A 72089-nucleotide genomic window follows, 5' to 3' on the forward strand; every position below is an offset into this window, starting at 1 on the left:
AGAATTCCCAGCTTCAAACAATCTTCCTGCCTCGGCCTCCCAAAGTACTGAGATTATAGGTATAAACCACTGTGCCCGGTGACAAGAACTCTTTTAAAAACATAATCCCAATGCTATCATCAACCAACCACCCCACACCATTGCTCTTTAATATTGTCAACTCTCTTGTTAGCTCCAAATTTCCAGTAATTTCATATATTTTTTGTTTGTTTGAATGAGGATCCAAATAAAGTCTCTCTTTTGGATTGTTTCATTCATATCTTAGCTTTTTTTTTTTGATCCTGAAAGCTTCCCCATTTGATCTCTTTTTTGTCCCTTGCAGTTTAGTTATTGAATAAATTAGGCTGTTTCCCCATAGTTTGGATTTTGCTAACTGTATTCTCATTATGCTGTTTCTCATAGTTTGAATTTTGCTAATTGTATCCTTGTGATGTTAACTTGTTCTTCACTTTGTTCTAGTTTTTATAAATTAGTAGTTTGATCTGAAAGCTTGATCAGATTCAGGTTGGATTTGGGGGATCAAGGCAAAAAGACTGTTCTAGGTTCTTCCAGCAGGAGGTGTGTACTGTCTGGCCATCTTTTTTTTTTTTTTTGGTGATGTTAACAGCCATTGGTCAATTATGGACTGAACAATGATGGTATTGTTATATCATTCCTTCTTCATTTAGGAGCTGCTATACTTCCAGAAAGAGATACTGCTACCCTGAGAAGGGCCTTGCATGAAGAAAAAAAAAGTAAACATAAAAAAGAGATGCTACTTCTTTTTTTTTTTTTTTTTTTTTTTACATTGCCAGTATATGTCATTTATTAAAAAATCTATTTTTTCTTTATAAGCAAATTGCCTATTTTTCATTTAACATCAAGTTTTTTCATTTTCTAATATTTTCAATTATGTCAAATAAAACAATATGTGAAAATACACACATTTTTACTTTTATCACTGAAGCTTACTTGCTAAGAACAATTCACCACAGCTTATATAGAGTTTACAATTCACATTGTATGCATACCTTCTCCACTTAGCTTTTCCTTTAAGAAGAATGTTAACCCAATCCTAATAAGGAAGCTGCTCTGTGCATTTACAGGGAAAAAAGGCATGAGTTTCCTTGGCAACTGGAGCCATGTGCAGTCTCTCAGAACAGCTCCTCCTACACTCAAGTTTCCTAGGTAGCAGGCTGCATATATTTTATAAAGACAATGGGATAATAGGACAGTTATTACCCTGTTCAATCTTGCATGTGAAAAGCTTCAATGGGAAAGATGCATTTGCTACAATAACTGGCAATTTGAGGGAAAATATTAATTGTATAATGAAGTTGCTTCCTCTTTCCAAATCAGGTTTAACAGTTTAATTCAAAGTCCACAGTATATTAGGTGTTTACCCTTTTTTTTTACAGGTGAAAATAATTACTTTCCCTTCTACTTCACCCTCATCACCCACTAACAAATTAGCAGCTAAAGTTAAAGGTGAGCTGCAGGTGAGCACTTCAAGGATAAATAGCAGTTAGTTCACAGTACTGCTCTGAAGCAGAAAAATTAATCCGTAATATTGCATGAATGGAAGAGACCTAACTTATCCGAAATTGACTGTAAAGTGTCACAAAATCTTAAAACATCTAAAGAAAACCTGTCTACAGATCTAGAAAATATTAGAAGATATTAGAAGCATGAATAGCCTAAAGGACATAGATAATTTTAGTAAATTAAAAAATTAAAAGACAAAATATTGATAAAATTGATTATATACAGTCAATACACAAAGCTATTTCTGGGCAGAGGGGTGGGAGAGAGAAGTTAAATGAATGAGATGCTACTTCTTATAAATTATTGTGTTACCCAGTTGTACAATTTATATAGAAAAGGCCCATTAGTGGCTTGCTTTGTTCTTTTTGTTTAACATTTTTCAAAATGATGGTCTGTTTAATTTATATCCTTCAATGGTGACCACATTTATTTATTTATTTATTTATTTAGACAAGGATGGTCTAGCTCTGTTGCCTGAGCTGGCATGCAGTGGGGCCATCATGCCACTACAGTCTCAAACTTCTGTGCTTAGGCAATCCTCCCATATCAGCCTCCTGAGTACCTGGGACCACAGACACGGGCCCTCATGCCTGAGTAATTTAAAAACTTTTTGTAGAGACAGGGTCATTGTCCAGGCTGGTCTTTAACTCCTGGGCTGAAGTGATTCTCCTGCCTCAGCCTCCTAAAGGCATGAGCCACTGTCCCCAGCCCACATTTATTTACTTATTTATTTTTTCTTTTTTTTGAGACAGAGTTGCACAGGCTGGAGTGCAATGGCGAGGTCTTGGTTTACTGCAACCTCCGCCTCCCAGGTTCAAGCGATTCTCCTGCCTCAGCTTCCTGAGTAGCAGGGATTTCAGGCATGCGCCCCTAAATCCTGCTAATTTTTTATTTTTAGTAGAGATGGGGTTTTACCAGGTTGGCCAGGCTGGTCGCAAACTCCTGACCTCAGGTGATCTACCTGCTTCGGGAGAGATGGGGTTTTACCAGGTTGGCCAGGCTGGTCGCAAACCCCTGACCTCAGGTGATCTACCTGCTTCGGCCTCCCAAAGTGCTGGGATTACAGGCATGAGACACTGTGGCTGGCCAACCCACTTTTATTTTTTATAAAGAAGCATTATGAATGCAGACATTCAAACATATTTGATGTATTTCAATCCCCTGCAATTATTATCCTTATTAATGTACAAAATGTCCTATGTTTGGTTAGAAGGAGTCCCTTCAGATTGGCTCTTCAGATGTGTTGAAATCATCCTAATAATCTTTGATAGATTCCTTGCTATCCAGAGTGACAATGTGTTCCAGGCTTATCTTATACATTTCTGGCCTAGACTTGGAATCAGCACTCTCTCCAGGAAGGCTTGTTTTCTTTTAGTGGACAATGGTATTTTGAGACAATCTTTGTGCTAGGGGTAAATATTATAATTTTAAAAGTTAAAAAAATTGCCGGGGGCGGTGGGTCATGTCTGTAATCCCAGCACTTTGGGAGGCTGAGGCGTGTGGATCATCTGAGGTCAGGAGTTCGAGACCAGCCCGGCCAACATGGTGAAACCCTGTCTGTACTAAAAATACAAAAAATTAGCTGGGCGTCATGGTGGGAGCCTGTAATCCCAGCTACTTGGGAGGCTGAGGCAGGAGAATCGCTTGAACCTGGGAGGCAGAGGTTGCAGTCAGCTGAGATCGTGCCATTGTACTCCAGCCTGGGCAACAAGAGCTAAACTTTGTCTCAAAAAGAAAAGGAAAAAAAAAAAACCTTAAGAAAATTAACAGCGGCCTGGCGCGGTGGCTCAAGCCTGTAATCCCAGCACTTTGGGAGGCCGAGACGGGCGGATCACGAGGTCAGAAGATCGAGACCATCCTGGCTAACCCGGTGAAACCCCGTCTCTACTAAAAAAATACAAAAAACTAGCCGGGCGATGTGGCGGACTCCTGTAGTCCCAGCTACTGGGGAGGCTGAGGCAGGAGAATGGCGGGAATCCGGGAGGCGGAGCTTGCAGTGAGCCGAGATCCGGCCACTGCACTCCAGCCTGGGCGACAGAGCAAGATTTCGTCTCAAAAAAAAACAAACAAAAAAAAAAAAAACAAAAAAAAAACTAGCTGGGCAAGGTGGCGGCCGCGCGCCCGTAGTCCCAGCCACTCGGGAGGCTGAGGCAGGAGAATGGCATGAACCCGGGAGGCGGGGCTTGCAATGAGCTGAGATCCGGCCACTGCACTCCAGCCTGGGCGACAGAGCGAGACTCCGTCTCAAAAAAAAAAAAAAAAAAAAAAAAAAGAAAATTAACAGCTTTATAGAGGTCTAATTTACATAGTAAAATTCACCCATTTTAAGTGTACCATTCAACAATTTGTGTGTGTGTGTGTGTGTGTGTGTGTGTGTGTGAGACAAGGTCTCACTCTGATACCAAGGCTGGAGTGTAACGATGCTATCATGGCTCACTGCAGCCTCAACCTTCTGGGATCAGGTGAGCCTCCTGCCTCAGCTTCTTGAGTAGCTGAGACTACAGGCTTGTGCCACCATACCTGTTTAATTTTTAAAAATTATTTGTAGAGATGGAGTCTCTCTGTGTTTCCCAGGCTTGTCTTGAACTCCTGGGCTTTCTTGCCTTGGCCTCCCAAAGTGCTGGGGTCACAGGTGTGAGCCACTGTGCCTGGTCCAATTCAATGATTTTTAGTATATTTAGTATATTTATGGAATTATGTAACCATCACCAAAATCTAGTTTTAGAACATTTCGTCATCCCAGAAAGAAACTTGTGCCCATCACAGGAAGGGGAACATCACACACCAGGGCCTGTTGTGGGGTGAGGGGAGGGGGGAGGGATAGCATTAGGAGATATACCTAATGTAAATGATGAGTTAATGGGTGCAGCACACCAACATGGCACATGTATACATACGTAACAAACCTGCACATTGTGCACATGCACCCTAGAACTTAAAGTAGAAAAAAAAAAAGAAACTTGTGCCCATCAGAGTCACTTTTCAGTCTTATTCCCAGCCTTCGACAACAAGTAATCTGCTCTCTGTCCCTATATCAGGCTGTTCTGGACATTTGATATAAACTGAATCATGCAATGTGTGTTCTTTTGCATCTGGCTTCTTTCATGAAGCATTGTGGTGTTGAGGTTGATCACTGTGGTAGCATGCCTCAGAACTTCCTTTTGATTGCTGAGGAGTATTCCTTTGTATTAAAATTCCCCACATTTTAATCCCTTTGTCAGTAGATGGACATTTGGGTTGTCTCCACCTTTTGGTTTCTGTGAATGGTGTTGTGAATATTCACATACAAGTCTTTGTATCAAGATACATTTTTATTTTCCCTGGGTAGATACCTATAAGTAAAGTTGCTGGGTTTAAGGCAATTTTATTTTTAACATTTTAAGAAACTCTCATACTATCTTCCAAAAAAGTGGCTGCACCATTTGACATTCCCACTGGCAGTGCATGAGGGCTCCGATTTCTCCACCTCCTCTCCAGCACTTGTGTTATCCGTCTGATTGGTTATATTCATTCTAGTCGGTGTAAAGTGACATCTCATTGTGGATTGATTTGCATTTTCCTAGTGACTAACGATGTTAAACACTTTTAAATGTGCTTATTGGACATTAATATATCATCTTTGGAGAAATGTCTATTCATGTTCTTTTCCCATTTTTAAGTTGGATTGTCTTTTAATACTGAGTTGTAAGAGTTCTTCTGGATATATCACTTATTAGACATATGATTTATAAATATTTTCTCCCATTCTGTGGGCTGTCTTTCCCTTTCTTGATTGTATCTTTTGATGTGCCAAAGTTTTAAATTCAGCTGACGTTCAATTTGCCATTTTTCATTTTCTCACTTTCTCACTTTCCTCCTTTTCCAGGTCTCATTATGTAGCCCTGGCTCATCTCAAACTGTGCTTTTAACATCGTATCTAAGACATCAGTGCCTTACACAAGATCACAAGGATTTACTCCTATGTTTTTTTCTAACAGTTTTATAGTTTTAGTTTTTACATTTAGGTCTGCTATCCATTTTCAGTTAATTTTTGTGTATAGTGTTAAGCAGGGACCCAAATTAATTTATTTGCACATGAATATCCAATTGCCCCACCACCATTTGTTGAAAAGACTATTCATGGTTGGACATAGAGGATCATACCTGTAATCCCAGCACTTTGGGAGACCAAGGCAGGAGTATTGCTTGAGTCCAGGAGTTTAAGACAAGCTTGGGCAACATGGTGAGACACGCGTCTCTACAAAATGAAAAACAACAAAAAAAGAAAAGACTATTCCTTTCCAAATGAAGTTGCTTGACCCCTTTGTCAAATCAATTGACTTGTAATGTAATGGTTTCTTTCTGGGATTTCAATTATTTTTCAGTTAATCAATTACTTTTTTTTTGAGACAGGGTCTTATTGTGTCACCCAGTCTGGAGTGCAGTGGTGCGATCAGAGCTCACTGCAGCCTCAAACGCCTGAGCTCAATTCATCCTCCTGCCTCAGTCTCCTAAGTAGCTGGGACAACAAGTGTGTGCCACCAGGCCTAGCTAATTTTTTTTTTTTTTTTGAGACAAAGTCTCCCTCCGTCACCCAGGCTGGAATGCAGTGCTGTGATCTCAGCTCACTGCAACCTCCACCTCCCAGGTTCTAAGTGATTCTCCTGCCTTAGCCTCTGGAGTAGCTGGGGTTACAGGTGCACATCACCATGCCTGGCTAATTTTGCATTTCTAGTAGAGACAGGGTTTTACTATGTTGGCCACGCTGGTCTCGAACTCCTGACCTCAGGTGATCCACTCACCTCAGCCTCCCAAAGTGCTGGGATTACAGGTGTGAGCCGCCACACCCAGCCATAGTTTTAAATTTAATTTAATTTAATTTTCCTAGATACAGAGCCTTGTTATGTTGCCCAGGTTGGTGTCAAACTCCTGATTTCAAGGGATCCTCTCTCCTTGGCCCTTTAAAGTTTTGGGATTACAGGCATGAGACACCTTTAGTTTCTTTTTACAGATATGTTTTCTCTCTCTTCCCCAGGTTGGAGTGTAGTAGTCAATCATAGCTCACTGCATTCTCAAATTCCTAGGCTCAAGACATCCTCCCACCTCAGCTTCCTGACTAGGTGGGACTGCAGGTCTGTACCACCATGCCTGGCTAATCAAAAAAAAAAAATTTTTTTTTTTTTAAACCGGTCTCACTCTCTATGTTGCCCAAGCTGGTCTTGAATTCCTGACCTCAAGGGATTCCCCCCAACCTCAGCCTCCTAAAGTGCTGTAATTACAGGCATGAGCGCCCAGGCTGAGCTTTGTACTATATTCCAGTGACCTATACATCTGTCCTTAAGCCAGTACCATACTCTCTTGATTACTTTGTAGCAAGTTTTGAAATTAGGAAGATAAGTCCTCCAACCTTGTTCTTTTTTTCAGGATGGTTTTGCTTATTCTGTGTCCTTTGCATTTCCATATGAATTTTAGGATCCCCTTCCAATTTCCGCAGAAGAGGTAGCTGGGATTTTGATAGGAATGAGGTTGAACCTGTAGACTAATTTGAGGAGTACTGACAATAATATTTAGTCTTCTGATCCATGAAAATAGAATATCTTTCATTTATTTTGTTCTAATTTAGTTTCTTCCCACAGTGAGTATTTTATTCTTTGGGATGCTATTGTAAATGGAGTAATTTTCTGAATTTCATTTTTGGATTTTTCATTGCTACAGAAATACAATTGATTTTTGTATGCTGATTTTGTGAACTTGCTGAACTAGTTCTAGTTTTTTTTTTTGTTTTTTTGTTTTTAAACTGGATGCCTTAGGATTTTCTGTATACAACATCACGCATGTGGGAGTAAGACAGTTTATGTCTTCTTTTCTAATCTGGATCTTTTTACATATCAATCACCTAATCATCCTGGCCAGAACCAAAGCTGAATAGACCTGCTGAACATGGCCATCCTTGTCTTGTTCCCAGTCTTAGGGGAAACATTCAGTCTTGCACCATTAAATCTGTTAACTGCTAGGTTTTCACAGATGCTTTTCATCATATTGATGAAGTTCCTTCCTGTTTCTAGTTTGTTGAGATTTTTTTCCATGCATGGGTACATAATTTTACTCTCATTTACAGAAAAGGAAACCATCATTCAGGAGTCTGCCTCCAAAGATCAAGCCCTGGATCACTGTGCTATCTCTGCAGCACACTCTTCCATTTAATTTTCCCTCTGCCACTCCTCTGAATTCCCTCTTTCAGTTCACTTGGGATGTTGGTGTTCTCCAGGACACCAACTCTTTGCTCATGTGCTTCTCTCCTGAAGTGGGAGAATGGCTTCAGCTGTCACCTGCAAGCTGATGACTCCACACTCCCTATTTTCTTGCCCTCACTGAGCTCTGGTGTGGCCTCATGCTTCCAAGACTTTTCCACTTGGATATGTCAAGAAATCTCAAACATCCTGTCCTACAATGCCCTGTTACCCACCTCCACTCAAGAAGGCTCTTCTGACTCTATTTTCAATATTGGATGCTTCTGTCCATTTGTCCTGAAACCTGGCCATGATCCCACAGGTTTCCCTCTCTTTGGCTCCTCCTCTCACCTTTTCTAAATGGTGGCCAAGTTCTACCTATGTTCTTTCTTCACCTGCACTGGTACTGCCTTGCTCCTGCCTCCAGTCTCATTCTCCTCAAATTCACCCTCCAGGTTACCAACAGAGTGATTTATCTGAATTACAGATCCTCTGATACTTAGCCCTTCACCAGTTCCCTATTCCCACAGCACAGGAACCAAGGCCTTTTCTCATCTGTTCCATTTCATGCACTAGGAACTTCCACCAAAGACTGAAGTCACTAAATGCAGTTTCTCATGTCAGTTTTAAGAGCTGTATGCTACTTTCATCATTTGGAGACATTAGAAATTATGTTACTAGTTATAATTTACTGTCTTTTGCATGTCATGTTGCCTCATGTCTCAGTGCTTCTTGTTTACTCTATTGTCCTTTTTTAATATATTAAACTTATTTAAATAGAAATAGGGTTCTCGCTGTGTTACTCAGGCTGGTCTTGAATTCCTGGGCTCAAGTGATCATGCTGCCTCAGCCTCTCAAAGTGCTGGGATTACAGGTGTGAGCCACCATGCCCAGCCCTGTCATCTTGTTTTGAGAGGTTCTTCCTCTTTTCACATCATCCCCTCTAGTCCTTTGCATCTTGAAAATCCCTACTCACTAGGCCCTCCTCTTTGAACCTCCTCCTAGCTCTTGCAGAGTTAATGATGCCCTCCTCTGTGTTATTTCAGAACACTGCATGTGCTTGTAATATCTCATGTGTTGTCCTATAAGTATCTGTCATTTTCTTACTCTCACTCTGAGTTCAGTAATTACACTAGATTTATCTTAAACACTCTTATAATTGCCAGCATATAGAAAGTGCTTAAGAAATATTTGTTGTAATCACCTGAATTAGGATTTATCTATAAGTCTCCTTGCTTTTAATAGATCATTTTCTAATTTGTCAGTTTAAACACATTTTAAGAGAACACCCCATCCCTAAGCCAAATTGCTTCTTATGCAGAAAAAATAGCCACTACTGTGAGTGTCCAAGCTTCCCCCTGCACAACCACCCTAGGAGACATGGGTAGAAGTACTGGGAACTGACCCCTTCCATCTGCCCTCACTTAGCTTCCTCGGGTACTTATATGGGGCTGTCACTGACTTTACATGCTGCTGCAGCTCCTTGGTCAGTTGGCCCTTGTCATGAGACAGAAAGTGTGGGGTCAGGACAATAAATGCCTTCACTACCTGCAGAGGCTCATGATGAGTGTCAACCTATTACATAGTGTAAAAAGTCAATATTTATTGAATGAGTGGAAAAACAAGGTGACGTTGGACCCTACGGTAGTTTTGGAAAAGAGGAGGACCAGGTGCAAATGCCTATACTTCAATGTCCACTCCATGCCTTGAAAAGTTACTTGACCTCTCCTTAACCTCAGTTTCTTTCTCTGTGAAATGGGAACAATAAAGATTCCATTCCTCATTTGGTTTCTTTAAAGCTTCCATGAGATAATACATATGAAACATCCAGGTAGTTTACCTTATTATCCCTGTCATCAGTACTTTCATCATTATTTTTACTATTATTATATATGCAATCCTGTGCCTGTAACCCAATGGGCATTTGATAATTCTTGACAATTTATTATTCATATATTAGTAGTGTTATCCCCATTTTATTGCACAAGGCCTTGCAAATAGAAGGTGCTCAATAAACACTTTTTAATAAACAAATGCATGTTTGTTCTTCAGCCACGTTGCTGAAATGCCATTCTGGCTCCACCCCTTGCTAGCTGTGTGATGTGGATGGGTTACTTAACTTCCTTCTCCTCCTCCTTCCTCATCTATAAAGAGTAGAAGAGCTCTTAGATTATTACATTTTGTGACAGTTAAATTATTTGGCATGTAGTAAGTGCTCACTAAATATAATCTGTCATCTTTATCTTCAGAGCCACAGAGAGGCTGCAGTACCCCCAGGTCACTATACTGTGTAAGTGCACATGCATACTATGCCCTCCTTCCCCTAAGGTGGCCCAGGTAAAGACTGGAAGTTTCCCTGGCATCTGCTTTCCTAGTGTCCATGTATGGACACGATGATCTCTGTGTTCTCCTCACTTCCCCTTGAATTGGCTCTGGGCTGCTCATCATGGCTGACTCTGCCACTGCTGGGTGGTCCACCAAAGCATGCTCCACCTCTGTAGGCCCAATGCCGTACCAGGAGGATGAAGGGTTCTGGGGCAGATACCAGGGCTGGGGTGAACCAAGTCCTCAAATCTCCTGCTTTGGAGAGTCACAGCTTCCTTTGGCACAAAGGGTAGAAGTCATAGGGAGCCAGAGACTCCTGATCTGTCTGTGCCACAGGCCCAAAATTTGAAGACTTGGACATTGTAGGCTGAGAAATAAATGACTCCAGTGATCCCAGGATTTCTTGCCTCACTGCCTTTATTGACAAAGAAGGGCGAATGCTTAGTTCCCTGGGCCCTTGGGCCATGCAGCTTCGCCAGACATGAAATCTCTTGGAAACCTCAAACTTGGTCTTAAACATTTGTGCAAATTCTGCACACTATTTCCCATTGTATCAGCATGATTTTTGGCTTTTATTATATATATTCAAGGCATAAAACATGCTGTTTTGATGTACATATATATAGTAACGCGATTACTACACTCAGGCACCAGTATATCCATTATCTCACATAATTACCTCTTTTTTTCTTTTGTGGTAAGAGCATTTAAAATCTACTTTCTGCAGATTTCCAGTACATCATGTTTTAGAAATTAAAAAAAAAATCACATCCATTTCTCTAAAATATCCAAGAGAAATTGTTACTGTAGTGTAATGTGTCTTTTAAAAAATCAGGTAGGGGTTAGGGACAGGGGCTCAGAGCCAGCCTGCCTCAGTTCAAATCTGGATTGCACCCTGTGCTATCTTTGAGACTTCAGGCAAATTTCTTCACTGGTCAGTCACCCAGTTTCCTCATCAGTAAAATAGGGGCAATAATCGCATCGCCCTTCCAGCATTGAGAGGTGAGTTATATAAAGCATTAAGAACAGTGTTTTCACATAGTAAGTACTCCAGGTTAGCTAAATAATTATAATAATGAATAGATTTATAATAATAGATTTATGACAATCTATCTTAATAGATTTATTGTATTCATAGATTTATAATAGATTCATAATAATAATAAAAATAAACAATAGCTAAAGGTTAGTTATTATTATTACTATGTTTGTTCTGTGACATCTTGTGCTGCATTAGAGGAGCACAAACATGAAATAAGCTCCCCGAACCTATGGGGACCAAGACAGAGTCTCCTTTCTCAATCTCATTCCCCCTTCTCTAAATTGCACAGTGTCTTATTATGTCTTCAAGACCCTCTTGAATTTCATTTTTATTGAGTTTTCTGTATGCAGGGGTTAGGGAGGTGCACCAAAACTTGGGATCAGGGCACTGTAGACATGGCTGTATTCAAATTGGGCTGAGGGTCCTGTCACCAATGCATGAAAGACTGTTTGGGCATGCAAGATCCCATAAGGCATGTGAGGACAACAACAGCCACCCTGGCGTCAGCCACACCTACCCAGAGGCATTGATAGTGTCGTGACTCCTCCCCAGGAACCAGATATAGCCCTCTTCATCCATAGTTGCTCTGTCTCTGGTGTTTTAGAATGTAGACCCCACATTCCACTTTGGCTGTCTTCTCTGGGTTACCCTGCAAAGAGAAGAGAGCTCCTTTGTTGAAGGCAGTGACTTTAGAGATGATGAGCCACAACCTCGGGTTCCAATCTGGGTTTGAATTCTGCCTCTGATTCTACCTGGTACCTGGGCAAATGTTGCCATCTCTCTGAGTCTATTTTCATTACATGTAGGCACACGATGCATGCTACTGTTCTATGAGTGGTTGTGATTAAACCAATTTCAACGACAAATTAAAAAAATCAGTTTGCTGGAAGAGGGGCACTCAAGATGGTCGAACAGGAACAGCTCCAACCCCCAGCTCCCAGCATGAGCAACACAGAAGACGGGTGATTTCTGCATTTTCAACTGAGGTACCGAGTTCATCTCACTGGGGTGTGTCGGACAGTCGGTGCTGGTCAGTGGGTACAGCCCAACCGGCGAGAGCTGAAGCAGGGCGAGGCATTGCCTCACCTGGGAAGCCCAAGGGGGAAGGGAATTCCTTTTCCTACCCAAGGGAAACTGAGACACACAGCACCCGGAAAATCAGGTAACTCCCACCCTAATATGGCGCTTTACCAAGGGTCTTAGCAAATAGCACACCAGGAGATTATATCCCACGCCTGGCCTGGAGGGTCCCATGCCCACGGAGCCTCCCTCACTGCTAGCACAAGAGTCTGAGATCTAACTGCAAGGTGGCAGCGAGGCTGTAGGAGGGGTGCCCGCCATTGCTGAGGCTTAGGTAGGTAAACAAAGCCACTGGGAAACTCAAACTGGGTGGAGCCCACCACAGCTCAAGGGGGCCTGCCTGTCTGTAGATTCCACCTCTGGGGACAGGGCATAGCTAAACAAAAAGCAGCAGAAACCTCTGCAGATGTAAATGTCCCTGTTTGACAGCTTTGAAGAGAGCAGTGGTTCTCCTAGCACGGAGGTTGAGATCTGAGAACAGACAGACTGCCTGCTCAAGTGGGTCCCGGACCCCTGAGTAGCCTAACTGGGAGACATCTCCCACTAGGTGCAGACCAACACCTCCCACCTCACATGGCAGTGTACACCCCTGAGACGAAGCTTCCAGAGCAAGATTCAGACAGCAACACTCCCTGTTCAGCAATATTCTATCTTCTGCAGTCTCTGCTGCTGATACCCAGGCAAATAGGGTCTGGAGTGGACTTCAAGCAAACTCCAACAGACCTGCAGATGAGGGTCCTGACTGTTAGAAGAAAAACTAACAAGCAGAAAGGACACCCACACCAAAACCCCATCAGTACGTCACCACCATCAAAGACCAAAGGCAGATAAAACCACAAAGATGGGGAAAAAGCAGTGCAGAAAAGCTGGAAATTAAAAAAATCAGAGTGCATCTCCCCCTCCAAAGGAACATAGCTCATTGCCAGCAATGGAACAAAGCTGGACAGAGAATGGCTTTGACGAGTTGAGAGAAGAAGGCTTCAGTCTATTAAACTTCTCAGAGCTAAAGGAGGAACTATATACCCAGCACAAAGAAACTAAAAACCTTGAAAAAAGAATGGAAGAATGGATAACTAGACAATGCAGAAGAGTCCATAAATGAACTGATAGAGATGAAAACCATGACACAAGAACTACGTGACAAATGCACAAGCTTCAGTAACTGACTCGATCAACTGTAAGAAAGGCCAAATGAATGAAATGAAGCAAAAAGAGAAGTGTAGAGAAAAAAGAGTAAAAAGAAATGAACAAAACTTCCAAGAAATATAGGATTATGTGAAAAGACCAAATCTACATCAGATTACTGTGCCTGAAAGTGACGGGGAGAATGGAACCAAGTTGGAAAACACTGCAGGATATTATCCAGGAGAACTTCCCCAACCTAGCGAGGCAGGCCAACATTCAAATTCATGAAATACAGAGAATGCCACAAAGATACTCCTCGAGGAGAGCAACTACAAGACACATCATTGTCAGATTCACCAAAGTTGAAATGAAGGAAAAAATGTTAAGGAGAAAGGTCGGGTTACCCACAAAGGGAAGCCCATCAGACTAACAGCAGATCTCTCAGCAGAAACTCTACAAGCCAAAATAGAGTGGGGGCCAATATTCAATATTCTTAAAGAAAAGAATTTTCAACCCAGAATTTCATATCCAGTCAAACTAAATTTCATAAGTGAAGGAGAAATAAAATCCTTTACAGACAAGCAAATGCTTAGAGATTTTGTCACCACCAGGCCTGCCTTACAAGAGATCCTGAAGGAAGTACTAAACATGGACAGGAACAACTGGTACCAGCCATTGCAAAACCATGCCAAAATGTAAACAACATCGATGCTAGGAAGAAACTGCATCAACTAACGAGCAAAATAACCAGCAATGTCATAATGACAGGATCAAGTTCACACGTAACAATATTAACCTTAAATGTAAATGGGCTAAATGCTCCAATTAAAAAACACAGACTGGCAAATTGGATAAAGAGTCAAGACCCATCACTGTGCTGTATTTAGGACCCATAGCACATGCAGAGACACACATAGGCTCAAAATAAAGGGATGGAGGAAGATTTACCAAGCAAATGGAAAACAAAAAAGGCAAAAAGGCAGGGGTTGCAATCCTAGTCTCTGATAAAACAGTCTTTAAACCAACAAAGATCAAAAGAGACAAAGAAAGCCATTACATAATGGTAAAGGGATCAATTCAACAAGAAGAGCTAACTATCCTAAATATATATGCACCCAATACAGGAGCACCCAGATTCATACAGCAAGTCCTTAGAGACCTACAAAGAGACTTAGACTCCCATACAATAATAATGGGAGACTTTAACACCCCACTGTCAACATTAGACAGATCAACGAGACAGAAAGTTAACAAGGATATCCAGGAATTGAACTCAGCTCTGCAGCAAGCAGACCTAACAGACAACTACAGAACTCTCCACCCCAAATCAACAGAATATACATTCTTCTCAGCACCACATCGCACTTATTCCAAAATTGACCACATAGTTGGAAATAAAGCACTCCTCAGCAAATGTAAAAGAACAGAAATTATAACAAATTGTCTCTCAGACCACAGTGTAATCAAACTAGAACTCAGGACTAAGAAACTGAATCAAAACCACTCAACTACATGGAAACTGAACAACCTGCTCCTGAATGACTACTGGGTACATAAAGAAATGAAGGCAGAAATAAAGATGTTCTTTGAAACCAATAAGAACAAAGGTACAACATACCAGAATACCTGGGACACATTTAAAGCAGTGTTTAGAGGGAAATTTACAGCACTAAATGCCCACAAGAGAAAGCAGGAAAGATCTAAAATTGACACCCTAACATCACAATTAAAAGAACTAGAGAAGCAAGAGCAAACACATTCAAAAGCCAGCAGAAGGCAAGAAATAACTAAGATCAGAGCAGAACTGAAGGAGATAGAGACACAAAAAACCCTTCAAAAAATCAATGAATCCAGGAGCTGGTTTTTTGAAAAGATCAACAAAATTGAGAGACCGCTAGCAAGACTAATAAAGAGAAAAAGAGAGAAGAATCAAATAGATGCAATAAAAAATGATAAAGGGGATATCACCACCCACCCCACAGAAATACAAACTACCATCAGCGAATACTATAAACACCTCTCCACAAATAAACTAGAAAACCTAGAAGAAATGGATAAATTCCTGGACACATACACTCTCCCAAGACTAAACCAGGAAGAAGTTGAATCGCTGAATAGACCAATAGCAGGCTCTGAAATTGAGGCAATAACTAATAGTCTACCAACCAAAAAAGGTCCAGGACCAGATGGATTCACAGACAAATTCCACCAGAGGTACAAGGAGGAGCTGGTACCATTCCTTCTGAAACTATTCCAGTCAATAAAAAAAGAGGGAGTCCTCCCTAACTCATTTTATGAGGCCAACATCATCCTGATACCAAAGCCTGGCAGAGACACAACAAAAAAGAGAATTTTAGACCAATATCCCTGATGACCATCGATGCAAAAATCCTCAAAAAATACTGGCAAACAAAATCCAGCAGTATATCAAAAAGCTTATCCACCATGATCAAGTGGGTTTCATCCCTGTGACACAAGGCTGGTTCAACATACACAAATCAATAAACGTAATCCAGCATATAAACAGAACCAAAGTCAAAACCCACATGATTATCTCAATAGATGCAGAAAAGGCCTTTGATAAAATTCAACAGCCTTCATGCTAAAAACTCTCAATAAATTCGGTATTGATGGAACGTATCTCAAAATAAGAGCTATTATGACAAACCCACAACCAATATACTGAATGGGCAAAAACTGGGAGCATTCCCTTTGAAGACTGGCACAAGACAGGGATGCCCTCTCTCACCACTCCTATTCAACATAGTGTTGGAAGTTCTGGCTAGGGCAATCAGGCAAGAGAAGGAAATAAAGGGTATTCAATTAGGAAAAGAAGAAGTCAAATTTTCCCTGTCTGCAGGTGACATGATTGTATATTTAGAAAACCCCATTGTCTCAGCCCAAAAGCTCCTTAAGCTGATAAGCAACTTCAGCAAATTCTCAGGATACAAAATCAATGTGCAAAAATCACAAGCATTCTTATACACCAATAACAGAGAAACAGCCAAATCATCAATGAACTCCCATTCACAATTGCTTCAAAGAGAATAAAATACCTAAGAATCCAACTTACAAGGGATGTGAAGGACCTCTTCAAGGAGAACTACAAACCACTGCTCAGTGAAATAAAAGAGGACACAAACAAATGGAAGAACATACCATGCTCATGGATAGGAAGGGTCAATATCGTGAAAACGGCCATACTGCCCAAGGTAATTTATAGATTCAATGCCATCCCCATTAAGCTACCAATGACTTTCTTCACAGAATTGGAAAAAACTGCTTTAAAGTTCATATGGAACCAAAGAAGAGCCTGCATTGCCAAGACAATCCTAAGCCAAAAGAACAAAGTTGAAGGCTTCATGCTACCTGACTTCAAACTATACTACAAGGCTACAGTAACCAAAACAGCATGGTACTGGTACCAAAACAGAGATATAGACCAAGGGAACAGAACAGAGCCCTCAGAAATAATACCACACATCTACAGCCATCTCATCTTTGGCAAACCTGACAAAAACAAGAAATGGGGAAAGGAAGTCCTATATAATAAATGGTGCTGGGAAAATTGGCTAGCCATAAGTAGAAAGCTGAAACTGGATCCTTTCCTTACTCCTTATATGAAAATTAATTCAAGATGGATTAGAGACTTAAATGTTAGACGTAAAACCATAAAAACCCTAGAAGAAAACCTAAGTAATACCATTCAGGACATAGGCATGGGCAAGGACTTCATGTCTAAAACACCAAAACAATGTCAACAAAAGCCAAAATTGACAAATGGGATCTAATTAAAGAGCTTCTGCAAAGCAAAAGAAACTACCATCAGAGTGAACAGGCAACCTACAGAATTTTTTTGCAGGAGAAAATTTTTGCAGTCTACTCATGTGACAAAGGGCTAATATCCAGAACCTATAAAGAACTCAAACAAATTTACAAGAGAAAAACAAACAACCCCATCAAAAAGTGGGCAATGGATATGAACAGACACTTCTCAAAAGAAGACACATATACAGCCAACAAACACATGAAAAAATGCTCATCATCACTGGCCATCAGAGAAATGCAAATCAAAACCACAATGAGATACCATCTCACACCAGTTAGAATGGCAACCATTAAAAAGTCAGGAAACAACAGGTGCTGGAGAGGATGTGGAGAAATAGGAACACTTTTACACTAATGGTGGGACTGTAAACTAGTTCAACCATTGTGGAAAACAGTGTGGCGATTCCTCAAGGATCTAGAACTAGAAATACCATTTGACCCAGCCATCCCGTTACTGGGTATATACCCAAAGGATTATAAATCATGCTGCTATAAAGACAAATGCACACGTCTGTTTATTGTGGCAGTATTCACAATAGCAAAGACTTGGAATCGACCCAAATGGATTAAGAAAATGTGGCACATATACACCATGGAATGCTATGCAGCTATAAAAAAGGATGAGTTCGTGTGCTTTGTAGGGACATGGATGCAGCTGGAAACCATCATTTTCAGCAAACTATTGCAAGAACAGAAAACCAAACACTGCATGTTCTCACTCACAGTTGGGAACTGAACGATGAGAACGTTTGGGCACAGGAAGGGGGACATCATACACCAAGGCCTATAGCAGGGAGGGATAGCATTAGGAGATATACCTAATATAAATGACGAATTAACGGGTACAGCACACCAACATGGCACCTGTGTACATATGTAACAAACTTACACATTGTGGACATGTACCCTAGAACATAAAGTATGATAAAAAAAATCAGTTTACTTTTATGTGACACTATACTAGAATAAAATTCTATTATAGTGTGAACTTTGTTCCCTGCTGTAAGCTCAGCATTCACACAGTGTCTGAACAGGTGAGAGGGGTCAATAAACATTTGCTGAGTGAATTTTCTTCCCTAAGTACTATCTCATTTGATCCTCACAGAAAGCCTATGAGGGCGGTTTTTTTTAAAGTTAACTTTTCATTTTAAGATAATTGTGGACTTGCATGCAGTTATAAAAAATAATACAGATTGATGCCCCTGTACTCTTTACTAGGTTTCCATAGTGGCAACATCTTGTAAACTATAGTTCAGTATCTCAGCCAGAATTATGATGTTGATACAATCCACCAATCTTCAGATCTCCCATTTCACTTGTACTTGTGTGTGTGTGTGTGTATTTATTTTTATGCAGTTTTATCACATATGTAGGTCTGCACATTCACCAGCACATCAGGAAGATCTTTGATGTTGCTCTTCTATAACCACATCCACCTTCTCCTTCTCTTTTCCTCTCCTCTCCCCATCCTTGCTGTTCCCTGTTTCTATAATTTTGTTGTTTCAAGCGTGTTATATAAATATAATTAAATACTGTACAACTGTTTGGGACTGTTGGGTTTTTTTTTTTCGGCATAATTCTCTAGAGACTCATCCAAGTTGTGTGTATCAATGGTTTGATCCTTTTTATTGCAGAACAGTATTCCATGTTGTGGGTGTAGCTCAGTTTTTGTTTAACCATTTGCCCATTGAAAGGCATCTCCAGGCCTTTCAAAACCTGGGTTGTCTCCAGGTTTTGGCTATTTTGAGTAAAGCTGCTACATACATTTGCATACATGTTTTTGTGTGAAGCTGGCACTTTTTCGTAGCGCATTTTAAATAAGAAAAACCTCATGCTCAGAGAGGCACATTCACTTCCTCAAAGTCACTCAGCTGCTCACTGAGAGGGTTGGTATTTAAATTTAATTCTTGCTTCACAACCTATTCACTTGACCCCTAAGCAATATCTCTTGTGGAACATGAAATTTTTTTTTTAATTTTTATTAAAGATGTGTTTATTACCTTCATAAAATATAGTTTCCTGGTTAATTCACTAATCCCGGAGTTTTTTTAAAAAATTTTTTATTATGCTTTAAGTTCTAGGGTACATGTGCACAAAGTGCAGGTTTGTTACGTATGTATATATGTGCCATGTTGCTGTGCTGCACCTGTTAACTCGTCATGTACATTAGGTATATCTCCTAATGCTATCCCTCCCCACTGCCCCCACCCCATGACAGGCCCCAGTGTGTGATGTTCCCCTTCCTGTGTCCAAGTGTTCTCATTGTTCAATTCCCACCTATGAGTGAGAATATGCAGTGTTTGGTTTTCTGTTCTTGCGATAGTTTGCTGAGAATGATAGTTTCCAGCTGCATCCATGTCCCTACAAAGGACATGAACTCATCCTTTTTAATGGCTGCATAGTATTCCATGGTGTATACACCATGAAATGGTTTTAAGAGCTATCTGAAAAATCATTTTAAAAATATTGAATGATCTCCCTTTTTGGATTCACTTCCAATTGTTCTGAGTATATCAGCTTGACTCTTAGTTTAGTGCTGACATGCTTTGAACTCTCTGGAAGTCCCAAGAAGAAGATACACTTCGGGATCAGAGCTTTCAATGGGAATAGGATTTAGGTAGAATATGAGAAAATTGTTTTTTTTTTTTTTAAACCTAGAGTTATGGTTATAATTGCCTTCTGTTTATGGCAAGTAATACTGTTTTCCACTTGTGATACTAGATTAACATGAGTGCCTTTGTGGACTGAGTTGGTAGGCAGAAGATTACATCAACAATATAAATGGAAGACTGTACATGAGTAGAGTTTTTGTTTGTTTGTTTGTTGTTTTTTGAGACAGAGTCTTGCTCTGTCACCCAGGCTGGAGTGCAGTGGTGAGATCTTGGTTCACTGCAACCTGGGTTCAATCCTGGGTTCAAGTGATTCTCCTGCCCCAGCCTCCTGAGTAGCAGGGATTACAGGTGCATGCCACCATGCCTGGCTAATTTTTGTATTTTTAGTAGCAATGGGGTTTCACCATGTTAGCCAGGCTGGTCTTGAGCCCTTGACCTCAGGTGATCCGCCCACCTTGGCCTCCCAAAGAGCTGGGATTACAGGTGTAAGCCACCATGCCTGGACACGAGTACAGTTTTTGTATGCAATTGAAGTTAAGTAGGTATTAATTCAAATTAGATTGTTACAACCTTAGGATGTTGTATGTAATATTCATAGTAACTATGAAGAAAACATTTATAGAATATAAACAAAAGGAAATGAGAGGGGAACAAAATATGTCACTACAAAAAACAAAGAAACAAAAAAACAAAATATTAAACATAGGCCGGGTGCAGTGGCTCACGCCTGTAATCCCAGCCCGAGGCAGGTAGATCATCAGAGGTCGAGTGGTAACACTTTTAATCTGCAGTTTTTCTCCCTGTAAAGTGGGATAATAGAGTTTCCTGGAGGCTCGGCGAGGATAAGTGATTTGTTCACAACTTCTTGTTGGTAAGTGGGATGGTATGATTTGAATCCAGTCAAACCCTACATTCTTAACTACAATAGATCATTGGAACCCAAGTCTGATGGTTCTGAAGCCAGTCTTCTTTCTACCCCATCAGTCAGCCCCAACGTTCCAGGTGGGTTAGGGCAGGAAAGGATGTGGGAATGCACTGTGAGTTTTGAGTTTAATTAAAACATGCTTCGTTGAGTTGAAGCAAATAAACAAAGATGTGAAGAAGCCTCAGGATGCAGAGTTCCCTGTCGGGATCCTCCGGGCCTGGAAGGGGGCAGATGGGGGGGGGGTCCTTACCTCATAGCATGTAAAGAGGCCTACAGGCCTGACAGGCTTGATTCTGATGCCAATGTTTTCTTCTGTGTTGCCAATGATCTGTAGCAAGAGGCCTGTGAATCACACCCTGCAAGAGGCCCTAGCCCTTCTGCCCCACCCAAGCATTGTCTGGCTCAGGGATGCCAGAGTGGATAAAGTGATGGAGGAACCTTATCAGAAAATGGAATAAAAATTCCAAAAGTCTTTAAAATCAGCAAATGTGAAACCCAAGCCAAGGGTCTATGTGTCATGGGTTAGTAGACATCACCAGTGTGTCTCAAAGCTGGAAAATGCTCATCAAGAAAAATGAAAAGCACCCGCTGCTAAAGAGAACTGTCAGCACTACCTCCAAGTGTTCTTTTCTATCCACTGCATGCACTGTGTGTGATGCTCTGGCTGCCAAGGTGAGCTGAATTCATGCCCACAATAATGCAGTTTTCAACTGAGGCCTACATAGGAAATAAGAGGAAAAAATGGGAAGAGAGGAGGAAGGATGACTAGGGCAGGGAAGCATGGCTGGTATTGTCACCTGGTGTCACACAATGGTCCAACCCCCGCTGAGCCCTAACTGCTCCCTGCCAATGCCCTTAGGACCAGACCTGGATATCAAAGGGTGGAATGGCCTTCCCTAAAGAATCTGTCTTGATCTTTGTTCCCCAGAAGGTGCCATAAGTTATTCCTTGTTTGCAAAATAAAGGATTGGGGTTGATCAGAGAGGTCAGGCTGATCACAAAGCAGCCAGAATCACACAGAGCATTCCCTGCTCAGAGATGTTATTTGACGCTGCACAAAGAGCCCTTGTGGGGAAGTTGGAAGGCCTGAGTCTAGGCTTAATGTGTTGACCCAACTCTATTCAGCAGTCATTTTCTGCAACCAGTGTAGTATGACTCTGTACTAAGTGCAGAGTCTACAGAATCCAACAGGGAGGCAAAGAAAGAAGAAACAGGGTACTCCTGGTGTTGTGGGCATGTAATGTGGGGTGTGGTGTGCCCACCATAGGCCAGGCATATGTCAGTTTGCCAGGAGAAGGTCATGAGTCCATCTAACATTTACTTGAGGTTGTTGAAGAGTGATAGGGTTGCTGCCACAACTCCTTGATTGATTGATGCCAATTTTTCCTTCCGTGTTGAGTGGCAGAATGCTGCCTTTGTCATCAGTGATCTGCACAAAGAGGCCTGTGAATCTCACCCGGCAGGATGCCCCAGTGTGTGTGGAGATTGTCTAGATTGCTGGTGCTGTTCTCTCTGTCAGCACTGCCCTCTCACCATCTGTCTTCCTGAAGAACTTGGTTCCCGCTTTACTGTTCCCGCAAATAACGTTCTCTCTATAGCTTTACAGTCAGAATGATGAGGGTTTGAATCTTGACTTCATCACATGCTAACTTCATGCCAATTAATTCCTCTTGATCTCCTTCATCAAAGGGTAATAACTATAACATTTACCTCCCAGAGTGCTTGCAAGCATTTGGAAAGCTCTTTGCCCAATGCAAGGCACACACCACGTGTTCAATGAATGATGACTACTCAGGCTCCAACAGGAGTCAAGGGAAATATTCTCTTTCTGCAGCATTTCCCCCATACTTCCGTTGCAGTCCACAGACCATTATAATTATTTTTGATTGTCTGTTTCCTTTAGTAGATAATGAGCATCCCAAGAACACAGATTGCCCTATTTACCCCTGAACTTCCAGCATCTGGCACAATACCCACCTAAAAATAGCAAGGACCACAGCAGCTGCAATGTGAGCATACACTATGGACTGGACACCAGCCAGAGCCTTATGTACTTCTTTTAATTTACCTTATCCCAATCTGATTGGTATTATAATTTTCATCCTAAAGGTGAGGAAGCTGAGGTGGGAAAGCATATATGATATCCCTATGGTCTTAAAGCTGTAATTGGCAGAGCTGAGACTTGGACTCAGGTCTGTGCTCCTGGGATAAGAGGATCTTTGCCCACTGACATATCACTGTTCATACTGTAGGCATGTGAAAAATGTTGCACAGATGAGTGAATAGATGTCAAAGTGTTTTGAGAAATAAAGCATCATGTAATGGAGTTGTGGCTGTAGTGTGTTACTCTGGCCCACCTCGTCCTTGTCCAAATATGACCTGTGAGCCTTTCAAGCACAGGCCCAAAGTCTCAGCATTTTTCAGGCCTGAAAGCAGATAAATTAACTGAATTGCTATTATACTATTTTGTAAAATAATGTCAGCCAAGTACGTAAATTGGCAGTGAAATAATAATTTTGTACAGGGCCTGGGATAGCAGTCATCCTCTATGTGCTAGAGGGATAATGGAGACATGAGGGAAAATGGCTCTATCCAGCACTGGAAATGGATTGCAAATGTGTTAGAAGAGATGTCCACCCACACTCTAACTGATGAGGTCATTGAGCTTCCAGACATGCATAATACTCTAAATGACCTGGCCACCTGGCAGCTCAGTGACACTCTGGGATGACACTGTATTTATGCGTATATATGTGTTTGGTGTATACATAAGGTCTCTGCTCCCTCATCCACCCTGCTAGTATTCCACAATCAAACCTGCATGTTGTCCTCCTAAACACCAAGCAATGAACTTTTAGAGCCAGCTTCCACCTGTTTCTGCAGCCCGAAGGAGGGATGGTGGGGTTGACAGGACTTGCCTATGGAGGTGGTCTCCATGTTACTAGAGACACTCTTATCCCACCCTCCTTCTGGGCTGCTCTGAGCTGATGATCACAGGGACAGTGGTAAAATGTCCTTAGACCCCTTTTTAAGGTTTTGTCCAACAGTTTTCAGCACACTGGTTCCTTGATAAGCTGATGAGTTGTAAATTTTCTTTCTGCAGATAGATTTGTGGCAGACTAGTCTAGAACTCTAGAGCCTCTAGTTGGCATCAAGCAATGCTGTGTATACAGTGGGGCCATGACCTACACACATGGCATAACCTAGCACATCTGCTGGGCTCAGTGGCCAAGCATATCATGACTGTCCAGAAGGGACCTGTCCATTTTCAAAGAAAAATAAGTCCCAGAACCCCCACATCACTTAGCCAAGGGGAAAAGTCAAGTTGGGAACTGTATCAGGCAAACCTGCCTCCCATTTTATTCCTAAACAAGATAGCTACAAAGATTCAAAACAAAACAAAAACAAAACAAAAACTACATGTCTCCTTCACAATTTGCACACTAAGAAATTCCTTGTAGGCCTCAAGATCTTCACTGTACAACAGTTCTGTAAAATTTCACCCTGACAATGTAAGTTGATAGCTCATCTTCACAGATACAGGACAAAGAACAGAACTCAGAATCATTCCTCTGCTCACCTGAGACAAACGCATACCTGATTGCTTTCCCTGGCCTATGTTTATTTTATCTTATGTAAAAATGCAAATTCACTGATCTAGATGAATGCACAAGTGATGATTCCTTTACCCTCCTCTCACAGGCTTTGAACGGGTGATCAAAGACTCAAAATAATGCAACAGTTTGTCTCGTATCTACCCAAATCTTTAAACAATTTCTTCCTCTTTTCCCAATATCTGCCCTTTCCCCTTTAAATACTGAAGCCCTCAAAATCATCCTTGGAGAAAGGCACAGACTTGTTTCCCAGGCACATGTCCTTAACCTTGCTAAAATAAACTCCTAAATTGATTGAGACCTGTCTCAGATACTCTCCAGTTTACACCACCTACTGTTTCTGACTGCCCATAGGCCTCATAGAGCAGAAAGCCTGTCTTTCTTTTCCACTGTTCATGTTCCTCGAGCAACTGAGCCTCCCCACCAGTACAGTAGTGCTCCACGGTGGGGAACCTGATACTTGAGAGAAGGCAGAGTGTGCGGCATTGGCAAGCCACCCCAGCTCTGTGTCTTAAGAGCTCCTAGGTCTGTTGCCCAGATCACTCATCCTTCTAGTTCCTCACTTTCTTATTTGTCTTCTGGTCATTTTATAGATGGTCATGGCCAAGTAGACATCATCCACTTCCTCCCAGTCCCTGTGAATTCTTCTGGCAGAGGGTGGGTGGGTGTGGTGAGGCTATTGGGTTAAATTGGGAAAGTTTGGATTAAGTTTGGATATTCATGTAACAAGAGGGAGAACTGTGTTTTATCAGAATACATCTTGGGGAAGCATTCTATATAGCTAAGGAGATTTTAATAATCATAAAGGGGTAAAAGATAAGATCTTACAGACATGCTAGGGTGATAATAGAACCATACATTGTTCTATGGAGCCTGGGCAATGCTAACTAAGGACTTTTGTATTTCTGAATGGGGAATGCATGTTAGGGTTTGGAAATGAATTGTTCAGGACATCAGAGCAGATTGTGCTGAGTGTAGGGAAAGAGAGAAGGAGAAAGGTCACAGGGAACAGCTCTGGCAGAATGAATTACAAAGAAAACAGAAGAGGCTGCTGTGAATGGAAAAAATTAAAATAATTTACCCCAAAATATATTTCTTTGACATATTTTTGAAATGACCATCATTAGATAGCAAACAGAGATGGCCTTGCCATCTTTTATGGGGAAAATTTGCATCTGTAGAGAATCTCTATTAATGCAGTCATGCCCTGCCCCCTTTTTATGTCTTTCCCAGATCCAGGAAAGATTGAGAGTCTGAGGTCTTTAAATGTCTAAAAAGAAACATTTACCATCTATTCTCTCTGAGGGAGTCTTCATGTACCTAACAAAGCCACCTTTGCTAGTTAATGTTTTTCCTTTCTCTCTCTCTTAATGTTTCTTGCCACTTATTCTGATTTACCAACATAACCTGTTTCTGGAAGCCTGAGAGCCATGTGGATCCAGCTAGCATGAGGCTGAGCCTAGCCAGCTCTTGGTGATGAGGAAAGTAGCACCATCGGGATCACTTTTCCACTTCACCACCCTCTCCTGGTACAGACAGGGTCCAGAGTGATAATAGGAGGGTTAGATTTACTGAGGATGTCTTCCTCATTCTTCTGAAGCTTAAACCAAAATACATAAAAACCACCTGGGCAGAGTCTCAGGTGGAGTCATTAGTTATGTCCTGATAAGATGTCTACCAAGTTTGGACCAAGGCCATCATCTGAGGAATGTTGCAAAACTTGGCTGTCATATGAGCTTTGAAACACAGATGGAAACAGAATACAACCAGACTGAAGCTTCATGAGTAAAATCAAATTATAATTCAGAGTTAGCTCTGTAAGGGCAATCATTAAACTCTGATAATTTAACTCTTATGTCTAAAACATGTTAGCTCTGATTTTTGAATAGCTATTTCAATTTCAGAGTCCTTAAAAGATACATAAATGCCCATAAAGGATATAGGAGGTTCCACGATGGCCGAATAGGAACAGCTCCAGTCTGCAGCTCCCAGCATGAGTGATGCAGGAGATGGGTGATTTCTGCATTTCCAACTGAGGTACCAGGTTCATCTCATTGGGGCTTGTCAGACAAGTGGGTTCAGCCCACGGAGCAGGGCGGGGCATTGCCTCACCTGGGAAGCACAAGGGGTCAGGGAATTTCCTTTCCTAGCAAAGGGAAACCATGACAGATGGTACCTGGAAAATTGGGACACTCCCACCCTAATACTGCACTTTTCTAACAACAGGTGCTGGAGAGGATGTGGAGAAATAGGAACACTTTTACACTGTTGGTGGGATTGTAAACTAGTTCAACCATTATGGAAAACAGTATGGCGATTCCTCAAGGATCTAGAACTAGATGTACCATATGACCCAGCCATCCCACTACTGGGTATATACCCAAAGGATTATAAATCATGCTGCTATAAAGACACATGCACACGTATGTTTATTGCGGCACTATTCACAATAGCAAAGACTTGGAATCAACCCAAATGTCCATCTGTGACAGACTGGATTAAGAAAATGTGGCACATATACACCATGGAATATTATGCAGCCATACAAAAGGATGAGTTTGCGTCCTTTGTAGGGACATGGATGCAGCTGGAAACCATCATTCTTAGCAAACTTTCACAAGAACAGAAAACCAAACATCACATGTTCTCACTCATAGGTGGGAACTGAACAATGAGATCACTTGGACTTGGGAAGGGGAACATCACACATTGGGGCCTATCATTGGGGAGGGGGAGGGATTGCATTGGGAGTTATACCTGATATAAATGACGAATTGATGGGTGCTGATGAGTTGATGGGTGCAGCACACCAACATGGCACAAGTATACATATGTAACAAACCTGCACGTTATGCACATGTACCCTAGAACTTAAAGTATAATTAAAAAAAAAATACTGCACTTTTCAAACGGCATTAGCAAATTGCACACCAGGAGATTATATCCCGCGCCTGGCTTGGAGGGTCCCATGCCCACGGAGCCTCGCTCACTGCTAGCACAGCAGTCTGAGATGGAACTGCAAGGTGGCAGCGAGGCTGGGGGAGGGGGGTCCACCATTGCTGAGGCTTGAGTAGGTAAACAAAGCGACCAGGAAGCTCGAACTGGGTGGAGCCCACCACAGCTCAAGGAGGCCGGCCTGCCTCTGTAGACTCCAACTCTGGGGGCATGACATAGCTGAACTAAAGGCAGCAGAAACTTCTGCAGAGTTAAATGTCCCTGTCTGACAGCTTTGAAGAGAGTAGTGGTTCTCTCAGCATGGAGTTTGAGGTCTGAGAACAGACAGACTGCCTCCTCAAGTGGGTCCCTGACCCCTGAGTAGTGTAACTGGGAGGCACCTCCCAGTAGGGGGTGACTGACACCTCACATGGCCAGGTGCCCCCGAGACAAAACTTCCAGAGGAAGGATCAGGCAGCAACATCTGTCATTCTGCAGCCTCCGCTGGTGATACCCAGGCAAACAGGGTCTGTAGTGGACCTCCAGCAAACTCCAACAGACCTGCAGCTGAGGGTCCTGACTGTTAGAAAGAAAACTAACAATGAGAAAGGACATTCACACTAAAACCCCATCTCTAGGTCATCATCATCAAAGACCAAAGGTAGATAAAACCACAAAGATGGGGAGAAACCAGAGTAGAAAAGCTGAAAATTCTAAAAATCAGAGTGCCTCTTCTCTGAAACACAGCTCCTCGCCAGCAATGGAACAAAGCTGGATGGAGAATAACTTTGACGAGTTGACAGAAGAAGGCTTCAGATGATCGGCAATAACAAATTTTACAAGCTAAAGGAGGATGTCCGAACCCATTGCAAAAAAAGCTACAAACCTTGAAAAAAGATTAGACGAATGGCTAACTAGAATAAACAGTGTAGAGAAGTCCTTAAATGAGCTGATGGAGCTGAAAACCATGGCACAAGAACTACGTGACGCATATACAAGCTTCAGTAGCTGATTTCACCAAGTGGAAGAAAGGATATCAGTGATTGAAGATCAAATGAATGAAATGAAGTGAGAAGAGAAGTTTAGAGAAAAAAGAGTAAAAAGAAATGAACAAAGCCTCCAAGAAATATGGGACTACGTGAAAAGATCAAATCTACGTCTGATTGGTGTACCTGAAAGTGATGGGGAAAATGGAACCGAGTTGGAAAACACCCTTTAGGATATTATCCAGGAGAACTTCCCCAACCTAGCGAGGCAGGCCAATGTTCAAATTCGGGAAATACAGAGAATGCCACAAAGATACTCCTCGAGAAGAGCAACTCCAAGACATATAATTGTCAGATTTACCAAAGTTGAAATGAAGGAAAAAATGTTAAAGGCAGCCAGAGAGAAAGGTTGGGTTACCCACAAAGGGAAGCCCATCAGACTAACAGCAGATCTCTCAGCAGAAACTCTCCAAGCCAGAAGAGAGTGGGGGCCAATATTCAACATTCTTAAAGAAAAGAATATTCAACCCAGAATTTCATATCCAGCCAAACTAAGCTTCATAAGTGAAGGAGAAATAAAATTCTTCACAGACAAGCAAATGCTAAGAGATTTTGTCACCACCAGGCCTGCCTTACAAGAGATCCTGAAGGAAGTACTAAACATGGAAAGGAACAACTGGTACCAGACATTGCGAAAACATGCCAAATTGTAAACACCATCAGTGCTAGGAAGAAACTGCATCAACTAATAAGCAAAACAACCAGCTAATATCATAATGACAGGATCAAGTTCACACATACCAATGTTAACCTTAAATGTAAATGGACTAAATGGTTCAATTAAAAGACAGACTGGCAAATTGGATAAAGGGTCAAGACCCATCAGTGTGCTGTATTCAGGAGACCCATCTCACATGCAGAGACACACATAGGCTCAAAATAAAGGGATGGAGGAAGATCTACCAAGCAAATGAAAAAAAAAAAAAAAAAAAAAAAGGCAGGGGTTGCAATCCTAGTATCTGATAAAACAGACTTTAAACCATCTAAGATCAAAAGAGACAAAGAAGACCATTACATAATGGTAAAGGGATCAATTCATCAGGAAGAACTAACTATCCTAAATATATATGCGCCTAATACAGGAGCACCCAGATTCATAAAGCAAGTCCTTAGAGACTTACAAAGAGACTTAGACTCCCATACAATAATAATGGGAGATTTTAACACCCCACTGTCAACATTAGACAGATCAACGAGACAGAAAGTTAACAAGGATATCCAGGAATTGAACTCAACTCTGCAGCAAGCGGACCTAACAGACAACCACAGAACTCTCCACCCCAAATCAACAGAATATACATTCTTCTCAGCACCACATCGCACTTATTCCAAAATTGACCACATAGTTGGAAATAAAGCACTCCTCAGCAAATGTAAAGGCACAGAAATTATAACAAACTGTCTCTCAGACACAGTGCAATCAAACTAGAACTCAGGACTAAGAAACTCAATCAAAACCGCTCAACTACATGGAAACTGAACAACCTGCCCCTGAATGACTACTGGCTACATAACGAAATGAAGGCAGAAATAAAGATGTTCTTTGAAACATGAGAACAAAAATACAACATACCAGAATCTCTGGGACACATTTAAAGCAGTGTGTAGAGGGAAATTTATAGCACTTAATGCCCACAAGAGAAAGCAGGAAGGATCTAAAATTGACACCCTAACATCACAATTAAAAGAACTAGAGAAGCAAGAGCAAACACATTCAAAAGCCAGCAGAAGGCAAGAAATAACTAAGATCAGAGCAGAACTGAAGGAGAGAGAGACACAAAAAACCCTCCAAAAAATCAATGAATCCAGGAGCTGGTTTTTTGAAAAGATCAACAAAATTGATAGGCCACTAGCAAGACTAACAAAGAAGAAAAGAGAGAAGAATCAAATAGACGCAATAAAAAATGATAAAGGGGATATCATCACCCACCCCACAGAAATACAAACTACTGTCAGAGAATACTATAAACACCTCTACGCAAATCAACTAGAAAATCTAGAAGAAATGAATAAATTCCTGGACACATACACCCTTCCAAGACTAACCCAGGAAGAAGTTGAATCCTTGAATAGACCAATAACAGGCCCTGAAATTGAGAGAATAATTAATAGTCTACCAACCAAAAAATGTCCAGGACAAGATGAATTCACAGGCAAATTCTACCAGAGGTACAAAGAAGAGCTGGTACCATTCCTTCTAAAACTATTCCAATCAGTAGAAAAAGACGGAATCCTCCCCAATTCATTTTATGAGGCCAATATCATCCTGATATCAAAGCCTGTCAGAGACTCAACAACAACAAAAAAAGAGAATTTTAGACCAATATCCCTGATGAACATGGATGCAAAAATCCTCAATAAAATATTGGTAAACTGAAACCAGCAGTACTTCAAAAAGCTTATCCACCATGATCAAGTGGGCTTCATCCCTAGGATGCAAGGCTGGTTCAACATATGTAAATCAATAAACTTAATCCAGCATATAAACAGAACCAAAGACAGAAACCACATGATTATCTCAATAGATGCAGAAAAGACCTTCGACAAAATTCAACAGCCCTTTGTGTTAAAAACGCTGAACAAACTAGATATTGATGGGATGTATCTCAAAATAATAAGAGCTATTTATGACAAACCCACAGCCAGTATCATACTGAATGGGCAGAAACTGGAAGTATTCCCTTTGAAAACTGGCACAAGACAGGGATGCCCTCTTTCATCACTCCTATTTAACATAGTGTTGGAAGTTCTTCCCAGGGCTATCAGGCAAGAGAAAGAAAGCGTATTCAATTAGGAAAAGAATAAGTCAAATTGTCCCTGTTTGCAGATGACATGATTGTATATTTAGAAAACCCCATTCTCTCAGCCCAAAATCTCCTTAAGCTGATAAGCAACTTCAGCAAAGTCTCAGGATACAAAATCAATGTGCAAAAATCACAAGCATTCTTATACACCAGTAACAGACAAATAGAGAGCCAAATCATGAATAAACTCCCATTCACAATAACTTCAGAGAATAAAATACCTAGGAATCCAGCTTACAAGGGATGTAAAGGACCTCTTCAAGGAGAACTACAAACTACTGATCAGTGAAATAAAAGAGGACATAAACAAATGGAAGAACATACCATTCTCATGGATAGGAAGAATCAATATCGTGAAAATGGCCATACTGCCCAAGGTAATTTATAGATTCAATGTCATCTCCATTAAGCTACCAATGACTTTCTTCACAGAATTGGAAAAAACAACTCTAAAGTTCATATGGAACCAAAAAAGAGTCCACATTGCCAAGACAATTCTAAGCCAAAAGAACAAAGCTGGAGGCATAACGCTACCTGATTTCAAACTATACTACAAGGCTACAGTAACTAAAATAGCATGGTATTGGCACCAAAACAGAGATCTAGGCCAATGGAACAGAACAGAGTCCTTGGAAATAATACCACACATCTACAACCATCTGATCTTTGACAAACCTGACAAAAACATGACATGGGGAAAGGATTCCCTATTTAATAAATGGTGCTAGGAAAACTGGCTAGCCATATGTAGAAAGCTGAAACTGGATCCCTCCCTTACACCTTATACAAAAATTAATTCAAGATGAATTAAAGACTTAAATGTTAAACCTAAAGCCATAAAAACCCTAGAAGAAAACCTAGGCAATACCATTCAGGACATAGGCATGGGCAAAGACTTCATGACTAAAAAACCAAAAGCGATGGCAACAAAAGCCAAAATTGACAAATGGGATCTAACTAAACTAAAGAGCTTCTGCACAGCAAAAGAAACTACCATCATAGTGAACAGGCAACCTACAGAATGGGAGAAAATTTTTACAATCTACCCATCTGACAAAGGGCTAATGTCCAGAATCTATAAAGAACTTGAACAAATTTACAAGAAAAAATCAAACAACCCCATCAAAAAGTGGGCAAAGGATATGAACAGTCGCTTCTCAAAAGAAGACATTAATGCAGCCAACAGACACATGAAAAAGTACACATCATCATTCGCCATCAGAGAAATGCAAATCAAAACCACAATGAGATACCATCTCACACCAGTTAGAATGGCGATCATTAAAAAGACAGGAAACAACAGGTGCCGGAGAGGATGTGGAGAAATAGGAACACTTTTACACTGTTGGTGGGACTGTAAACTAGTTCAACCATTGTGGAAAACAGTGTGGCGATTCCTTGAGGATCTAGAACTAGAAATACCATTTGACCCAGCCATCCCATTACTGGGCATATACCCAAAGGAATATAAATCATGCTGCTATAAAGACAGATGCACAGGTATGTTTATTGCAGCACCATTCATAATAGCAAAGACTTGGAACCAACTCAAATGTCCATCAGTGACAGACTGGATTAAGAAAATGTGGCACATATACACCATGGAATACTATGCAACCATAAAAAAGATGAGTTCATGTCTTTTGTAGGGACATGGATGAAGTGAAAACCATCGTTCTGAGCAAAGTATCACAAGGACAGAAAACCAAACACCGCATGTTTTCACTCATAGGTGGGAATTGAACAATGAGAACACTTGGACACAGGAGGGGGAACATCACACACCAGGGCCTGTCGTGGGGTGGGGGAAGTGGGGAGGAATAGCATTAGGGGATATACCTAATGTAAATGACAAGTGAGTTAACGGGTGCAGCACACCAACATGGCACATGTATACATATGTAACAAACCTGTACGTTGTGCACATGTACCATAGGTTAAAGTATAACACTTAAAAAAAAAAAGGAATTGTATCCCTCGTAGCAACATAGATGAAACTGGAGGCTGTTATCCTAAGCACATTAATGCAGGAGTGGAAAACCAAACATCACTAGCTCTTACTTATAAGTGGGAGCTGAACATTGAGAACACATGGCCATAAAGATGGGGACTATGAGAAGGGAGTTGGAGGGGGCGTGGGCTGAAAAACTGCTTATTGAGTACTATACTCACTACCTGGTTGATGAGAATATTCTTACCCCAACATCAGAATCATGTAATATATTCATGTAACAAACCTGCACATGTACCCTCTGAATCAAAAAAATTAAAAAAAAAAAGACTTTTTGTTTTTAGTCTTCAATTAGAGGAACTAATATAATAAATACATTTAAAATTTGTTATGAATAATTTATAAAAATAGTAAGTGGGAAATAAGAATAAATGTGCAAATGCTGATTTTTTTTAAATGTATATCATTTTAAACTATTCAAACTTAAAATACATAAAGACCTTTTGGGACACTCCCTATAGTAGAGGGAGAATTAGGCATGAGGGTGGGAAGAGTGGAGTCAGTGTTGCTTGTGGTGCTTTAAGTCTCAAGTGCAGAATGTGGTACAGAAAATAATGATGGTGAGGCAAGAGGAGATACTGATATAGAAGCAGGAAATGAGATATGGGAAGTGCAGTTTGAGGGGGTGGAGGAATGATCAGATGGACTTGACCAATTAGCAGGTTGGAAATGTATTGCTAGCCTGGGAGAATCAGCTTGGACAGAGAAGACTAGATTCTAGGTACAGTTTTGACAGTCACCTGCATTGATGTGCTTGCTGAGAAAAATGGAAGTAAAGGAAATTGCAGAGGAAAAGTAAGGCAGACCATTGGAGGACTGCAGTATTCAGGAGCAAGCTAGGTGAAGCAGAGGTGCTGTAGCAAATGGAGAATGTTCTTTGGTGAAGTTTGGTGTTAAGGTGGAAAAGATGGGTTGACCCAGTGTGTAGCAGGTTCAAAGGAAGGCATTTCAGGATGGTGACACTGAATATGTTTATGGACTGAAGAAGCAGAACTTAGAGAAAAGTGAGACATTTAAAATACAGGATAAAATGCATAATAGATTAAAGATTATTAAAGAAAGTCTCTTTATCCAAGGCTAGGAAATAGAACAGGATCTGGGTGGATTTTGAGAGGTGGAGGGGTAGGTCTGCCTCTGAGAGGGAAAGCAAGAGTGTGAGTGGAGACATAAAGAAAAGTTTTGGGTGAAGGGATGTACACAGGAGTTCATGCAGGTGACTTGAATTGTCGTCGTGATTTACTTATCATAAAATAGCGACAGCAGCTGACACTGATAGAGTGTTTTCTGTTTGCTGGCCTTGGGGTTAGTACTTTACACATTTTGCCTCTATCATCTCATTAATATTACCAAAGATTTTATGAGGTAGTGATTATTATTAATTTTTTTTTGAGACGGAGTCTCACTCTGTCACCAGGCTGGAGTGCAGTGGTGCGATCTTGGCTCATCACAACCTCTGTCTCCCTGGTTCAAGCGATTCTCCTGCCTCAGCCTCCTGAGTAGCTGGGACTACAGGCATGCGCCACCACGCCCGGCTAATTTTTTTTTTTTTTTTTTTTTTTTAGTAGAGATGGGGTTTCACCATGTGAATAGGATGGTTTTGATCTCTTGACCTCGTGATCCACCCGCCTCGGCCTCCCAAAGTGCTGGGATTACAGGCTTGAGCCACCTATTTTAAAATAGGTGTATGGCCGGGCACGGTGGCTCAAGCCTGTAATCCCAGCACTTTGGGAGGCCCAGACAGGCGGATCACGAGGTCAGGAGATCGAGACCATCCTGGCTAACATGATGAAACCCCGTTTCTACTAAAAAAAATACAAAAATTTAGCCGGGCGAGGTGGCGGGCGCCTGTAGTCCCAGCTACTAGGGAGGCTGAGGCAGGAGAATGGCGTGAACCCGGGAGGCGGAGCTTGCAGTGAGCTGAGATCCGGCCACTGCACTCCAGCCTGGGCGACTGAGCGAGACTCCGTCTCCAAAAAATAAATAAATAAATAAATAAATAAATAAATAAATAAATAAAATAAAATAGGTGTAAAAAAATGTAAAAAAGTCCTATTTTATAGATAAGGAAACTGAGACTCAGAGTGACATGTAACCTGCTAGTTAATTTCAAAGCTGGGATAAGAAGCTAGATCTGTCATATTCCAAGTGGTTTGTTTTTTTGTTTTGTTTTGTTTGAGATGGAGTCTCGCTCTGTCGCCCAGGCTGGAGTTGCAGTGGCGCGATCTCGGCTCACTGCAAGCTCTGCCTCCCGGGTTCACGTCATTCTCCTGCCTCAGCCTCCTGAGTAGCTGGGACTACTGGGGTCCGCCACCACGCCCGGCTAATTTTTTATAGTTTTTAATAGAGACGGGGTTTCACCGTGTTAGCCAGGATGGTCTGGATTTCCTGACCTCATGATCCACCCACCTCGGCCTCCCAAAGTGCTGGGATTACAGGCATGAGCCACTGTGCCTGGCCTCCAAGAGGTCTGTTTTTAAACACTTCATCATATTAAGAACACATACACACACACACGCCAGCTGCTTGGCTCTTGCAGAGTCAGTCTCCGGGATCCTGGAAAGTTGGGTTTGTTGTGCTTGCTTTAATTTTTCAATATGAACCTCCTGGGTCCCAAGTGTACAAAGGCTGATCCACAGGTCTGAAGGATGGCGTGGTAACATGCATTTTCTTCAAGGTCACGTTTTAATGTGACTCAGGTACAATGACTCCGATTCACTGCCCCATACTTTGAGAAGCCTAGACCCAGGATTCTTAGGGTCATGGGCTTCTTTGCTTAATAAGATGTTTTTTAGCAGGGTCTGGCTTTATGTTCTGGAAACACGGATCTTTTTTCCCTAGAATATTGTTGATCGAGGAAGGGTAAGTCTTCTTACCTGTACGATGACCTTGGCATCAAGCTGCGGCACATAATGGATGAAGACTGTACACCCTGCTGTCCATGGTTCAAACAGGGTCCCCAAGGCAGCCAGAATCCAGCCTGAGTTGATGGGCACCAGATGATATCAGATGTCTCCAGGCTCAGTAACTTCCTGCTAACTCCAAAATGCAGTGGCTTCAGTTGTGTGATTGTGGCTGATGTGATGATGGGCTAAGTACTCTGGTTTTTAGCTATGGACCCACCCTTCTCACTCTCAGTTCATGTGATTTTTGTGGGGCTCCACACTACCCTTACCCCAGGTCTCAGAGGTGTACTGGCAAATATTTTTCGATTACATGTAACTGATACTGGTTCAATCACACTACCTCTCTTGAACTGATTCTCCTCTAGTGTTCTCTGTATCCATACATGTCATCACCGTCGATGAAGTTGTCCAAGCCCCAAACTGTGGCATCAACCTTGACCTCCTCCCATCTCCCATGTCTATCCAGCAGATCTGGTGCACTCTATTTCCTAAAATCTCAACTGTGTTAATTTCCTTCATATCTCTGGCACGTGGTCCATGCCACTACCAGCTTGCGCCTGGATTAGTCTAAGAGCCTTTAGCTGGTCTTCCTTAACTCAATTCTAACTTTCTCCAACCCAATCTCCATCCTGCAGCCATGGTGACCTTTTCAAAATACAAATCTGATCAGATCTCCCCCTCACTGAAAAACTTGCAGTATTGGCCAGGCGCAGTGGCTCATACCTGTAATCCCAACACTTTTGGAGGCTGAGGTGGGTAGATCACCTGAGGTTAGGAATTTGAGACCAGCCTGGCCAACACAGTGAAGCCCTGTCTCTACTAAAAATACAAAAATTAGCCAGGTGTGGTAGCAGGCGCCTGTAATCCTAGCTATTTGGGAGGCTGAGGCACGAGAATCACTTGAACCCAGGAGGCAGAGGTTGCAGTGAGTTGAGATCGTGACACTGCACTCCACCCTGGGCAACAGAGTAAGACTTTGTTTCAAAAAAAAAAAAAAAACTTTTAGTATCTCCCCATTGTTTTCCTAATAAAGTCCGAACTCTACAACAAGGCCTGCAAGACCCTGCATGGTCTAAGCCTTGCTAACTTTTCCAACTCTTCCCATTGGTCCTTCACCCTACACTCTGAGCACCAGATATTCCCATCTCTATAGTTCTATGAATATTACTTCTTATATCTTTGTGCCTTTGCACATATTATTCTACCTGCACAGAAAGCTCTCCCTTATCTCACCTCCATTCCTCCATGGGTTTTGCTACTCAATTGTTATCATTAGTGCAAATACCCAGTGCCCCTCCTCTGGATAATACAAGAAAACTTCTCTGTTCCATGTTCTGGTTAATATGTTAATAAATTAGAAAATATAAAGAATTTGGTCCATTCCGAATATTACTAGTTGGAGATGAGAAAGTGCAGAGAGAGAGGTTTGGTTTACAAACACAAGGCTAGAGCTTCACCCTCTGTGTATTGTTTTTTCTAGGTTAGGGGTGATGGCTTGGCATAGCTTGGTTCCAGATATTTTCTTCCCTAGCAGTTAATAATTGGGAAACTCCAAGTCTGATTTGCCCATAAAAGGGGATAGAAGAGGCTCTGTCATCTGAGGTCACTCTGCTAGAATATTCTGTCTTTCTCCATCAAACTGTGGAACCACTTTCAGGAACACAATGGCTTGTCATGTGTGTGGCCTGCAGAATGTCTCTACCCACATTTCCTCCACATCTCCTACGAAGATGCTCAGATAGGACTTAAATGTGCCTCCTTTGTCACTCTGAGGTCTCTGTTAGCAAACATTTAGGATTCCCAGCCTTCACCTCTCAGACCCTGAGAGGTCTGAAACAAAGACAGCAGAAGGGAGAAAGAGGATGGAGTTACTTCTACTTAGAGCTCCTTTCCCAAGACACACACACACACACACAAACACACACTCCTTTCCCAAGACACACACACACACACACAAACACTCACACCTCGCCCAGATCTGGGATCCAGCCTCTAAGTCGGTACCCTTTCCTACCATGAAGGGAAGGAGGATAGTAAGGCAAGCCCATGGCTGTGTTTCACCATCTTGGGGAGGCCTGTGGTCCCACTGGTGAAGAAGATGACCATCGGGTCCAAGGTCTTTGACTTAATACAGATGTGTTCTGGGGATGCTGATCTGCAAAGGGGTTCAAGATAAAAGGAAAAAGATTATGATTGCTGGCTTCTCATCTTCTAGGGAAGCAAAAGAAACAACATGATGCATGGACAGGAAACTGGAAATTTGCAACACTGGAGGAAAACTGGCTCTCCCGGTGTTAGGCATCAAACTGACTTGATGGGTGATTTGGATATGTGGACTGGCATTTTTTCATTGGAGAAACTGGTAAAATATAATGAATCTTTAAATAATTTAATAGAACACACAAATAGCACTTGCTATGTTTCAGGCAATGCTCTAAGTGATTTATAAATATGAACTCATTTAATACTCAGAGAAACCCTAGGAGGCGAGTACTACTCTAATCATGCCCATTTTGTAGATAAGAAAACTGAGGCTCAGAGAGGTTAGGTAATTTGCTTGGTAATATACAGCTAGCAAATGGCATAGCTAGGATTCAAACTCAGTCTGCACCCTAGTCTGTGCTTTTAACCAGACTGCTAAGCTTGTTTTTTTTTTTTTTTTTTTTTTTTTTAGATGGAGTCTCGCTCTGTTGCACAGGCTGGAGTGCAGTGGCGTAGGCTTTTTTTAAAAAATTAAACTCTGTGACCTTGGTGATGAGGGATAGGGAAGAGAAAGAGAGAAAGAGTGAGAATGAAATACACACACACACATATATATGTACACACACACACATATACACACACATGCATGCACACGTATACACACATATATATATACATATATATACACACACACACACATACACACACACACACACACACACATATATATGTGCAACACAATAACCCCTGACTTCACAAATCTCCTTTGCACAGTCCCAGGGGTGAGCATATTCTAATGAGAGGAACATAGAAGTCTGACTTGCTGAAAAACTTGAAATTTTACAGATAAAGCAACTGAGATCAAGAGAGGGGAAGGAAGTAAGCCAGGGTCATAGAGCAAATCAGTAACATAGGTGAGGTTTCTTACAGCCGACCTGGTGAGCTTCCTACCACTGTACTTGTTTCCCACCACTTCGGAGTAAATGGTCATTTTCTACATGTCCTCAGAGACCATATTCATCAGACCAGAAACCCACTTAACCAATGATCAGAAGTCCAGCCACACTTCATGGCTGTGAAGAGACACCAGGAGCCTAGTTTTCAGAGTGGGGCACTCAGAAGCCATGGAGTTCGCCTCTGGGTCAAGGGTATCTATGGTCACAATGCCCTTGGCTTTTGACATCCGTAGTCAGTAGAGAATGTCCTTGACCTTCAACTGGGTGGTCTGGGCACGAAGATGATCCCTAGAGATGAGAAAGGAACTGATTGTTTTGGTTTCTTTTTTCACAACTATGGGCTTTGGGCTTGGCTTGTCTGCATAGAAATCCCCTAACTTCTTGCTATGCAAAGTATGGGCCACAGAACAACAGCAGCAGCACTATCAAGGGTGCAGAATCTCATACCCTGTTCCAAACCTACAGAATCAGAATCTGAATTTTAACAAGTTTTCCAAGTGATTCCTTTGCACATTAAAATTTTAAAGCCCTGCTCTAACCTTTTCTAGACTAGATGGATCCAGCCAAAAAACAGGTGGACACTGCTTTACACAACTTTACAAGGGAGCTGGAAATACAGATGTGATCAGGGCAGTGTCTCTGACATCAGGACTAGCTGCATCTCTGCTCTCATCTTTCCCCTCTTACTTCCCTCTCTGTCATTCCTTGGATGTCATTTTGAATGTCCTCTCTTTCCTTCATTCCATATTTAACCACTTTGTCCTTTGAATTTTCCTGCATTTCCTTCCATCTCCATCACAAACAATGAGTTCAAGCCCTGTGTTTCCTTCTGGATTCTATCCTTCCACCAGTTTTGAATCATCCTGCCACTGATCTTCCATATAATTACTTGCTTAGTTCCATAAGCACTGACTTTTTTTTCCTCTACATTTCTTAATTGCACTAACACCTGTGCCCTCTCTTCAGGAAAACACCACATCCTGACATTGAAGATGCTGACTCCTTTTCATCTTTCTCTCTCACAACTCACAACTCACTTTTCTATTTCAAAATGGTCATTCCTCACCCCATGATTGGAATGCCCTTTCTTTGCTCCTATCCTTCTTAATTCTTCTTATCCCAGAGGGCTCAACTCAAGTCTTAGATTTCCCATGGGCCATCTCATAGCTCTACAGATGACATGGCTTTTCATCTCTATACTCCACTAGTTTTGTTCCTTCCTGATTTCACATGACCTAGCTCAATGAATCACCTATTTTATTTATGACAGAATATGAGAGGGAGAGAGAAAATGTGATTAAGAGTATGGCAGAGTGCTGTATAAGTATGCACTATAAAATGAGAGAAGTGATTCAAAAAAGAATCCTATGCTGATTCTAATTAATGTTGATTAAAAATAGGTAATTAAAGGGGAAAGGGAAATCTCTACAGAAGAATACTAACTAATAAATGTAGAGGGATTGACAGAAATAAAAAATTTCCATGTAAATCCACCAGTTTGTTACATAGGTATACATGTACCCTGGTGGTTTGCTGCACCCATCAATCCATTACCTACATTAGGTATTTCTCCTAAAGTAATCCCTCCCCTAGCCCCCAACCCGCGACAGGCCCTGGTGTGTGATGTTCCCTCCTTGTGTCCATGTATTCTCATTGTTCAGCTTCCACTTTGAGTGAGAACATGTGGTGTTTGGTTTTCTGATCTTGTGAGTTTGCTGATAATTAGCCGGGCTTGTGATTGTCTTGTGATAACTAGCCAGGCATGGTGGCCGGTGCCTGTAATCTCAGCTATTCGGGAGGCTGAGGCATGTCCAGCTTCATCCATGTCCCTGCAAAGGACATGAACTCATTCTTTTTTATGGCTGCATAGTATTCCATGGTGTATATATGTCACTTTTTCTTTTTCTTTTTTTTCATTAAAGCTCTAGGGTACATGTGTACAACATGCTGGTTTGTTACATATGTATACATGTGCCATGTTGGTGTGCTGCACCCATTAACTCATCATTTACATTAGGCATATCTCCTAATGCTATCCCTTCCCCTGCTCCCCACAATAGGACCCAGTGTGTGATGTTCCCCTTCCTGTGTCCAAGTGATCTCATTGTCCAATTCCCACCTATGAGTGAGAACATGCAGTATTTGGTTTTCTGTTCTTGCGATAGTTTGCTGAGAACAATGGTTTCCAGCTGCATCCATGTCCCTACAAAGGACACGAACTCATCCTTTTTTATAGCTGCATAGTATTCCATGGTGTATATGTGCCACATTTTCTAAATCCAGTCTGACACTGACGGACATTCGGGTTGATTCCAAGTCTTTGCTATTGTGAATAGTGCTGCAGTAAACATACGTGTGCATGTGTCTTTATAGCAGCATGACTTATAATCCTTTGGGTATATACCCAGTAACGGGATGGCTGGGTCAAATGGTATTTCTAGTTCTAGATCCTTGAGGAATCGCCACACTGTTTTCCACAATGGTTGAAGTAGTTCACAGTCCCACCAACAGTGTAAAAGTGTTCCTATTTCTCCACATCCTCTCCGGCACCTGTTGTTTCCTGATTTTTTAATGATTGCCATTCTAACTGGTGTGAGATGGTATCTCATTGTGGTTTTGATTTGCATTTCTCTGATGGCGAGTGATGATGAGCATTTTTTCATGTGTCTGTTGGCTGTATGAATGTCTTCTTTTGAGAAGTGTCTGTTCATACCCTTTGCCCACTTTTTGATGGGGTTTTTTTTTCTTGTAAATTTGACTGAGTTCTTTACAGGTTCTGGATATTAGCCCTTTGTCAGATGAGTAGATTGCAAAAATTTTCTCCCATTCTGTAGGTGGCCTGTTCACTCTGATGGCAGTTTCTTTTGCTGTGTAGAAGTTCTTTAGTTTATTTAGATCCCATCTGTCAGCTTTGGTATTTCTAGTTCTAGATCCTTGAGGAATCGCCACACTATTTTCCACAATGGTTGAACTAGTTTACAGTCCCACCAACAGTGTAAAAGTGTTCCTATTTCTCCACATCCTCTCCGGCACCTGTTGTTTCCTGACTTTTTAATGATTGCCATTCTAACTGGTGTGAGATGGCATCTATTGAGATAATCATGTGGTTTTTGTCTTTGGTTCTGTTTATATGCTGGATTACCTTTATTGATTTACATATGTTGAACCAGCCTTGCATCCCAGGGATGAAGGCCACTTGATCATGGTGGATAAGCTTTCTGATGTGCTGCTGGATTTGGTTTGCCAGTATTTTATTGAGGAGTTTTGCATCAATGTTCATCAGGGATATTGGTCTAAAATTCCTTTTTTTTTTTTTGTTTTTTTTTTTTTTTTGTATCTCTGTCAGGCTTTGGTATCAGGATGATGTTGGCCTTGTAAAATGAGTTAGGGAGAGTTCCCTCTTTTTCTATTGATTGGAATAGTTTCAGAAGGAATGGTACCAACTCCTCCTTTTACCTCTGGTAGAATTTGGCTGTGAATCCATCTGGTCCTGGACTTTTTTTGGTTGGTAGGCTATTAATTATTGCCTCAATTTCAGAGCCTGCTATTGGCCTATTCAGAGATACAACTTCTTCCTGGTTTAGTCTTGGGAGAGTGTAAATGTCCAGGAAATTACCCATTTCTTCTAGGTTTTCTAGTTTATTTGAGTAGAGGTGTTTATAGTATTCTCTGACAGTAGATTGTATTTCTGTGGGGTCGGTGGTGTTATCCCCTTTATCATTTTTTATTGCATCTATTTGATCCTTCTGTCATTTCTTCTTTATTAGTCTTGCTAGTGGTCTATCAATTTTGTTGATCTTTTCAAAAAACCAGCTCCTGGATTCATTGATTTTTTGGAGTTTTTTTTTTGTGTCTCTATCTCCTTCAGTTCTGCTCTGATCTTAGTTATGCCTTCTGCTAGCTTTTGAATGTGTTTGCTCTTGCTTCTCTAGTTCTTTTAATTGTGATGTTAGGGTGTCAATTTTAGATCCTTCTTGCTTTCGCTTGTGGGCATTTAGTGCTATACGTTTCCCTCTACACACTGCTTTAAATGTGTCCCAGGTATTCTGGTATGTTGTATTTTTGTTCTCATGTTTCAAAGAACATCTTTATTTCTGCCTTCATTTCGTTATGTAGCCAGTAGTCATTCAGGGGCAGGTTGTTCAGTTTCCATGTAGTTGAGCGGTTTTGATTGAGTTTTAGTCCTGAGTTCTAGTTTGATTGCACTGTGTCTGAGAGACAGTTTGTTATAATTTCTGTTCTTTTACATGTGCTGAGGCTGTGCTTTACTTCCAATTACGTGGTCAATTTTGGAATAAGTGCCATGTGGTGCTGAGAAGAATGTATATTCTGTTGATTTGGGGTGGAGAGTTCTGTAGATGTCTATTAGGCCCACTTGGTGCAGAGTTGAGTTCAATTCCTGGATATCGTTGTTAACTTTGTCTCGTTGATCTGTCTAATGTTGACAGTGGGGTGTTAAAATCTCCCATTATTATTGTATGGGAGTCTAAGTCTCTTTGTAAGTCTCTAAGGACTTGCTTTATGAATCTGGGTGCTCCTGTATTAGGTGCATATATATTTAGGATAGTTAGCTCTTCCTGATGAATTGATCCCTGTACCATTATGTAATGGTCTTCTTTGTCTCTTTTGATCTTTGATGGTTTAAAGTCTGTTTTATCAGATACTAGGATTGCAACCCCTGCCTTTTTTTTTTTTTTTTTTTCATTTGCTTGGTAGATCTTCCTCCATCCCTTTATTTTGAGCCTATGTGTGTCTCTGCATGTGAGATGGGTCTCCTGAATACAGCACACTGATGGGTCTTGACTCTTTATCCAATTTGCCAGTCTGTCTTTTAATTGAACCATTTAGTCCATTTACATTTAACATTGGTATGTGTGAACTTGATCCTGTCATTATGATATTAGCTGGTTGTTTTGCTTATTAGTTGATGCAGTTTCTTCCTAGCACTGATGGTGTTTACAATTTGGCATGTTTTCGCAATGTCTGGTACCAGTTGTTCCTTTCCATGTTTAGTACTTCCTTCAGGATCTCTTGTAAGGCAGGCCTGGTGGTGACAAAATCTCTTAGCATTTGCTTGTCTGTGAAGAATTTTATTTCTCCTTCATTTATGAAGCTTAGTTTGGCTGGATATGAAATTCTGGGTTGAATATTCTTTTCTTTAAGAATGTTGAATATTGGCCCCCACTCTCTTCTGGCTTGGAGAGTTTCTGCTGAGAGATCTGCTGTTAGTCTGATGGGCTTCCCTTTGTGGGTAATCCGATCTTTCTCTCTGGCTGCCCTTAACATGTTTTCCTTCATTTCAACTTTGGTGAATCTGACAATTATATGTCTTGGGGTTGCTCTTCTCGAGGAGTATCTTTGTGGCATTCTCTGTATTTCCTGAATTTGAACATTGGCCTGCCTTGCTAGGTTGGGGAAGTTCTCCTGGATAATATCCTGCAAAGTGTTTTCCAATGTGGTTCCATTCTCCCCATCACTTTCAGATACACCAATCAAACATAGATGTGGTCTTTTCATATAGTCCCATATTTCTTGGAGACTTTGTTCACTTCTTTTTACTCTTTTTTCTGTAAACTTCTCTTCCTACTTCGTTTCATTTGTTTGATCTTCAATCACTGATACCCTTTCTTCCACTTGATCGAATCAGCTACTGAAGCTTGTGCATGCATCAGCAGTTTTCGTGCCATGGGTTTCAGCTGCATCATGTCATTTAAGGTCTTCTCTACGCTGTTTATTCTGGTTAGCCATTCATGTAATCTTTTTTTGAAGGTTTTTAGCTTCTTTGCGATAGATTTGAACATCCTCCTTTAGGTCGGAGCAGTTTGTTATCACCGATCTTCTGAAGCCTACTTCTGTCAACTCGTCAAAGTCATTCTCTATCCAGCTTTGTTCCATTGCTGGTGAGGAGCTACGATCCTTTGGAGGAGAAGAGGCACTCTGATTTTTAGAATTTTCCGTTTTTCTGCTCTCGTTTCTCCCCATCTTTGTGGTTTTATCTACCTTTGGTCTTTGATGATGGGGATCTATAGATGGGGTTTTTGTGTGTATATCTTTTTTGTTGGTGCTGATGCTATTCCTTTCTGTTTTTTAGTTTTCCTTCTAACAGTCAGGACCCTCAGATGCAGGTCTTTTTGAGTTTGCTGGAGGTCCACTTCAGACCCTGTTTGCCTGGGTATCACCAGCAGGGGCTGCAGAACAGCAAATATTGCAGAACAGCAACTGTGGCTGCCTGATGCTTCCTCTGGAAGCTTCATCTCGTAGAGGCACCCAGCTGCATGAGGTGTCAGTCAGCCCCTACTGGGAGGTGTCTCCCAGTTAAGCTACTTGGGGTTCAGGGACCCACTTGAGGAGGCAGTCTGTCTGTTCTCAGATCTCAAACTCTGTGCTTGGGAGAACCATTGCTCTCTTCAGAACTGTCAGACAGGTAGGTTTAAGTCTGCAGAAGTTTCTGCTGCCTTTTCTTCAGCTATGCTCTGCCCCCATAGGGGGAGTCTACAGAGGCAGGCAGGCCTAGTTGAGCTGCGGTGGGCTCCACCCAGTTCCAGCTTACCAGTCACTTTGTTTACCTACTCAAGCCTCAGCAATGGCGGACGCCCCTCCCGCAACCTCGCTGCCACCTTGCAGTCCGATCTTGGACTGCTGTGCTAGAAGTGAGCAAGGCTTTGTGGGTGTGGGAACCACCTATCCAGGCACGGGATACAATCTCCTGGTGTGCTGTTTGCTAAGACCATTGGAAAAGTACCGTATTAGGGCAGGAATGTCCCGAGTTTCCAGGTACCATCTGTCACGGCTTCCCTTGGCTAGGAAAGGGAATTCCCTGACCCCTTGTGCTTCCCGGGTGAGGCAATGCCCCGCCCTGCTTTGACTCCCACTCTGTGGGCTGCACCCACTGTCCAATAAGTCCCAATGAGATCAACCTGGTACCTCAGTTGGAAATGCAGAAATCACCCATCTTCTGCATCACTCACGCTGGGAGCTGTAGACTGGAGCTGTTCCTATTCGGCCATCTTGGAATGATGTGTGATGTGCTGTTTTCTTTCACTGAACTAAACATGTTTTGAAATTAATCACTTTTCAAAAACACGTTTTGTACAAGCTCTATAAAAAGCATTTGGAGCCTGGGTGCAGTGGCTCATGCCTGTTATCCAGCACTTTGGGAGGCCGAGATGAGCAGGTCACCTGAGGTCAGGAGTTCAAGACCAGCCTGGCCAACATGGTGAAATCCCATATCTACTGAAAGTATAAGAATTAGCTGGGTGTGGTTTCAGGTGCCTGTAATCCCAGCTACTTGGGAGGCTGAGGCAGGAGAATTGCTTGAACCCAGGAGGTGGAGGTGGCAGTTAGCTAAGACTGCACCACTGCACTCCAGCCTGGGAAACAAGAATGAGACTCCATCTTAAAAAAAGCATCTGGAGTCTAGTTAGCACTACCAGGAATATGCATATAAAGCCCTGAATGCTAAAAGCAGAACATGGCACATAAAGTTCATGATGTACCTTTTCCTTTCACTAAATTCAAAATGTTTTGACTTATAACAGTTTTCAAAGACACACGGCAAATCTCAAAAATCACAATTATGATCTCAGTAGGCAAACACAGAAAATGTCAATATCTAGCACTGAAAGGTAAATGCAGGCTGTGTGGCAAAATCTAGATGATGTACTGTTTTCCTTCACTTAATTTAACCTGTTTTGACAATGATCACTCTTTAAAAACACCTTTTGTACAAGCTCAGAAAAAAACTTTTCAAAGCCAAATTAGTACTTCCAAGAAGATATGCATAAACAGCACTATATGCTGCAAGTAAGATATGGCACACAAATAATATATGATGTTCTGTTTTCTTTTACTGAAATCAACATGTATTAACTAAAAGCAGTTTTCAAAGACACAGCTTGTCAGATCTCATAAAACACAATTCTGAGTCCAAAAGGCCCACATGAAAAATAAAAATGTCTAGCTCTAAAAGGTAAACAGAAGCTTTGTGCCAAAAACCTAGATAATGTGTTGTTTTTTTCCTTATAATTCAAATGTCTTGACATTAATCACTTTCCAAAAACCCGTTTGTACAAGCTCAGTGAAAACTTTGGAGCCCAGTTAGTGCTTTCAGGAAGATATGCATACACAGCCCTAAATGTGAAAATCAAGATGTGGCACACAAATAATATGTGTTGTTCTTTTTTCTTTCAGTGAATTCAATATGTATTAACTAAGAGCAGCTTTCAAAGGCACATGTTCCCTAATTTCTAAAATCACAATTATGAGCATAGTAGGCCACATAGAAAATGTAAAAATCTAGCCTTGAATGTTAAATGCATGCTTTGTGCCAAAAACCTAGATGTCATGCTGTTTTCCATCACTGAATTCAACAGGTTTTTTACAATTATCACTGTTTATAACACGTTTTGTACAAGCTCAGCAAAAAACATTTTGGAGCCCAGTTAGTGCTTCCAGGAAGACATGCATAAACAGCCCTATATGCTAAAAGCAAAAGATGACACACAAATAATGTATGATGAGCTGTTTTCTATCATTGAATTCAACATGTATTAACAAAGAACAGTTTTCAAAGACACATCTTGTCAAATTTCAGATAACACAATTCTGAGCACAGTAGGCCCACACAGAAAATGAAAATATCTAGCCCTGAAAGGTAAATGCAAATTTTGTGCCAAAATTTAGATGATGTGGTTTTTCTTCATTAAATTTAACATTTTGACTTGATCACTGTTCAGAAACACATTTCTTACAAGCTCAGAAAATTACATTTCAGAGGCCAGTTAGATCTTCTGGGAAAATATTCATGTAAAGCCCTAAATGCTAAACACAAGTTATGGCACACTGAATATAGATGATACGCATTTTTTTTCCCCACTGAATTCAACATGTTTTAACTAAGAGCAGTTTTTCAAAGACATGTCTTGTCAAACCTCAGAAAACACAATTTGAGCTTACTTAGTAGGCCAACAAAGAAAAATGTGAATACGTAGCCCTAAAAGGTGAATGCAAGCTGTGTGCCAAAACCCTAAATGATGTGCTGCTTTCTTTTACTTAATTTAACATGTTTAGACATTGATCACTCTTCAAAATACTATTTGTACAAGCAAAGAAAAAACTCTTTGAAACCAAGTTGGCACTTTCAGAAAGATGTGCATAAACAGCTTGCTATGCTAAAATCAAGATGCAGCACAGAAATTAAATATGATGTGCTGTTTTCTTTCACTGAACTCAACATGTATTACCTAAGAGCAGTTTTCAAAGACACATCTTGTGAAATTTAAAAAATAAAAATTTGAACATAGCAGGCCTACAAGGAAAAATGCAGATATCTAGCCCTAAAAGGTAAATGCTAGGTTTGTGTGAAAAATCTAGATGATGTGCTGGTTTTCCTTCACTTAATTTAACGTATTTTGAGGTTGATTATTTTTTAAAAACATGTTTTATACAAGCCCATAATGTAACATTTTGGGGCCAAGTTAGAGCTTCCAGGAAAATATAAATATACAGCCTAAATGTTAAAAACAAGATATGACACACAAAAAATATATGATGTGATGTTTTCTTTTTAATTAAAAATTATCTTAATAGAGTTTTGGGGAACAGGTGATATTTGGTTACATGAAAACATTTTTTAGTGGGATTTCTGATATTTTGGTGCAACCATCACCCAAGCAGTGTACATTGTATCCAATGTGTAGTCTTTTATCCCTCACCCCCCTCACCTTTTCCCCCAAGTCCCCCAAGTGCATTGTATTATTCTTATGCCTTTGCATCCTCATAGCTCAGCTCCCACTTACGAGTGAGAACATAGTATGTTTGATTTTGCATTCCTTAGTCACTTCACTCAGAATAATGGTCTCCAATTCCATCCAGTTCTTACTGCAAATGCCATTATTTTTGTCCTTCTTATGGTTGTCACTCAACTTTTTTCAATACAATAAGGAAGGATCATTTATTATGCTATGAGCAAGAAGTCCAGAGCAGGTTAATTCAAGTGCACAACAATATCATCAAATATCCCTGAGTATGGCTCTGAGTATGGCTTTAGCCACTGAGTATGGCTGTCATTGACATATTGGCTTTCTCCTCCTGGTTACAAAATGACTGAAGGATAGTAGGGATCATTTTCTGACAGGCCAAAGTACAATATTAAAAAGGGGGCTGTCTTTACTTGTCTCTTTAAGAGTGAAGAAACCTTTGCAGAGGGCATCCAGTAGACTTCCCTCCACACGTCATTGGCCAGATCACACACATGCCCATATCTAACCCAACTACAGGCAAAGAGATTAGGCCCACAGTGATTACCTAAGACCACTTAGGATGGATGTACGCTAGGGACCTGGAAGTAGGGTAATTCCTTCAGTTATAGTAGAATGAATTATAATCCTTTGGGTATATACCCAGTAATGGAATTGCTGGGTCAAATGGTATTTGTGGTTCTAGATCCTTGAGGAATCTCCACACTGTCTTTCACAATGGTTGAACTAATTTGCACTTCCACCAACAGTGTAAAAGCGTACCTATTTCTCCACATCTTCTACAGCATCTGTTGTTTCCTGACTTTTTAATAATGGCCATTCTAACTGGCACAAGATGGTATCTCATTGTGGTTTTGATTTGCATTTCTCTAGTGACCAATGATGATGAGCTTTTTTTCATATATTTGTTGGCCACATAAATGTCTTCTTTTGAGAAGTGTCTGTTCATACCCTTCACCCACTTTTTGATGGGGTTGTTTGTATTTTTCTTACAAATTTGTTTAAGTTCCTTGTAGATTCTGGAAATTAGCCCTTTGTCAGATGGATAGATTGCAAACATTTTCTCCCATTCTGTGGGTTGCCTGTTCCCTCTAATGATAGTTTATTTTGCTATGCAGAAGCTCTTTAGTTTGATTAGATCCCATTTGTCAATTTTGGCTTTTGTTGCCATTGCTTTTGGCGTTTTAGTCATGAAGTCTTTGCCCATGCCTATGTCATGGATAGTACTGCCTAGGTTTTCTTCTAGAGTTTTTATGGTTTTAGGTCTTATGTTTAAGTATTTAGTCCATCTTGAGTTAATTTTTGTATAAGGTGTAAGGAAGGGGTCCAATTTCAGTTATCTCTATATGACTATCCAGTTTTCCCAATACTATTTATTAAATAGGGGATCCTTTCCCCATTGCTTGTTTTTGTCAGGTTTGTCACAGATCAGATTCTTGTAGATGTGTGGCATTATTTCTGAGGCTCTGTTCTGTTCTATTGTCTATATATCTGTTGGGCACCAGCAGCATGCTGTTTTGGTTACTGTAGCCTTATATTATAGTTTGAAGTCAGGGAGAATGATGCGTCCAGCTTTGTTCTTTTTGCTTAAGATTGTCTTGGCTATACAGGCTCTTTTTTGGCCCATATGAAATTTAGTTTTTTCTAATTCTCTGAAGAAAGTCAATGGTAGCTTGATGGGGATAGCATTGAATCTGTAAATTACTTTGGGCAGTATGGCCATTTTCATGAAATTAATTTCTCCTATCCACGAGGAGGGAATGTTTTTCCATTTGTTTGTTTCCTCTCTTATTTCCTCGAGCAGTGGTTTGCAGTTCTTCTTAAAGATGTCCTCCACATCCCTTGTAAGTTGGATTCCTAAGTATTTTATTCTCTTGGTAGCAATTGTGAATGGGAGTTCACTCATGATTTGGCTCTCTGTCTGTTATTGGAGTAGAGGAATGCTTATGGTTTTTGCATGTTGATATAGTATCCTGAGACTTTGCTGAAGTTGCTTATCAGCTTAAGGAGATTTGGGCTGAGACAGTGGGGTTTTCTAAATACACAATCATGTCATCTGCAAACAGAGACCATTTGACTTCCTCTCTTCCCGTTCGAATATCTTTATTTCTTTATCTTGCCTGATTGCCCTGACTAGAACTTCCAACACTACGTTGAATAGGAGTGATGGAAGAGGGCATCCCTGTCTTGTGCCGGTTTTCAAAGGGCATGCTTCCAGTTTCTGCCCATTCAGTATGATATTGGCTGTGGGTTTGTCATAAATAGCTTTTATTATTTTGAGATACATTCCATCAATACCTAGTTTATTCAGGGTTTTCAGCATAAAGTGGTGTTGACTTTTATTGAAGGCCTTTTCTGCATTTATTGAGATAATCATGTGGTTTTTGTCATTGGTACTGTTTATGTAATGGAGTATGTTTATTGATTTGCTTATGCTGAACCAGCCTTGCATCCCAGGGATGAAGCCAACTTTATCTTGGTGTACAAGCTTTTTGATGTGCTGCTGGATTCAGTTCGCTAGTATTTTATTGATGATTTTCACATCGATGTTCATCAGGGATATTGGCCTGAAATTTTCTTTTTTAGTTGTGCCTCTGCCAAGTTTTTGTATCAGGATGATGCTGGCCTCATATAATGGGTTAGTGATTGTTTGGAATAGTTTCAGGAGGAATGGTACCAGCTCCTCTTTGCACATCTGGTAGAATTCAGCTGTGAATCCATCTTGTCCTAGACTTTTTTTGGTTGGTAGGCTAGTAATTACTGCCTCAATTTTAGAACTTGTTATTGGTCTATTTAGGAATTCAATTTCTTCCGTTTCGTCTTGGGAGGGCGAATGTATCCAGGAATTTATTCATTTCTTCTAGATTTTCCAGTTTGTGTAGAGTTGTTTAAAATATTCTCTGATGGTAGTTTGTAATTCTGTAGGATCTGTGGTGATATACTCTTTATCATTGTTTATTGTGTCTTTTTGATTCTTCTCTCTTTTCTTCTTTATTAGTCTTGCTAGTAGTCTATTTTGTTGATCTTTTCAAAAACCCAGCTCCTGGATTCATTGATTTTTTTTTTTTTGAGGGCTTTTTTTTGTGTCTTTATCTCCTTCAGTTCTGCTCTGATCTTAGTTATTTGTTTTCTACTACCTTTTGAATTTCTTTGTTGTTGTTTCTCTAGTTCTTTTAATTGTGATGCTACGGTGTTGATTTTGGATCTTTCCCGTTTTCTCCTGTGGGGATTTAGTATATAAATTTCCCTCTAAACATTGCTTTAGCTGTGTCCCAGATATTCTGGTACGTTGTATGTTTGTTCTCATTGGCTTAGAAGAACTTATTTATGTCTGCCTTAATTTCGTTATTTAGCCAGTAGTCATTCAGAAGCAGGTTGTTCAGTTTCCATGTAGTTGTGCAGTTTTGAGTAAGTTTCTTAATCCTGAGTCCTAATTTGATTGCACTGTTGTCTGAGAGGCTGTTTGTTATGAGTTCCATTCTTTTGCCTTTGCTTAAGAGTGTTTTACTTCCAATTAGGTGGTCAATTTTAGAATAAGTGCGATGAGGTGCTGAGAAGAATGTATATTCTGTTGTTTTGGGGTGGAGAATTCTGTAGATGTCTATTAGGTTTGCTTGGTCCTGAGCTGAGTTCGAATCCTGAATATCTTTGTTAATTTTCTGTCTTGTTGACCTGTCTGGTATTGATAGTGGGGTGCTGAAGTCTCCCACTATTATTGTGTGGGAGTCTAAGTCTCTTTCTATGTCTTTAAGTACTTGCTTTATGAATCTGGGTGCCCCTGTATTGGGTGCATATATATTTAGGATAGTGAGCTCTTCTGTTTGCATTGATCCCTTTACTATTATGTAATGCCCTTCTCTGTCTCTTTTGATCTTTGTGGTGGTTTTAAGTCTGTTTTATCAGAGATTAGGGTGGCAACTCCTGCTTTTTTTGTGCTTTTTGTTTTTTTGCTTTTTCTTTGCTTGGTACATATTCCTCCATCCCTTTATTTTGAGCCTATGTATGTTTTTGCACATGAGATGGGTCTCCTGAATACAGCACACCAATGGGTCTTGACTCTATCCAATTTGCCAGTCTCTCCTTTTTTTTCAAACTTTTAAATGTAAATTGTTGACAGTAACATTTTTAAAGTTCTGTTGATTTTTTACATAAACTGCATTTTTGGATTTTTAATAGTCTAAAAATTATGTAACAAGAAATAAAATAGAAATAAAATACAGGAGTGCTTTTTTTGAGGAATAAAATTCCTAAAAGGCCAAAAACTATGTAAACTTAATAAAAATTATGATCCCATAGATCCAGGAAGAATTTGGGATAAAAATGAAAATATACTATTATATTATTATTATACCATGTATTATGTGGTATAATATTACTTGAGGGTGAACTTTGATAAGTTAAAATCATTTACTATAAATCCTAACACAACCACTAAGAAAGCAAACAAAATGATACCTAATAAGCAAAAGAAAGTAAAACTAAACAATAAAAAAATTTGATGAATCTATAATAAAGTAGAAACAAAAAGGAAACAGAAATAAAGAACAGCCAGGAATAATGGCAATCAGTATGATGAGAGGCAAACTTAACTATGTCAGTAATTACATTATAAATGACACTAGTTTGAAAAACCTCAATTAAAATGTAGACTCTAAGGCTCAGTAAAAAGTAAGACTCAATTAAATGCTGCCAATGAGAAATGCATTTTTAAAAATTATACTTTAAGTTCTCGGTAACATATGCAGAACGTTCAGTTTTACTACATAGATATACACACGGCAGGTGGTTTGCTGCACCCATCAACCCGTCACCTGTATTAGGTATTTCCCCTAATGTTATCCCTCCCCTAGGCCCCCCACCCCCACAGGCCCCAGTGTGATGTTCCCCTCCCTGTGTCCATGTGTTCTCATTGTTCAGCTCCCACTTATGAGTGAGAACATGTGGTGTTTGGTTTTCTGATCTTGTGATAGTTTGCTGAGAATGATGGTTTCCAGCTTCATCCATGTTTCTGCAAAGGACATGAACTCATCCTTTTAATGGCTGCATAGTATTCCATGGTGTATATGTGCCGCATTTTCTTTATCCAGTCTATCATTGATAGGCATTTGGGTTGGTTCCCAGTCTTTGCTATTGTGAATAGTGCCACAATAAACACACATGTGCATGTGCATTTATTGTAGAATGATTTATAATCCTTTCAGCATATGCCCAATATTGGGATTGCAGGGTCAAATGGTACTTCTAGTTCTAGATCCTTGAGGAATTGCCACACTGTCTTCCACAATGGTTGAGTTAATTTACATTCCCACCAACAGTGTAAAAGTGTTCCTATTTTTCTACAACCTCTCCAGCACCAGTTGTTTCCTGACTTTTTAATAACTGCCATTGTAACTGGCATGAGATGGTATCTCAGTGGTTTAGATTTGAACTTCTGTAATGACCAGTGATGATGAACATTTTTTTCATATGTGTGTTGGCTGCATGTCTTCTTTTGAGAAGTGTCTGTTCATATCCTTTGCCCACTTTTTGATGGGGTTGTTTGCTTTTTTCTTCTAAATTTCTTTAAGTTTTTTGTAGATTCTGGATATTAGCCCTTTGTCAGATGGATTTGCAAAAATTTTCTCCCATTTTGTAGGTTGCCTGTTCACTATGATGATACTTTCTTTTGCTGTTCTGAAGGTCTTTGGTCTTTGCCCATGCCTATGTGCTGAATGGTATTGCTTAGGTTTTCTTCTAGGATTTTTATGGTCCTAAGTCTTACGTTTAAGTCTTTGATCCATCTTGAGTTGATTTTAGTACAAGGTGTAAGGACAGGGTCTAGTTTCAGTTTTCTGCATATGGCTAGCCAGTTTCCCCAACACCATTTATTATGTAGGGTATCTTTTCCCCATTGCTTGTGTGTGTCAGGTTTGTCAAAGATCAGATTGGGGTTGAAATGTGGTGTTATTTCTGAGGCCTCTGTTCTGTTCCATTGGTCTATATCTCTGTTTTTTGTTATCACTATCATGCTGTTTTGGTTACTGTAGTTTTGTAGTATAGTTTGAAGTCAGGTGGGGTGATGCCTCCAGATTTGTCCTCCTTGCCCAGGATTGTCTTGGCTATGCAGGCTCTTTTTTGGTTCCATATGGAGTTTAAAGTAGTTTTTTCCAATTCTGTGAAGAAAGTCAGTGGTAGCTTGATGGGAATAGCATTGAATCTATAAATTGCTTTGGGCAGTAAGGCCATTTTCACAATATTGATTCTTCTTATACATGAACACGGAATATTTTTACATTTGTTTGTGTCTTCTCTTATTTCCTTGAGTGGTGGTTTGTAGTTCTCCTTGAAGAGATCCTTCACATCCCTTGTAAGTTGTATTCCTAGGTATTTTATTCTCTTAGTAGCAATTATGAATGGGAGTTCACTCGTGATTTTTTCTGTCTGTTAGTGGTGTATAGGAATGCTTGCGATTTTTGCACATTGATTTTGTATCCTGAGACATTCCTGAAGTTGCTTATCTTCTTAAGGAGATTTTGGGGTGAGCCAATGGGCTCTTCTAAATATACAATCATGTCATCTGCAAACAGGGACAATTTGACTTCCTCTCTTCCTATTTGATACCCTTTATTGCTTTATCTTGCCTGAATGCCCTGGTCAGAATTTCCAATACTATTCTGAATAGGAGTGGTGAGAGAGGGCATTCTTGTCTTGTACTAGTTTTCTTTTCTTTTTTTTGAGATGGAGTCTCGCTCTGTCGCCCAGGCTGGAGTGCAGTGGCCGGATCTCAGCTCACTGCAAGCTCCACCTCCTGGGTTTACGCCATTCCCCTGCCTCAGCCTCCCTAGTAGCTGGGACTATAGGTGCCCGCCACTACGCCTGGCTAGGTTTTGTATTTTTTAGTAGAGATGGGGTTTCAGCGTGTTAGCCAGGATGGTCTCGATCTCCTGACCTCGTGATCCGCCCGTCTCAGCCTCCCAAAGTGCTGGGATTACAGGCTTCAGCCACCATGCCCGGCCTTTGTGCCAGTTTTCAAAGGAAATGTTTCCAGTTTTTGCCCATTCAGTATGATATTGGCTGGGTTCTTCATAAATAGCTCTTATTATTTTGAGATACATTCCATCAATACCTAGTTTATTGAGAGTTTTTAGCATGAAAGGCTGTTTAATTTTGCTGAAGGCATTTTCTGCATCTATTGAGGTAATCATGTGATTTTTGTTGTTATATCTGTTTATGTGTTGGATTACGTTTATTGATTTGTGCATGTTTAACCAATCTTGCATCCCAGGGATGAAGCTGACTTGATCGTGGTGGATAAGCTTTTTGATGTGCTGCTGGATTCGGTTTGCCAATATTTTATTGAGGATTTTCACATAGATGTTCATCAAGGATATTGGCCTAAAATTTTTTTGTTGTTGTGTCTGTCAGGCTTTGGTATCATGATGATGCTGGCCTCATAAAATGAGTTAGGGAGGATTCTGTCTTTTTCTATTGATTGGAATAATTTCAGAAGGAATAGTACCTGCTCCTCTTTATACCTCTAGTTGGCAGCGAATCCTTCTGGTCCTGGACTTCTTTTGTTTGGTAGGCTAGTAGTTATTGCCTCAATTTCAGAACCTGTGATTGGTCTATTTAGGGATTCAACTTCTTCCTGGTTTAGTCTTGGGAGGGTGTATATGTCCAGGAATGTACCATTTCTTCCATATTTTCTAGTTTGATTGCGTAGAGGTGTTTATATTATTCTGTGATGGTAGTTTGTGAGGTATTGTTCCTCACAATTGAGTGCCTTAGCTGCAGGTGCCTGCCCACAGACCCTGACCTAAATGACGGATGAATACAATGGACACTGACACACATATTCTCCTTTGCCAGTACAGTTGAGTGTCCAACCACTTGCACACCAAGAGAGGTTTGTCACTGTGGCTAGCCCTGAAAAGCTCGCACTTCATGCATTTATTTAGATTACAATTAACAATAGAAGCTTTGAGTAAACACACGAGGATAATTAACATGGTTAAGACAGTAGTTCTACGAATGATAAAAGCTTAGGTACCATGGTCTAAAGTAAATACCATTGGGGGCAATGTCCCTGGTCAACTTTCCCCCAAGAGAGCCATCAAACTCAAAAGTTAGTTAATGGAGGTAGTGTAAACAGATTTAACTGGGGAAGTCTCTATTGTCTTAGCATTTACCCTGTGACCTAATGCTCCAAGGCAGGAACCGACTGCCTTCAGGCTGTTTAATTATTATAAGCTATGCAATCTTTTGGCCTCCTGTGACTATTCCCTATAACTTTCCCTAATATTTCCCTTTACTATTTCTGCCACCATCCTGAGTGAATCCAAATAAGTTTATATTTCTGTGGGATCGGTGTTGATATCCTCTTTATCATTTATAATGCATCTATTTGATTCTTCTCCTATTAGTTTTGCTAGCAATCTATCTATTTTATTGATTTTTTCAAAAAATCAGCTCCTGGATTTGCTGATTTTTTTTTTTTTAATTTTAGAAAGAATCTTATTTATTTCCCAATTTGGATACTTTTCTTTTATTTTTATTATACTTTAAGTTCTAGGGTACATGTGCACAACCTGCAAGTTTGTTACATATGTATACATGTGCCATGTTGGTATGCTGCACCCATTAACTCATCATTTACATTAGGTATATCTCTTAATGCTAGCCCTCCTTCACCCCTCTGCACAATAGGAGCCCGTGTGTGATGATCCCCTTCCTGTGTCCAAGTGTTCAATTCCCACCTATGAGTGAGAACATGCAGTATTTTGTTTTCTGATCTTGTGAAAGTTTGCTGAGAATGATGGTTTCCAGTTGCATCCATGTCCCTACAAAGGACACAAACTCATCCTTTTTTATGACTGCATAGTATTCCATGGTGTATATGTGCCACATTTTCTTATTCCAGTCTGTCACTGATGGACATTTGGGTTGATTCCAAGTCTTTGCTATTGTGAATAGTGCCGCAGTAAACATAAGTGTGCATGTGTCTTTATAGCAGCATGGCTTATAATCGTTTGGGTATATACCCAGTAGTGGGATGGCTGGGTCATATGGTATTTCTAGTTCTAGATCCTTGAGGAATCGCCACACTGTTTTCCACAATGGTTGAAGTAGTTCACAGTCCCACCAACAGTGTAAAAGTGTTCCTATTTCTCCACATCCTCTCCAACACCTGTTGTTTCCTGAATTTTTAATGATTGCCATTCTAACTGGTGTGAGATGGTATCTCATTGTGGTTTTGATTTGCATTTCTCTGATGGCCAGTGATGATGAGCATTTTTTCATACGTCTGTTGGCTGTATGAATGTCTTCTTTTGAGAAGTGTCTGTTCATATCCTTTGCCCACTTTTTGATGGGGTTGTTTTTTTCTTGTAAATCTGATTGAGTTCTTTACAGGTTCTGGATATCAGCCCTTTGTCAAATGAGTAGATTGCAAAAATTTTCTCCCATTCTGTAGGTGGCCTGTTCACTCTGATGGTAGTTTCTTTTGCTGTGCAGAAGCTCTTTAGTTTGATTAGATCCCATTTGTCAATTTTGGCTTTTGTTGCCAATGCTTTTGGTGTTTTAGACATGAAGTCCTTGTCCATGCCTATGTCCTGAATGGTATTACCAAGGCTTTCTTCTAGAGTTTTTATGGTTTTAGGTCTAACATTTAAGTCTCTAATCCATCTTGAATTAATTTTTGTATAAGGAGTAAGGAGAGGATCCAGTTTCAGCTTTCTACTTATGGCTAGCCAATTTTCCCAGCATCATTTATTATATAGGACATCCTTTCTTCATTTCTTGTTTTTCTCAGGTTTGTCAAAGATGAGATGGCTGTAGATGTGTGGTATTATTTCTGAGAGCTCTGTTCTGTTCCTTTGGTCTATATCTCTGTTTTGGTACCAGTACCATGCTGTTTTGGTTACTGTGGCCTTGTACTATGGTTTGAAGTCAGGTAGTGTGATGCCTCCAGCTTTGTTCTTTTGGCTTAAGATTGTCTTGGCAATGTGGGGTCTCTTTTGGTTCCATATGAACTTTAAAGCAGTTTTTTCCAATTCTGTGAAGAAAGTCATTGGTAGCTTAATGGGGATGGTATTAAATCTATAAATTACCTTGGGCAGTATGGCCATTTTCACAATATTGATTCTTCCTATCCATGAGCATGGTATGTTCTTCCATTTGTTTGTGTCCTCTTTTATTTCACTGAGCAGTGGTTTGTAATTCTCCTTGAAGAGGTCCTTTACATCCCTTGTAAGTTGGATTCCTATGTATTTTATTCTCTTTGAAGCTATTGTGAATGGGAGTTCATTCATGATTTGGCTCTCTGTTTGTCTGTTACTGGTGTATAAGAATGCTTGTGATTTTAGCACATTGATTTTGTATCCTGAGACTTTGCTGAAGTTGCCTATCAGCTTAAGGAGATTTTGGGCTGAGACGATGGGGTTTTCTAAGTATACAATCATGTCATCTGCATACAGGGACAATTTGACTTCTTTTCCTAACTGCATACCCCTTATTTCTTTCTCTTGCCTGATTGCCCTAGCCAGAACTTCCAACACTATGTTGTATAGGAGTGGTGAGAGAGGGCAGCCCTCTCTTGTGCCAGGTTTCAAAGGGAATGCTTCCAGTTTTTGCCCATGCATGATGATATTGGCAGTGGGTTTGTAAATAGCTCTTATTATTTTGAGATACGTTCCATCAATACCGAATTTATTGAGAGTTTTTAGAATGAAGGGCTATTGAATTTTGTCAAAGGCCTTCTCTGCATCTATGGAGATAATCACGTGGTTTTTGTCTTTGGTTCTGTTTATATGCTGGATTACGTTGATTGATTTGCATATGTTGAACCAGTCTTGCATCCCAGGAATGAGGCCCACTTGATCATGGTGGATAATCTTTTTGATGTGCTGCTGGATTCGGTTTGCCAGTATTTTATCAAGGATTTTTGCATTGATGTGCATCAGGGATATTGGTCTAAAATTCTCTTTTTTTGGTGTGTCTCTGTCAGGCTTTGGTATCAGGATGATGTTGGCCTCATAAAATGAGTTAGGGAGCATTCCCTCTTTTTCTATTGATTGGAATAGTTTCAGAAGGAATGATACCAACTCCTCCTTGTACCTCTAGCAGAATTCGGCTGTGAATCCATCTGGTCCTGGACTTTTTTTATTGGTAGGCTATTAATTATTGCCTCAATTTCAGAGCCTGCTATTGGTCTATTCAAGGATTCAACTTCTTCCTGGTTTAGTCTTGGGAGAGTGTAAGTGTCCAGGAAATTATCCATTTCTTCTAGGTTTTCTAATTTATGTGCATAGAGGTGTTTATAGAATTCTCTGATGATAATTTGTATTTCTGTGGGGTCGGTGGTGATATCCCCTTTATCATTTTTTATGCATCTCTTTGATCCTTCTGTCATTTCTTCTTTATTAGTCTTGCTAGTGGCCTATCAATTTTATTGATCTTTTCAAAAAACCAGTTCCTGGATGCATTGATTTTTTGGAGGGTTTTTTGTCTCTATCTCCTTCAGTTCTGCTCTGATCTTAGTTATTTCTTGCCTTCTGCTAGCATTTGAATGTGTTTGCTCTTGCTTCTCTAGTTCTTTTAATTGTGATGTTAGGGTGTCAATTTTAGATCCTTCCTGCTTTCTCTTGTGGGCATTTAGTGCTATAAATTTCCCTCTACACACTGCTTTAAATGTGTCCCAGAGATTCTGGTATGTTGTGTCTTTGTTCTCATTGGTTTCAAAGAACATCTTTATTTCTGTCTTCATTTTGTTATGTAGCCAGTAGTCATTCAGGAGCAGGTTGTTCAGTTTTCATATAGTTGAGCGGTTTTGATTGAGTTTCTTAGTCCTGAGTTCTAGTTTGGTTACACTGTGGTCTGCGAGACAGTTTGTTTTAATTTCTGTTCTTTTACATTTGCTGAGGAGTGCTTTACTTGCAACTATGTGGTCAATTTTAGAATAAGTGCGATGTGGTGCTGAGAAGAATGTATATTCTGTTGATTTGGGGTGGAGAGTTCTGTAGATGTCTATTAGGTCCGCTTGGTGCAGAGTTGAGGTCAATTCCTGGATACACTTGTTAACTTTTTGTCTCGTTGATCTGTCTAATGTTGACAGTGGGTGGTAAAATCTCCCATTATTATTGTATGGGAGTCTAAGTCTCTTTGTAAGTCTCTAAGGGCTTGCTTTATGAATCTGGGTGCTCCTGTATTTGGTGCATACATATTTAGGATAGTCAGCTCTTCCTGTTGAATTGATTCCTTTACCATTATGTAACGGCCTTCTTTGTCTCTTTGATCTTTGATGGTTTAAAATCTGTTTTATCAGAGACTAGAATTGCAACCTCTGCTTTTTTTTGCTTTCCATTTTCTTGGTAGATGTTCCTCCATCCCTTTATTTTGAGCCTATGTGTGTCTCTGAATGTGAGATGGGTCTCCTGAAAACAGCAGACTGATGGGTCTTGACTCTTTATCCAATTTGCCTGTCTGTGTCTTTTAATTGGACCATTTAGTCCATTTACATTTAAGGTTAATATTGGTATGTGTGAACTTGTGAACTTGATCTTGTCATTATGATATTAGCTGGTTATTTTGCTCACTAGTTGATGCAGTTTCTTCCTGGCATCGATGGACTTTACGTTTTGACATGTTTTTGCAGTGGCTGCTACCTGTTGTTCCTTTCCATGTTTAGTGCTTCCTTCAGGATCTCTTGTAGGGCAGGCCTGGTTGTGACAAAATCTGTAAGCATTTGCTTGTCTGTAAAGGATTTTGTTTCTCCTTCACTTACGAAACTTAGTTTGCCTGGATATGAAATTCTGGGTTGAAATTCTTTTCTTTAAGAATGTTGAATATTGGCCCCCACTCTCTTCTGGCTTGGAGAGTTTCTGCCAAGAGATTTGTTGTTAGTCTGATGGGCTTCCCTTTGTGGGTAACTCGACCCTTCTCTCTGGCTGCCCTTAACATTTTTTCCTTCATTTCAACTTTGGTGAATCTGACAATTATGTGTCTTGGAGTTCTTCTTCTCGAGGAGTATCTTTGTGGCGTTCTCTGTATTTCCTGAATTTGAATGTTGGCCTGCCTTACTAGGTTGGGGAAGTTCTTCTGCATGATATCCTGCAGAGTGTTTTCCAACTTGGTTTCATTTTCCCCGTCACTTTCAGGCACACCAATCAGATGTAGATTTGGTTTTTTCACATAATCCCACATTTCTTGGAGACTTTGTTCATTTCTTTTTAGTCTTTTTTCTCTACACTTCTCTTTTCATTTCATTTCATTCATTTGATCTTCAGTCACTGGTACTCTTTCTTCCAGTTGAGTTGGTTACTGAAGCTTGTGCATTTGTCATGTAGTTCTCGTGTTATGGTTTCATCTCTATCAGTTATTTTAAGGTCTTCTCTGCATTGATTATTCGAGTTATCCCTTCACAATTCTTTTTGCAAGGTTTTTAGTTTCTTTGCACTGGTTACATAGTTCCTCCTTTAGCTCTGAGAAGTTTGATCGACTGAAGTCTTCTCTCAACTCATGAAAATCATTCTCGGTCCAGCTTTGTTCCGTTGCTGGTGATGAGCTGTGTTCCTTTGGAGGGGGAGTTGCGCTCTGATTTTTTGAATTTCCAGCTTTTATGCACTGCTTTTTCCCCATCTTTGTGGTTCTATCTCCCTTTGGTCTTTGATGATGGTGACATACTGATGGGATTTTGGTGTAGGTGTCCTTACTGTTTGTTAGTTTTCCTTCTAACAGTCAGGACCCTCAGATGTAGGTCTTTGGAATATGCTTGAGGTCCACTCCAGACTCTGTCTGGGTATCAGCAGCGGAGGCTGCAGAAGATAGAATATTGCTGAACAGCGAGTGTTCCTGTCTGATTCTTGCTCTGGAAGCTTCGTCTCAGGGGTGTACCCTGCCATGTGAGGTGGGAGGTGTCAGTCTGCACCTAGTGGGGGATGCCTCCCAGTTAGGCTACTCAGGGGTCAGGGAACCACTTGAGAAGGCAGTCTGTCCGTTCTCAGATCTCAAACTCCATGCTGGGAGATCCACTGCTCTCTTCAAAGCTGTCAGACAGGGGCATTTACCTCTGCTGAGGTTTCTGCTGCTTTTTGTTTAGCTATGCCCTGTCCCCAGAGGAGGAGTCTACAGAGGCAGGCCGGCCTCCTTGAGCTGTGGTGGGCTCCACCCAATTCGAGCTTCCCGGAGGCTTTACCTACTTAAGCCTCAGCAATGGCAGGCGCCCCTCCCCCAGGCTCGCTGACGCCTTGCAGTTAGATCTCAGACTGCTGTGCTAGCAATGAGGGAGGCTCCGTGGGCTTGGGACCCTCTGGGCCAGGTGTGGCATATAATCTCCTGGTGCGCTGTTTGCTAAGACCCTTAGTAAAGCGCGGTATTAGCGTGGGAGTTACCCGATTTTTCAGGTGTTGTGTGTCTCAATTGCCCTTGGCTAGGAAAAGGAATTCCCTTCCCCCTTGCACTTCCCAGGTGAGGCAATGCCTCGCCCTGCTTCAGCTCTTGCTGGTTGGCCTGCACCCGTGGACCAGCACGGATTGTCCAACACAACCCTGTGAGATGAACCCAGTACCTCAGTTGAAAATGCAGAAATCACTCATCCTCTGTGTCGCTCACGCTGGGAGCTGGAGGCTGGAGCAGTTCTTATTCAGCCATCTTGGGCACGCCCCCCATTGATTTTTTTTGAAGGGTTTTTTGTGTCGCTATCTCCTTCAGTTCTGCTCTGATCTTAGTTATTTCTTGTCTTTTGCTAGCTTTTGAATTTGTTTGCTCTTGTTTCTCCAATTCTTTTAATTGTGTTGTTATGGTGTCGATTTTAGATCTCTCCTGCTTTCTCTTGTGGGCATTTAGTGCTATAAATTTCCCTCTACACACTGCTTTAAATGTGTCCCAGAGATTCTGGTATGTTGTGTCTTTGTTCTCATTGGTTTCAAAGAACATCTTTATTCTTCCTTCATTTCGTTATTTATCCAGTAGTCATTCAGGAGCAGGTTGTTCAGTTTCCATGCAGTTGTGTGGTTTTGAGTGAGTTTCTTAATCCTGAGTTCTAATTTGAGTTCAATGTGGTCTGAGAAACAGTTTGTTTGAGTTCTGTTCTCTTACATTTGCTGAGGAGTGTTTTACTTCCAATTATGTGGTTTAGAATAAGTGCCATGTGGTGCTGAGAATGTATATTCTGTTGATTTGGGGTGGAGACTCTGTAGATGTCTGTTAGGTCTCCTTGGTGCAGAGCTGAGTTCAAGTCCTGGATATCCTTGTTATGTTTCTGTCTCGTTGATCTAATATTGACAGTTGGGTGTTAAAGCCTCTCATTATTATTGTGTGAGAGTCTAAGTCTCTTTGCAGGTCTGTAAGAATTTGCTTTCTGTATGTGGGTGCTCCTGTATTGGGTGCATATACGTTTGAATAGTTAGCTCTTCTTGTTGAATTGATCCCTTTACCAGTATGTAATGGCCTTCTTTGTCTGTTTTGATCTTTATTGGTTTAAAGTCTCTTTTATTGAAGACCAGGATTGCAACCCCTGCTTTGTTTTTCTTTCCGTTTGCTTGGTAGATCTTCCTCCATCCCTTTATTTTGAGCCTATGTGTGTCTTTGCACATGAGATGGGTCTCCTGAATACTGCATACTGATGGGTCTTCACTCTTTATCCAATATGCCAGTCTATGCCTTTCATTGGGGCATTTAGCCCATTTGTATTTAAGATTAATTTGTTATGTGTGAATTTGATCCTGTCATTATGATGTTAGCTGGTTATTTCAGCCATTAATCGATGCTGTTTCTTAATAGCATTAATGGTCTTTATAATTTGGCATGTTTTTGCAGTGGGTGGTACAGGTTGTTCCTTTCCATGTCTAATGTTTCCTTCAGGCCTGGTGGTGACAAAATCTCTCAGCATTTGCTTGTCTGTAAAGGATTTTATTTCTCCTTCACTTACAAAGCCGAGTTTGGCTGGATATGAAATTCTGGGTTGAAAATTCTTTTCTTTAAGAATGTTGAATATTGGCCCCCACTCTCTTCTGGCTTGTAGGATTTATTCAGAGAGATCCAGTGTTCCTGATGGTCTTCCCTTTGTGGGTATCCTGACTTTTCTCTCTGACTGCCATTAACATTTTTTCCTTCATTTCAAGTTTGGTGAATCTGACAATTATGTGTATTGGTGTTGCTCTTCTCGAGGAGTATTTTTGTGTTGTTCTCTGTATTTCTTGAATTTGAATGTTGGCCTGCCTTGTTAGGTTGGGGAAGTTCTCCTGGATAATATCCGGAAGAGTGTTTTCTAACTTGATTCCATTCTCTCTGTCACTTTCAGGTACACCAATCACATGTAGATTTGGTCTTTTCACATAGTCCCATATTTCTTGGAGGCTTTGTTTTTTTCACTCTTTTTTCCTGTAATCTTTTTTTCTCACTTTCATTAATTTGAGCTTCAATCACTAATATGCTTTCTTCCGCTTGATCAAATCGGCTATTGATACTTGTGTATGCTTCATGAAGTTCTCGTACTACCGTGGTTTTCAGCTCCATCAGGTCATTTTAGCTCTTCTCTACATAGGTTATTCTGATTAGTCATTCATCTAACCTTTTATTTAAGGTTTTTAGCTTCCTCGGGATGAGTTAGAACATGCCCTTTAGCTCAGAGAAGTTTGTTATTACCAACTTTATGAAGCCTACTTCTGTCAATGTGTCAAACTCTTTCTCCAGCCAGTTTTGTTCCCTTGCTGGTGAGGAGTTTTGTTTCTTTGGAGGAGAAGAGGCATTCCATTTTTTGGAATATTCAGCCTTTCTACTCTGGTTTCTCCCCATCTTTGTGGTTTTATCTACCTTTGGTCTTTGATGTTGGTGACCTATGGATGGGGTTTTGTGTGGATGCCCTTTTTGTTGATGTTGATGCTATTCTTTTCTCTTTGTTAGTTTTTTATCTAATATACAGGCCCCTCAGCTGCAGGTCTGTTGGAATTTGCTGGACATTCACTCCAGACCCTTTTTCTCTGGGAATCACCAGCAGAGGCTGCAGAACAGCAAATATTGCTGCCTGATCCTTCCTCTGGAAACTTTATCCCAGGGGGCACCCACCTGTATGAGGTGTCTGTAGGCCCCTACTGGGAGATGTCTCCCAGTCAGGCTACATCGTGGTCAGGGACCCACTTGAGGCAGTCTGTCCATTATCAGAGCTCGAACACTATGCTGGGAGAACCACTGCTCCCTTCAGAGCTGTCAGGCAAAGACATTTAAGTCTGGAGAAGCTGTCTGCTGCTGTTTGTTCAGATATGCCCTGCCCCCAGAGATGGAATCTAGAGAGGCAGTAGGCCTTGCTGTGCTGCAGTGGGCTCTGCCCAGTTGGAGCTTCCCTGCCACTTTGTTTACACTGTGAGCATAGAACCGCCTCTGCAAGCCTCAGCAATGGTGGATGCTCCACCTCCTACCATGATCCAGTGTCCCAGGTCAATCTCAGGTTGCTGTGCTAGCAGCAAGCAAGGCTCCATGGATGTGGGACCTGCAGAGCCAGGCATGGGAGGGAATCTCCTGGTCTGCTGGTTGTGAAGACCATGGGGAAAGTGCTGTATTTGGGCAGGAGTGTACTGCTCCTCCAGGTACAGTCACTCATGGCTTCCCTTGGCTAGGAAAGGAAAATCCCCTGACCCCTTGTACTTCCCGGGTGAGGTGATGCCTCACACTACTTTGGCTCGCCTTCTCTGGGCTGCACCCACTCTCCAACCAGTCCCAATGAGATGAATGAGGTACCTCAGTTGGAAATGCAGAAATCACCCGTCTTCTGCATAGATCTCACTGGGAGCTGTAGACCAGAGCTGTTCCTATTTGGCCATCTTGGAAGTGACCTCAGCAATGCACTTTAAATTTAAAGATACTAATTGATTAAAAAGTTGAATAAAGCTAATGTGAACACTTGACAGAAGAAAGCTGAGCAGGAGTCGCTGTATAATACCAAAGTAAACTTCACAACAAAAAACAGTCCCCACAATAAACAAGTTCATATGACAATAATAAAAGGTTCACTTAGACAAGAAGACACAAATATGCTAAATGTTTATGGCCCAAATAACATAACATCTTCAAAATGTATGAGGCAAAATGGACAGAGCTACAGAAAGGAACAGAAAATTTCAAAGTAATTTGTAGTTTCAGTAGCCTTTACTCAATAAGTGATAGAACAAGGAGGCAGAAAATCAATGAGAATAGAGTGGAATTGAACAGCACCATGCTTTTCGAGTGCCCATAGAACTCTTAGCAAAACAGACCACATTGTAGACCATACAATATCTCTCAATGGAAATATTGAGTCAAAAGGGTTTAAGTCGTACAAAGTATGTGCCCCGACCACAAAGCCATCAAATTAGAAATTAATAGCAAAAACAGCCCTACGAAGTATTCAAATATTTGGAAACTAAGTAATACGCAACTAAGTAACCCCGAATGAAAGAGGTAATAAAAAAATAGAAAATATTTTGAACTGAATAAAAATAAAAATACAACATATCAGAAATTGTGGAATGCCCGTACAACTGTGCTTAAACACAATTTTTCAGCACTTAATGTCTATATTAGAAGAGTCTCAAATAAATTACTTTGACTTCTATCTTAAGAAATCAGAAAAAAGAAGAGAACATTAAATCCAAAGGATGCATTTGAAAGGAAATAACAAATACCTCCTATAGTCTGAATGTTTGTGTCTCTCCAAAATTCGTAGGCTGAAACCAAGACACAGAGGTGATGTCACTAGGAGGTAAGTCTTTTTTAAGGTAATTAGGTCATGAGGGCTAAGCCTTTATGAATAGACTAATATCTTTATACATGAGACTCCAGAGAGCCTCTGGAAAGGCTTCTTCTGCCAAGGGAAAAGAATGTATCTATAAATCATGAAGTGGCCCCTCACCACACATCCAGCCTAACAGCACCTGGATCTTGGACTATGTAACTTCCAGAATTGTGAGAAATCTATTTATTTTGTTTATAAGCTACCCAGGCTATGGTTTTTTTTTTTTTAAACAATGGGCCTAAAGGACCAAAACATCAAAAATAAAACCAGTAAACCATTAAAACAGTAGGGAAAGTCCACAACCCCAAACATTTTGAGATCAATAAAAGCAACAAACCTCTATCTTGCCAGACTGCTAAGGAAAAAGAGAAGATACAAATTACTAACTTCAGAAATGAGTAATGTGGCATTATTACAGATTATACAGATGCTACAAAAGGTCATATTATAGAACTTATGTTAATAAACATGACAACTTAAACTGACAAATTTCTTGAAAAATGAAAATTACCAAAACTCAATCAAGAATAGATAACCTGCATTACTTTATACCTATAAAAAAGATAGTTATAGTTGAAAACCTTTCTACAAGGAGAACTCCAGGTCCAGCCATCTAGGCTGTTGAATTCTACCAAACATTTTAGAAAGAAATGATAATATTTTACACAACTCTTCCTTCCCCAAATAAAAAGTATATCCCAACGAATTCTATATTGTTACCATTACACTGAACCACAATTCAACAATAATGTTACAAAAAAAAAAAAAAAAAAAACCTCACTCATAAGCATGGATATAAAAATTCACTCAATGTTTATGTCCTCCAATAGGTGAATGAATAACATGTGCTACAGGCATACAATGGATTACTACTAGTTCTAAAAAGAAATGAGCGATCAAGTCATTAAAAGAAATGAAGGAAATTTAAATGTATATTACCAAGTGAAAGACGCCAATCTGAAAAGGCTACGTACTGTATGATTTTAAGTACATGACATTCTGGAAAGGCAAAACTATGAATACAGTAAAATAGATCGGTGGCTGCCAAGGGGTTGGTGAGGGCAGGAAAAGGGCACATAGGCAGGACACAGAAGATTTTTTAAAGCAGTGGAAATCTATGGCACTATAATGATGGATACACGTTATTATACCTTTATCCAGACTGATAAAATGTGCATCACCAAGAGTAGTTCCTAATGTAAACTATGGGCTTTGCATGATTATGATGTGTCAATATAGGTCCCTTCATTGTAATAACTGTACCACCCTGGTGAGAGATATTGATAATGAGGGAGACTATGCCCGTGTTGGGGCAGGATATATGGAAAATCTCTGCATCTTTCCCTCCATTTTGCTGTAAATATAAAACTGCACTAAAAATGTCTAAACAATAAATTCTAATTGAAACTTTAGCAAACTGAATCCAATGACATAATAAAATGTTAATACATAATAAACAAAGAGTTCATCCCAGGAATGGAGGGTTTGCTTAACATTCAAACATCACTTTTCCCCAGCCTAATCAACAAAGTAAGAGAAGATCCATAGGATCACTTCAACAGTTAAAGGCATTTCATACAATTCAACATTGATTTCTGACTTTCTAAAAAATAAAACTCTCAGCAAGCTAAGAATGCAAGGAGACTCAGTCAGCACGATAAAGAGCATCTATCATAGACCTACTATTAACATGCATCATGGTGAAAAGTGGAATGTTTTTCTATAAGATGAAGGACAGTACAGAAATGTCTACTTTCACGACTTCTATGGAGCATGGTTCTGAAGATTCTAGCTAGTACATTCAGGCAACAGAAGTAAGTAAAAGGTATCCAGGTTAAAAGGAAGAAGCAAAACTGTCTTTATTCACAACATGATCACAAAATAAGGTGAGTAAATTCCAAACTGTGTCAGCTTCTTGTTTTTCTAAATAAAGCTTTAGTGGAATACAGCTATATTTACTAATGTTTGGATTGTCTATGGTTGGATACATACTACAATAGCAGAGTTGCAACACAGACTGTTTGCCATAAGTCTGAAAATATTTTCTATCTTTAGTAAGAGAGTGGTTTGAGAAAGGAAAAATTTAACAACCTTTGATCTATGTAGAAAATCTGATCAAATCTACTAAAAAAGCTACTATAACGAATAAGTGAGTTTAGCCAAATTGTAGGATATAGAATCAACATTCACAAATGAACTGTGTTGCTATGTACTAGCAATAAACAAATTTAATTTTTAAAAATACCATTTACAACTTCATAAAAAATGAAATACAGATACTCCTGATAACATATGGAAAGACCTACATGCTAAAAATTACAAAATATTACTGAGAAAATTAAATACAACCTATGTAAATGGAGAGATACACTTTATGAGTGGAAATATTTATTATTTTCAAGATGTGAATTAACCTATAAATTAAACTATAAATTTAACCTCTATGTACAACAAAATCCCAATTAATTCTCAACAAGCCAGGAGGCTTCTTTTAAATTGACGAACTGATTATAAAATTTATGTAAAACTGCAAAGGATCTAGCACAGCTAAAATAACCCTGATAATATTATACAATGAGAAGGCTGATTTCAATACTCTTACAAATCGATAGTAGTCAAAACAGTGTGACACTGGTACAAGTGGAGTATCCCTGATCCAAAATTACTGGAATCAGAACTGTTTTAAGTTTTGAATTCTGGAATATTTGCATATACATTATATCTTGGGGATAGAACCCAAGTATAAACACAAAATACAGTTATTTTTTTATATATACCTTATTCATAAAGACTGAATATAATTTTAAACAATATTTTCAATAATCTTGATGACTGAAACAGTTTGTGTGCATGAGGTCTGGTATGGAATTTTCCTTTTCTGGCATCATGTTGAAAATCATCAAGTTTAGCGGCCGGGCGCGGTGGCTCAAGCCTGTAATCCCAGCACTTTGGGAGGCCGAGACGGGCGCATCACGAGGTCAGGAGATCGAGACCATCCTGGCTAACACGGTGAAACCCCGTCTCTACTAAAAAATACAAAAAACTAGCCGGGCGAGGTGGCGGGCGCCTGTAGTCCCAGCTACTCGGGAGGCTGAGGTGGGAGAATGGCGTAAACCCGGGAGGCGGAGCTTGCAGTGAGCTGAGATCCGGCCACTGCACTCCAGCCTGGGCGACAGAGCGAGACTCCGTCTCAAAAAAAAAAAAAAAAAAAAAGAAAATCATCAAGTTTTGGATTTGGGATTATTCAGATCTGGGAGATTTGGATTACGGATGCTCAACCTGTATAAATAAAGTCAAATGTAGACAGTCTCCAACTTAAGTTGGTTTGACTTACTGAACTTGATAATGGCTTTATTGAAGTATTAAACAAAGGCACAATGGCAATGCATGAACACAGGATTGCCTTTCCAACCTATGATGCTGGAACAACTGGATAGCCATATCCAAAAAATGAACTTGAATCCATAACTTACTCCATATACAAAAATAGACTTAAGTAGATCATAGATTTAAATGTAAGATGTAAAACTATAAAACTTCTAGAATAAAGCACAGGAGACAGTCTTTGTGACTATATGCTAGGCAAAGATTTCTCAAATATGACATATAATGCAAAATCTATAACTGAACAAATAAATTGAAGTTTATTAAAATTAAAAACTCCTCTTCAAAAGTTACTATTAAAGGAATAAAAAGTCAAACCATGAACTGAGAAAAAATCCTGGTGAAAATTATAGCTAATAAAGGAATAGTATTCAGAAAATATAAAGAACCGTTAAGGTTTAACAGGTAAGGAAACAACCACCTATTTTTTTTTAATGGCAAATGATTTAAAAAGACAGTTCAGCAAAGGTATGCCGATGGCAAGTAAGGACATGGAAAGATGCCCAACATTATTATTCACTAGGACAATGCACATTAAAACCACGATAATATGCACAATACACAGTGTTACAGTGCTCCTTTAGCTCCACTGTCTGTGGACTATGGCATGTTAGCAGTTCAGTATACCTATTGGAATAGCCAAAAATAAAAATATGAAAACAGCAATACTTACTGTTTGCGATGAAACAGAGCAACCAGAACTGTCAAATAATGTTGATGGGAATGGAAAATGGTACAGATATTTTGCAAAACAATTTAGTAGTTACTTAATAAGGGAATATAAAGAAACACCAGAGACTTTGGAGGGTGATGGATATATTAACTATCTAGATTATGGTAAAAATTTCACGTGTATTTGTCTGTCAAAATTTGTCAAACTGTAGATCATCTTACATCAAAAAGTGTAAAAAACTGTCAGAGGACAACAATAATGAAAAACAAAGACTTAGAGAAGCAGTAGTGTCTTAAAGTGAAAAGTTTTAATGGGCTTGATGTACGGAAAGAAAACAAATCACAAGGTTACTCAAGGTAAGAAATCTGGTCCAAACGCCTACATAAAGCTGG

At 40.4% G+C, this 72089-nt stretch overlaps 1 pseudogene; it reads right to left on the reverse strand.

Annotated features, from left to right (window-relative positions):
- Positions 1–9104: 9104 nt before the first annotated feature.
- Positions 9105–40211, reverse strand: LOC104666776 (annotated as a pseudogene).
- Positions 40212–72089: the final 31878 nt, after the last annotated feature.

The sequence above is a fragment of the Rhinopithecus roxellana genome, chromosome 13 (genome assembly GCF_007565055.1).
Source record: "Rhinopithecus roxellana isolate Shanxi Qingling chromosome 13, ASM756505v1, whole genome shotgun sequence".
In the NCBI taxonomy this organism is placed as follows: domain Eukaryota; kingdom Metazoa; phylum Chordata; class Mammalia; order Primates; family Cercopithecidae; genus Rhinopithecus; species Rhinopithecus roxellana.